Consider the following 72,089-nt stretch of genomic DNA (forward strand, 5'->3'; position numbering starts at 1 on the left):
TTCGTGTCCTAATAAAATTTGTTGGATTTAAAGCATGCCAATTTTCTCATTCAACATCTATACACATTTAAATATATATGGTGTAGCCGAAAACCACTCAGTTAAAAACTCGTCTTCATCGTCTAGTGGTTAAGGCATTGGACGTAACCAGAGATCCGGCTTCGATGCCCGGCGGAAACATGCAGCATTTGCAACTTTTACAGTTATTTCCACAAAAATGAAGGTGGTATGGAGGAACAATGGAAAAGCAGCGCAAATTTAACTCTCTCGTTTGATTTCCCACTTTTTAATGTTAATCTACCCCCATGCGACTTGCCGATGCTAAGTATTAGAACACACATTTATGGCATTGATATAGTCTACATTTCGAGAAAAATATACAGAAATGCAAGAAATGATCAAATCAAGTCAAATAAATTCATAACTTGACACAGCCCTAAGGGCGAAAACGTGTACACCAATTTACTCGTGTACGGAGCACCATTAATATAAGTATATTTGTAGATGTATATACATATATATATATATATAATTATATATAGAGAGAAAGAGAGAGATAAAGATAGAGAAAGATATCAAGCGAGAGAGAGAGAGAGAGAGAGAGAGAGAGAAGAGAGAGAGAGAGAGAGATAGAGAGAAAGAGAGAAAGAGAGAGAGAGAGAGAGAGAGAGACAGCGAGACAGAGATGACACTACTGATGGTACACTGAAACATTGATATAGTTATTTGACCGCCGGATCCGCCCGTAGAGTATAAAACACGCTTGCTTACATGATATTTTATCACCTGACGAAGTGTTCCAGCGGTGCACGAAACGTCGTGATCTTTTAGATCCATTGTTGACAATACATTGCAAGACAAACGAATATCACTATAGATATTATTTTCGATATTACATCCGCAATGAGTAATATGTTTAGCATTATTGATACTATTATTATTGACAATATTGGGTGGCTCATTTTCGGATGATATGAGACGTAATCATCACTTAATCTGTATAACTATATCGTGATGATTTTAAAAAGCTAGTTTTACTGATCTTTTTATGTTACCTGCCCAGCGTGGACCATTAAATAGGTTAGGGTTAGGGCTTTTCATATTTATATGCTCTCTTTTTTTTTGGTATGCCTTTATCATAATGTGGATGTACCTCTATTGCTGATGTTACTGAATTGTAAATTCAAGTCTCAAACTCATGGTCGTAACCCTCGTAGTATACAAGACACATTTATGTTGCAAATACCCCCATATAAAACCAAAGTAACCAAAGAGACCGGTCATTTCTTTGTGCTGCCTGTATATTATCGAATAGATTACCACTGGAAATAAGGAAAGTCCAATCACTAGATAATTTTAAATCATGACTGAAAACTCACTTGTTCATATAGTATGTATAGCACAGCATTTACGAGCTCTTGCAGCGCAGTAGTATATGTCCACATAGTTACTGCGCTTTAAAAAATAATGAATGTATTTTTATTGTTATAAGTATTAATAGAGTGATGTACCCATTGCTTACCTGTCTTCGTAGTCTTCCATGGTTAACTCCGGTAACACCATGCAATTGCAAAACTTCTCGGTACAGCTATGGAGGCACAGATACAGCACGACTATCTTTACCAGGGTCGACCACCACTTCGAATACCAGCCCGTACTGCGACAACCACCTTCCATTTTCATGATCACCCGGCGACGAGAAGTCCGTGGCGCTATCCAAAATATCCGAATTGTGCCTCTGAATTTAGAGCTCTCTTGCGATCCTCTCCGTCTCCAACTCTAGTGAAACAATGACAGGTAATTGCAGCTCTCTTTCTGCTTCTAACTGAGCAGCATACTTATTTCTATGTTTCATGAGGACATTGAATCCTTTTGATAAAGAAATCCTTCGGATAAGACGCTTACAGATATAAGTCGTTTCTTGATTCGGTGGGATTCGAGAAGGACCGTATACGAGACAACTACTAACTACTTTCGGGTACCTTTGTCGGAATCGTTTTCTAAGAATAAAAGAGATCTACGAAAACTGGAAGATGAACTTAAGACGACCGTTTATCTAAGACGAATGACATTGTCAAGTTCTTCCTCTTCCCCTTCGCAAATATGGCTCTGGTACTTAAGGTACCTTAGATGTGCTTTTTTGTAGGACTATTTACAAAAATAATGAGCTTGAACATGGACAGAATTCCTAGGAGGTTGCTTGGTTAGAACAATAACGATCCATTCATTATATCACCAACTTGCTTTCAAATACTTTCCTATTTTTTTTCAAATGGAAGACGGTAGAAATACTTTGAAGAGTAAAACAACGTCGACGGGTTAAACTCGATATCTGTCCGTATGAAATTGACAAATTATTCCTTCGTTTCGTTGAACTGTAGAACGCATTAAAATGATCACTCTTCCGCTATATGATAACGCTGCAGGGGGCTTCGACGGTGATATGTCAGTCACGGCAAGGCTCCTTACTCAATACCTATCTTCCAATATTCTCATCGACCGACCTTACACCGATAACGTCTCACTTTTTCTGTTGCATATTTGCTTCATTAATCAACGACAAACAGAGCTAGTTGTAACCGTAAGATGAACTTAATATTTTGTTTAATCCGCTTTCTTTCTCTGTCGCTCATACAAGCTCTGACTCCAACGCACTGGCCAGCAACATTCCACTGCTAGAGCTAAACAATTTCACTGCATTGGTGGAATCGTATACTTCTCTCTCTTTCTCTATTTGTGGGAATTCGATATCTGCGTGGGTTAGTGTTTCAACCAATGAATGGCGTCGAAGCTCGCTCCGCACGGTGATAGGCAGACGACAGCTGTGTACGATCTTCACATTGTGATCGTCGATCGCAGTTCACCAACAGTTGTCATGGTTGTGGTGGTCGCTGAACTAGTCTTACACATCGGCTTTTATATTTAAAACAATCTTGTTTAAATCTTATTTTGGGGTTGATTTCCAGGCTTACAGCTCAAATAAAAACAAAAATTGACCTTAAATTTTCAAGCATACAAACAAACAAATAACATTAATTCTAAAATGTATTAGGCTATTTTAATACTTTCCACACTGTTTTTATCTTTTATTTCAAATAGTGTCAATGTAAATAAATCAAGTAGTACATAATAAACAATCATAAGATAAATAAATGAATGATAGAAAATAAATAAATATTTATTAGTAACGATTAAAGAGTTCATTTCTTTATCATCTATAATTTGTTTAATCGTAATTGTTCAAAATGGGATTATAAATATATTTTGAAAAATCACTAAGATAATTAAGGTGGAGGATTAGGGATGGAAAAGAAAGGATAATATTTTATGTTTATTTTATGGAGAGCGTTAAGATAAATAGTATACATCAAATTATTATATTGAATTCTCATGATAATAACTGAAATAACCATTGATCTATTTACAGTAGTACAATTATGTAGAATATAAAATGGAAATCAGATCAACTCAATCCATAATTGTGTTTTAAATATCCAGATGTTCATGGATGAGCGAACAAATCTAATGTTATTTATTCTTGTTTATTAGTTCCCCCAACCCGGCATTTCTATAAAACAGCATAGTAGCCTATCACGATGAACTGACTAGCAATCGATTTGAGGAAGTGGTTTGCATATCAACTCAAAATATCGAAATAAACATACAGAATATATGAGCAAACACAAAAAAATGACTGAAAATGAGAATACACGTGGTTTGGTGGTCTAAAAATACATTTTGACCAAAAGAAACGAAATTTTATGAGAAATGTGCACCAACGTGTTTGCATGCAGTTTACCAAACAGAGATTGTGATATATAGAAATCTTCGGTTTAAGTACATTTTATCAAAATAATTAACATTACATTATCCTGTATTAGAATAGGGATTACGGAAAATATAAGAAGCCATAGAGACTCTTAAGTAAAACATGAACGGACATAGAGCACTGAATATCACGTGAATAAGCTCAATGTGACGTCATAAACACACCCTCACCTGTTTCAAACTATTAGAACCATTGGAAGTGATTAATTTGTTTAAGGTATCTGTTCGGAATGACTTGCCCAAGAAGAACAAATGTTACGTGGAGGAAAGATGATTACGCCGTGGTTAGTGAAAAGACATTAAAGAGACAATGATGTCAGGAATACTTATTCATAACCGTATAGATAATCTGTTTGTCAAATTGACAGATTAACTCATTATCGAAGTCATCGACCTTTTCTGTGTGTGTTTGTTACGCAGAATTAACCACAGGTTACATTGACTTACCAACAACATTAAACAAAGGTTTCTCGAATAGAACTACATGGAAAAGAAACCATTGATTCGGTATTAATAAGGATTGCGCCTATAATGTATTCTCGTGTGGCAATATCACGAAGCGAAATCATAAATGACTTATCATAATGATTTCATAACCGATAGATAATGGCATTTTTCACCTGGTAAAATTCCGCACATATTAATCAAAAAGCTGATTGTAAAGTATTTTGTGCAATAAATGTCTTCAATCCTTCAAAAATTAAACTCATACGTAAAACTATCAATGATATATTAATAAGATCGTCATGGTTACTCGAGCTTAGTCTGAATATATACGCTATTAAGGTAAGATGCATGTACCCTTATACCAGATGGGTGTTTTTTGATTACCCCTCATGGGATGAAAAGAAACAAAAGATCAAAGGACGAGCCGCCTATGACGTCACGATGAGATTTGGCGGACCTTGGATCGGTAGTCTCCCTCTACGCCATCATTCATTGATTAGAAGATGGATTGAGTCTGGTATGACGGTCAGTACCGGGTAATGAATTAGAGAAAAGAAGATAAACAAGGGAATACGTTATAGAAGGAGAAAAGTAGAAGCATAAATAGGGATTCTCAGTGTTTCCATTTGTGTCACCCCCCCCCCCCCCTCCCCCCCCCCCCCCCCCTCCCCTTCCCCTTACCATTTCCCTCCTGTTTTAGGCTTTGGTCACCTTATGTGGACACTTTTAGCCATAACATTGAAATAATTTTTGTTGGTCTCATTTCATGATATGATTGTGACGATATGAGTTATTCTAGAGAGATGTAATTGTATCTTCTTTGTAATTTATTGGTTAATAGAAGACATAACTGTATCTCAAATGGAAAAAATAGAAAAAATGGAGAAAAGGGCTTTGAGGAGGGCTGCCTTAAATTTAGTTGATAAACTATTGAAGGGTGAAACTTGTTCCAATTTGTAATCATGCAAGAGGGGAAATATTGATACACCATTGTCATCTGCATAGTTTGCATCCGATCCGCCACGCATTCAATAAGAGAGAAGGCGGGATTTTATTGGCCTGGAAGTTTTGCTGGAGAATATATCCTACATATCGGTATGAGAGAAACATTGTACACTTTCTTGTTTTACGCGTCATTCACATGATTCTACATTGACTTTGGCCCATGCCATAGCCCCGAACATACTGAATGGCACGCTTCATTTTAACGATGTGGGCCTAAGGTATAGTCGCTAAATTATTTTAGCGAATAGCAGAGCCGCTAAACATTTTCTTTTTGCCAGGCTCCATTTCAATCGAAACTTACCAAGCAACTAAACGACACTGCCAAAGGCCCCGTCGAAAATTAGGCCTATCAACTTTTCGTTCCACACATCCAAAAATAAATGTTTTCATTCTTGATTTCACGGAAATAGTGAGAAATCGATGTTCCCTATTTCGTACCATATCTTGAAGCATTGCTTATATTCATTCAATTAATCAATTGTGTTTGCTTCGTCGATATCGTCATATTACTGAAGGGGATAAACATTCTTGCTGCAGTTCTCGAGGTTGCGTAAAGTAGGGACGACCGAGAAACAAAATGTCTGCACAGAATTAAAGTGACAGCAAATGTATGTTCTTAATTTAGGTTAATTAATAATTAGTAGGAAGAAGAAAATGGGCCTTTGCTAAGCAGTGAACAAACAAACAAACACAGACAACAAAACAGAACAAATTACAACAACAAAAACAACAGAAACATTAAAATATGTAAAAGAAGGAAGAAAAGGACAAAGAAGTAGATAGAAAGAGAAAATAACAACAAAGAGAGAGCGACATAGAGAGAGAGAAAGAGAAAGAGAGAGAAAGAGAGAAGAACGATAGGATAGAGAGAGAAGAAAAAACACAGAGATAGCGAAATATATATATAGAGAGAGAGAGAGAGAGAGAGAGAGAGAGAGGGAGAGAGAGAGAGAGAGAGAGAGAGAGAGAGAGAGAGAGAAAGAGAAACGATAGGGATAGGTAGCGAGACATACAGATACATAGAGAAAAAACATAGCGATATATAAAGAGAGAGAGAGTGAGAGAGAGAGAGAGAGAGAGAGAGAGAGACGATAGGGATAGGTAGCGAGATATACAGATACATAGAGAGCGAGAGAGACAGGGAGAGAAAGAGAGAGAGAGAGAGAGAGAGAGAGAGAGAGAGAGAGGAAGAGGAGAGGGGTGTTTCTTATGACATGTTGCTGTACATGTACATGTTCATGTATTACAGTACTGACAAATGAAATCGGCATCTTTATCAAACACAACTATCAGTGATGAAACCACAAATATTATACATCCGATGATGCAGCTGCATAACCGGGATTATAGACTCCATTTATCATGGTTTGATGGTATGACTGATTATGTTACCTGCATGCTATTAAAGACAGAATGTGTAGTTATGCTTGCAAGTACAGTGTTAGCAACCAGAGGACCAACAGCTAAAAAGTCCTCTTCGAGGGACTTGGTAATGAGGATTAATGCATCATCAAAAAACACTAGCTTATCCACTCCCGTTTACGAGACCACTGCTCTACCACAGAGCCACCCTCCTCTTCCCCTCTACCGTTAATAAAAATTATGATTATGTAAAGATCCCGGTAATGAGTTTACGAACAATGTCTCTCTCACAATTGTCTCTATTTTTGTTCAGATTACATCAAGAATAATGATCACTATTAAGGATTTCTTTCCAGTGCTTTATGCTCTCTTCCTGCTTGGTGATTGACATTTATTAGTTATATTTCTTATTTTATATATTTTATCTTATCCTTCTCCTTCCTGTTCGACCTATTACAACTTTCGTGTTCATTATTTCAAACCACTGTACCTAGAATTCAAAGATTTGACATTTTTTAGCACTTAATTTGGTAACGAACGTCAATCTTAAGTAATACAGACGAAATTCGATCACAACCTTTTGCTTGACTTTTATATTAACCTTAGAATATTATCGCCAATCTAGATGGTTCTATAGAATTAGGTCGGTGACCTAATTTCCCTTGTTACGCAGTTTTGTATATCGGATATCGTGACATTAATTTATAATATATGATGACATTTTTGCCTCATATTTTGCGGTACCGGAAGATGGTGATTTTAACATGGGGATAAAGATATTGCATCAAGATTTGCACAAGCTCTTGTTCTAATATCCACCTTGCCCCCCCCCCCATCTGCTCCCCTCTCACTCCCTGTTTCTTCTTCTTCGTCTTCTTCTTATTCGTCTTCTCCTTTTCCCCTTTGTACATATATCATTTTCTTTATCCTCTCTCTCTCTCCCTCGTTTCCATTTACACCTTCCTCTGTTTCTGTTTCTGTATCTCACTCTTTTTCTTACATTGACCCAGTTCGCACTCCCTCTTTATTTTTCCTTCACCCACACTCGATCTCTCTCTCCTGCTCTATATCTCTCTGTATATCTGTCTCTATGTGTGTGTGGGTGTATGTGTGTGTGTGTGTGTGTCTCTCTCTCTCTCTCTCTCTCTCTCTCTCTCTCTCTCTCTCTCTCTCTCTCACACTCTCTAAGTATTATCTCCTTCCCCATTCTCTCTTTCTCCCGCTCTCTCTCTCACACACACACACTCTCTGAGTATCTACCTCCTTCCCCATTTTTTCTTCCCCCCTCTCAATTATTGATTAAAAGAATACATAATTTGGGTTTTTTGTTGTACGCCAAAAAACAAAATTTTGTATTCTTTCATAAATATTCGACTTCAAACACATTTGTTTTGAAAATTCTTGCAGAAATACGTCTCAAATGACATCTTCTTTATACATTATGATACAATTTAAGCGAAATGTTTTCGTCAAAGCTATGGGGCTCCTAACGCTTCAGAGGGTCTTAAAGTTATCATTTGAATGTAACCTAAACTTTCTGAATTACGGTCATGGTATTGGGCACTGCTGGGATGATTTTACCAATGACCAAATCGTAACTTGTGATAAAATGTTATTGCGCGTAAAGTAGACGACCGCCTCTCCTCTTCCTTCCTTTCGAGATGTTGATCCCCCCCCCCCCCCCACCAAAAAAGTCTTATTATGACGAAATAATAAGTATGAATAGTATTAGGAACAGATAGTATCTCGATACGGAGTCTTGTTGAATACAATGCTTATACACGATAATGTGGACGCATTTTGCACACTGTTATCTATCAAATTTCTTCAAAAGAACATGTCTAGCCTTGTAACATTACCGACAGAAACAGCCAGCTTTGGTTGCTAAGTGTAGTGCAGACGGCGGATCGGGTTAAAGCATGAATAAGATATGTTTTAAGTCTTTGGTTTTCTCTAAACTGTGTGTGATAACAGAAGAAAATGGATGTTTTAGTTACAGGAACATATTTTGGAGTAGGTAACGGGTATTGGTATACTGGCTCCTGGTATACTAATGTACACCCACACTCAAAACGTGGCTTATGGAGAAGGGTTTGGATTTCCAATTCGGGGTTGTTTTTGTATATCAAATAACAAATGAAGAGGGCACTTCTAATTCAGAAACGTTATCATGAATAAAGACTTTAACTTTGTTGGTTTTTCAAATTAATTTCGGATGTTTTTCAGTCGATTCCGATGAGATAAAACCCCGAATATACCTGGAACTGAACGTTCTTTGTTTCCACGAAAGATTTAATGCCCGTAAACACAAACATCTGACAAATGCATTAAACTTCATCAAACCATGTAACAAAAGCGTAATTTCCTCTTAAATCGCCCTTACTTCTAAGAACGTCGTAAATCGCAACGCCTCAAAAATATTGACCAAAATGATCACGCCATTATCATCGCGGAGGATTAAGTGATTAAACTACCAAGAGATTACATCATTTCAAAGTTATCACATCCCCAGGTTAAACTGTTTGAGTTTCGTCTCCTGATTGTGCTATCAAAGACAAAGGGGTGTAACTTTACCCCCCTCATCAAGAGCGGAGGGTTAAATAGAGAAAGACTGGTCGAAGACAGGTCATAATATTGCTAATTTTTGAGACGATGATGAGGTTAAATATTTTGCTGTTCGCGGTTTTGGCCGTGGCGCGGTCCATGCCCACAGGTAAGAAATATAATAATTTTACAAATTAGTTTTAAGACGCCTCCTTCTTCTTTCTTGTCTTTCAACTGTTAAATACATGCTTTTTGTCAAAATTGCTTATGTCATTATACATGTTGATATGTAAAAAGAAACGAGCTATGGAGAGAAAGATGTCGCATTTATTTCTGAGAGACAAAATCAACCACAAAGTCATACGCCAGAAAACAAAGGTTAAAGACATCATGGAGAAAGTCAGAGAATCGACGTGGAGATGGGCTGGGCATGTAGCAAGACTTCAGGACAATAGATGGACAAATCGTTTAACAGAATGGCAACCAAGGGTGGGAAAGAGAAGAAGAGGAAGGCAGAAGAGAAGATGGAGAGATGACCTAACATCATACATGGGAACGTCCGCTTGGACTAGGACAGCTAGAGACAGAAGAGAATGGAAATTTCATGAGGAGGGCTTTGTCCAACGTCTGGATGAACTATAGCCTGATAGATAGATAGATAGAAAAAGAAACGGAAGAAAATATATAAATCTTTAAATTGAATTGTATCTAAAACTACAAACACCAAAACCGTCACTGTTGTTTTGGAAATGCCACAAAACTTATCTCTTATAATAGAAACCATCCGATGGATGTATTCAATAATTCTCGTATGATATGATCCTTAATGATTTCTTCTAATTTGCCTGATTTTCTCCCGCATTTATACTGCATTCTCTCTGTGATTGCTTGTGCTCATAAATCCTTATTGTAAATAGCATGTTAATCTTACCCCACCCATCCAAATTCAACATACGTTGTAACGAATTTGCTTGGGTGTTCTAAGCGAAGCTGTTCATAAATTTCTCTTTCTTTAAACAATGCAATGTATCATGTATTCGTGTTTTTTTTTAATCTAGACAGCTAAAATTACAGCAAAGACATTTAGCTAATTGTGTGACATTACCATGCAATTTAATTCATCGTCTGTTTGGTGCAAGAAAGGCGTTGTTTTATATTACTTCATTGCAGAGTTAATAGTACCCTCCTTGCCCTGTACATTTGTTCATGTAAATGGAACTAATCCATACATATTTTTCACATACTATTCTTGTTGTTTTAGAGGTTTTTTTTTTTTTTTTTTTTTTTTTTTTTTTTTATATATTATGCGCAATGACCGATTTGATTTTTTTTTTTTTTTTTTTTTTATGGTCAGTTTTTATTCTTTTCTCTCTTGAAACAAATTATAATCATAGTACAAATTACAATCATCATATGTAACTCTCACTGCAAATGTGATGACATTATAAATAACTATACATTTTTGTCTTACAAACGGCTTCAAAGAGTTGCAATGTGACATCGATGAGGCCCATACGAATGTTGGAACACCACGAGTAGCCGACGATGACTCTAACTCACTCATGATCTCCAACTTTGAGCTTTCACTCGACGAGGTCGACGAGGGCTTCCTACCCGAGATCGAATATGCAGGTAAGATTGTCTTGTTTAGATCGTTTTCTTTTTAGGTTTCGTTGACCTGACTTGAGCTGTTAATTTATTTGGCTCTTATTGTGTTAAACTAGTTGGGCGTTGCATGAAAGTTGCGATTGAATGCGAGTTGCAAAATTTGCAACTGATATTTGTAATCGATTGCAACTCAACTTTCTTGCAAAGCCCCACTAGTCTACTAAATTTCCTAGGATTTTGTTAGGATTAAAGTTTTAACAATTAAATTAAGTTAACTAGATCTAGCTTTTATTCTCATCCTCTCTCTCTCTCTCTCTCTCTCTCTCTTTATCTATCTCTCTCTCTCTCACTCACTCTCTTCCCCTCTCTCTCTTTCTCTCTCTCTCTCTCTCTCCCCCTCTTTCTTTCTTACTAATGGGGCGTTGCAAGAAATTTGAGTTGCGATCAATTGCAAATTTGCAATTAATCGCAAGACTTACGATTCATTTGGGGGATTTGCAATTGATTGCAACTTTCTTACAATGTTTAAGTAATATGATTTGAGTTTGCCATGTATCGATGTGGTTGGTTTAGTTTCGTGCAATTTGATATATTTCTAAAGATTTTAGTTGATTATGTGATTTATTAAGGTATTATCTTGCTAGGGTTATTGTTAGACGTAAGAAGTAAGAATATGAGCCGAGTAAGAAGAAGAGCCGAGGAAGAAGAAAAAGAAGAAGAAAGGAGAGAGGGAGAGAGAGAGAGAGAGAGAGAGAGAGAGAGAGAGAGAGAGAGAGAGAATAGAAATCACGGACAATTTTGACTACCGGTAAATAGTTTATTCCATTATAATTTATGTTTATAATAATGAAAAAATTACTATGCTTTATAAATGATGTACGCTATGCGGTATTTTGGATGATAATTTGAAACAGAAGTTTGTGGTGGTGAACTACAAATAAAAGTATGATTACAAAACCTGTAATGGTGTCCTGCGGTGTTATGCCCTTGGCAAAAGGGGTATATTTTTTTATTAACGCTCGAGGGGGGGGGGGGAGTGGGCGTCAAAATGAAAGTTAAAAAGGTCTATGCTATAGGCATTCCAACTGCATATTTAACTGGAAATCTTTTGCATGATACACATTTGAAGATTTCGTTGGCACTTTTTGACAAAGCCACCCCCACCCAATAAAACTGATTGATTTCCTTGAATTCGCAATTCTCTTTCCAGGAGCGAAATAATACCGTGACTTTCCATATGACCTGTAGAACAAAACAACCATAATATCCATTAGACGATCATTACTGTCAAATATGAGGCCCCAGCTGCTTCCTTTTAGCTAGTATGATAGTAAGAAAAATGCATATTGCCTCTTATAGTTCTAGGCATTCAATCCATCTTTTGGTTTTATTTAGCTCTGGGGGCCATAATGCATAAAATGTATCATCGTATCACTGAATCCGATGCCAGCATAATGCGTGTTGGTTTACCGCATTACATGTGGTTTTATGTATATATTCATAATTTTTTTAACGTTTTTCTGAAAATGCCGTATGGCTGATAATAAGAAAATGCCGTATGGCAAATCTTTTTGTAATATATATATATATTTCAAAATGTGATTCCATCTCGATAGATTGTGATATAATAGTACTAACCATTTTTCACGCTGGGTGTAGTTCTTAACACTTTATATGACACACAAATAATCTTCCTGTGCCACGTTGTATTTTTCATGGGAAAGATATGATTAATCGTAGGCTTTTATATTTCCAGTAAAAGATTAATTTGTACCAGTGTTAAAGCCCCACTGCACTACTAATAGCGAATTGCACCCTCTATATAGCAACCAATGCCTAATCGGTGCATGTTAATTGGTCCCCCATGATCCCCCTTTTCTTGGGAGCTGATTTGATGAGATAACCACCTGTCAGTGAACTTGCAGGGAGGTCTAATCCCCCTGGCCAAACTAGGGTTGCCATGAAGCTAATCAAGACTCGTTATGGATATTTTTGCAAAACCATGATTTCGCACACAGTCACCAAAGATTAATCCAGACATATTTATATGATGGGGGAAATATAATGTTCAAACTCAAATAGACAGAGTGATCAAATGAAGTAAAAAGAAAAAAAACTCATGTTGAAATAAACTAAAGTTGCTTCACGCCTTTGAGATTCCCTCCTTCTTGTTTTTCGCAACACAGACAAGCTAGAAAGGTTTAAAGGTACTATGTCCCATTTGCAGGACAAAAAATTAAAAGCCAATGGCATCTGTAAGAAAAATTAATTTAGAACTTCTTTCAAAACAAAAGTGCTTGAAAATGACTTTTAGTGGTGAAATAAAGACCATTAGTTGTCGAATCGACTTATTAAGTGATTGCAATCACTTAAGTGATAGTCTGATTTTCAGACCCTTTTACCGAATGGTCGTACGTTTTGTGCAGCACAAAGATTCAGTCATTTAATTTTGGCCGTTACAAGTAGTGGGTTATTGATGTAGACAAGTGCTCGTGTAATACAGCTCATTTCATGCATGTTATTACCAAAGAAAAAAAGATGTCAGTTAGTCACTCAATAGTGTCTCACAGTGCAGTGTAGAAGGTTAACGAGTTTCCTTGCATTATTTAGATACTAGGACACTGATAATGCTTACATTTCACAGATAAGACATACAAGACATATTCATAATTCCCTGCAAAGTTCTATAGAATTTGATGTTGGCTGCAAATGGGACATAGTATCTTTAAAACAGGCCTAAAACCCCATCTTTTCTAGCAAATGTGTAGTCCATAACTATTGAAGGAGCGGGCGCCAGATAAATGGCGCCATACAATTGATGTTGATCATGCATTTTACGGAATAGACAAACTCATATCGAGGGGTACAAGGACAATGTTCGCGCCATCTCAAATATTGTGTTAAAGGATTAAGCAAGGGGCTACTAGAACAAGACGCGAAATGTTAAGGGTACCTGGGGATTAACATCAAACTCTTTTGTCTACTTAATCTCTATTGGGGATATCTTATCTCATAGAATGATTCAACAGATTTCGTAACTAGGTTCACAGTCCTTTGTGACGTATAATCACACAGGTTAATTGGAGACAAAAATCAAAGACCAGAATTGTTAGATTTTTTTAATACAGGGATAAGCATATGATTTTTAAGTTAACATTAGGAAATCGTTTTGTAAGTGTTTGATATTGTTGATTGGCTTGATAGTAGACATGACCGTATTCTTTATAGGCGTACTCCTCGTAGAAAAAAAGATGTTTACTGGCATATAGGTGCTTATTATCAAATCAAATTCTTTGAAAGCGAAGTGCAGCCTTAGAGAACACAAAGACAATGTGATGTGAAATGTATGCAATCTCTTTAATAATTAAATTAATGATTTTCAAAATGCATGATGTAAATGTTCATTGATTTTGTTTGGTCAAAATTGTTTGTAATTGATTGTTCTGTTGTATCAGATGAAACTAAACCTAACACTAAAACTGAAATAAATGAACATGTTTAACATGTTTATGTAAATTCTATAATGTGTTAACACAAGAAAGAAAAAAATTGTATTAATGCAAACAACGGCGTTTCGGGGCCATAATTTGTTATGATGATGTTGATGATGGGTTGCATTGGTATTATTATGTTCAATCACTTTGCAATCATTGGATACGTACAATGACTCGAATATGTGTTGTAATGAAGAAGTACTTCATGAAACATCCGCTATAAAGGCCTAGGAGTACTCTGTTCACGCTTTCTAACATGTCATCACTTTTGTTATAAATTTTCTATTACAGTCAGTCTCAAAAGCAACAGCGACCTCTTTCAAGAGTTCCTGGTCACTGCACACAACATCGATCCCCATTGCGATCACGGAACGATGATTGATAAGTACGATATCGGAACGCCAGATGAAGACTGCCCTCATGTGATCAGGCAGGCAATAGTTTCGGACATGCGCAGAATATCGTTCAGCTGGAAGGCGCCTCAGTGTGGTTGCGTTTCTTTTAGGTATTTATGCCATAATTCGCACTTTTGTCTCAAAAAGGAGGACTGAAAATATTATTCAAAAAATATTTTGCCTGTTGTTCGTTTTGATTGCCTATGTTAATATATTTGTTTGTATTTTTGTCAGAGGCAAATATTTCCCCCTAACCTCCTGAATATACGTCTGTTAAATACTTAATTCGCATGTTGCTCTAGATATGATTATGTTCGAGAATATGAACACAATTACCAAAAAAATTATCAACGTCTTCGTCTTTTTTCGTGTTTATCTTCTTCCGTTGACTCTGTCTGAAATTAATTTGAAAGAGGATATTACGCTATATTTTCATGAACCTTCTATTCAATGCAAAATCTACTTTAGTACATTTGTTCTCTTCTGTAAGCTTTACAGCTCGAGAAATGTCAATGAATACCAAAGAAACTCACCAGTACCTCCCTCTCATATGAACGGAGTCATGCGCATAAGTTTGCAATTTTTCGGTTCACTTTAGTTTTAATTCTCGTTAACATGCCGCCGTAGGGGACGCTAGACCATATGGTTAACTTTCAACATTGGGTTCATTCCGAATTTTGTCTCTGTTTTAAAAAGTACATGCATGGGAGGGGGTCCATTTAGACGCTTTTTTATGTTTTTTTCTTCAGTTTAATTATAATGTTTTATTCATGGATTGTAGATCATTTTAACCGAGGGATTCGTTGACAAAGTAATATTTAATATCGGCATATGTTTAATCGTAACATGCAACCCACCCCCCACTCTCTCTCTCTCTCTCTCTCTCTCTCTATATATATATACATATATATTTCTCTCTCTCTCTCTCTCTCTCTCTATTGTCACTCTTGTTATCCTTCTGTCTCTCTCAAACTCCATACAATTAATTCTCTCTATCCCTCTTCTGCTCCAATTTCTCTGTCCCGATCTTCTGCTCAATTTTTGGGCCTAACTGCCCCTTCCCCCATCATCCCTCTGTTCTCAATATCACGGACGCCACTAATTCTAACCGTCATCACTTATATCCTAACATGCCATTTCTTTGAATATTTGATTACCCAGAGCTACTGTCAAGACTGTTGAACACGTGTACTCTGAGTCTTCATCGGAGAAGGGCTCCCTCTTCAAAGAAGTGTGTTTAATTGGCATGAACAAGTCAGGTAACAGACCTTTGATTTTTTATGATATTCATGTTCTATACTGATTAAAGGCATATTTTAACAATGTTAAATAAGAGATGCATGGCCCTACGTGTTACCAATGTCTGTGATATGGTGTAATTTTGAAGCCCTAAATAGATTGTGCTTCAAAATGATCATGAAGTGCCTCAAAAAAGTAAAAAGAAATGAGTGAACAGTTTTACCATACCCATTTTCCCTAAACACTTTAGTGTTATATAAACCGTTAGGAAAACGAAAAACGAAATTTCGATTTCCAATCATAAATATCTTGATAATCTGACAAGCGATCGGCTTGTAAAAGTCATGGGGTTCCTGACTGACCTATATCCAGGATTTTGCTTTAGAATCTGGGACAAAGTTACCCAATCCCTTTAAGAAACAAATGGTGGTTGGGTCTTATTTACCAAGGGTATAGCCAACCAATATTAACAGTGCTCTTTCTGAGGGTTATGCACTTATCATTACTTTAGCAATTGTCACGTACACATTTACACCTGGGTAGAGAGTGGCAAATGTGCAGAAAAAAATGTGGATACATATCTTACGAAAGGACTCAGTGCTGGGCAGGGATTCGAACCCTAAACCATTAGATTGAGAGTCAAGTGAATGAACCACTATACTATCACACAAGCTTGCTCAGTTGTCTGTACAAAATGAAATGCTTTACACCAAAAATAGTGATTCATTTAATCCTTGTCGAGGCAATGACGTTTTCACGGAAAGCATTTGTCTGCTTTTGCCACTCTCGGCCATGTTAGGTGAATGGTAAAATGTAGAAAAAATGAATTAACTGGATTGATCAAGGAGGTTTGGCTATGGCTATAGAGTGAAAGCAATATTCAGCGCTACATGTATGTATCCTCTGTGAAAAACACTTCACAAAAACGCTATTAGCATATTTAAAAGTGGTTTATTACTATTATTAAAGTTATCGGAAAGCTAATATATCTAACCCCGTCCCCTTCTATCTTCCACCCTCTCTGTCTCTGTCTCTCTCTATATTTTTCACTTTCTGACACGTTTCTTTATCTTTCTCCCCCCCCCCCCCCTCTCTCTCTATCTCCCTCTCTGTCTGCATACCCCCACCCTCGCTCTCTCTCTTTCTCTCCCATATTTCTCACTCCCACTATTAAAATTTCTGCTTTTCTTTCTTTCCTTCTCCCTCTCTCTTTCTCTCTCTCTCTCTCTCTCTCTTTCTCTCCATCACATACTCTAAATCACACTCCTACTATCTGTCTTTCTGCCCCTTTCTTCTTTATGTCCCTGTCTCTCCCCTGCCTCTCTCTCTCCCTCTCCCTTTCACTCTCTCTCTCTCTTCCTTCCCCGTGTAGATGAAGAAGAGGAGATGGAAGCGATGGAAGAGGAAGAGGTTTTGGAAGAAGTGCCGTTCTATGATGAGGAGCTCTATGGGAACATTGAACGACTATGCGAGGAAGGAAACTTTAGAGGAACCATTCTACCTGCAATCGTCAAGGAATGCTGCCTACTTCCAGGTACTTTATTTAAATAGTTATCTCGTTAAAGCCCCACTGTACTACTTACAGCTACTTGCGCCCTCTGTATAGCAAACGATGCCTAATCGGTGCCCGTTGGTCCCCATGATCCCCTTTTTCTTACTTTAATTGAGAGCTGATTTGATGAGATAACCACCTGTCAGTGACCTTGCAGGGAGGTCTAATCCCTCCTGGCCAAACTAGTGCAGTGGGGATTTAAATATATGCATTGTATTTGTTCTTGGCCTTTTTTTTTCTTTATTGAATTACTCATTTATTGATTTATTGTTTCCTACAGTGTTGTTTATACAGGGATGATTAACCACTGTACTTGGGGCCTGATTTAGAACAATGCATAATTATATACAAAAGTAATAAATAAAATATACCTAACAAAATATCAAAATGTATAGAAGCGTGAAAAATACGTATGACGAATGTTCAAGAATATTACACAACTGAAGGACTTCTTATGTGAATTGGGAAGAGATACTGAAAGATAAAAGGGGAAAAACAAACTGGATTGGCTGTAGATAATTTTAAGGGAAAGAAAAACTGTAGAGATCTTATTTATTCATTTGTTTATGTGTTTATCATATTCTTTTTTTATATTTTTTTTACCGCTTGTGAGATCAGACAAAATATAATTTCTAACTAAAATATAAATCATTTCGATTAGGTCAGTTGGTATAATTCTTTTTTATGAGTGAGTTATTTAACATTCATGTTATGTTCCCTTGGTTTTACGTTGACAGTTCAACAACGCAGAATGTGTCTGGTGCGAGTCATCCCAGGTGAAGAAGATGATATCCACAGGTTGGATACCTTCTGCTCCAAGATTGCAGGAAACTTCTTCAACGGTCACCCCGTCCTATCCGACGCAGAGGGCGTGCGACGATGCTGTGAGCTGACTAGCGATTCGGATCGTATGGTTTGCCTGAGCGAGGAGAAAAGAATGCACTATGACGAAATCTGCAGTTTGAGTGGGGCTAGCGTGAACAGCACCGTGGAAGATCGTTTGCCCGGTCGCAACTGTTGCAGCCTCCAGGGTGATCTCAGGTACAACTGCATGGAAAAGAAGGCACTGAGGGAGAATCAAAAGAAACGTCTGGAGGAGAGGCGCAACATGAGGCGCAAGGTGGAAAAGGTGAAGCGTCTTTGCAACGCTGTTGACCAAACACCAGAAGGTGATAGGGACAGTGAGGATTACCAAACGTGCTGCATGGTTGAGGACGTGGACGATGCATTGGCGTGTTTCAGGGAAGTCGAGAGGGACAACTTTGATGGGTTGTGCAAAAAGCAAGCCTTGCGATACAGCAACGGTAAAAAGGAAAGAGTTCATCCATGCTGCAGATTGGAGAGTGAAGAAAGGTATGAATGTTTCTTGGTAAAACGTTCGAACAACCAACAATCAAGAATTAACTCAACAAGAGCACCAGTACCGAATACTCAAGGTTCGACTCGACCGACATTCATGCAGAGGTTATGTGCAAAGCTTCGAAAGGACGATGCGGATGACACACTCATCGCTTGTTGTCAGCAATCATCATTTCTCAAAAAGAAGAGATGCATGGACAAGAGACAAAATTATGCTTTGGCCAAAATTTGCAACGCCAGCAACGTAAGCGTTTCATACGCCATTGTTGAGGGAGAGAGTTTCAACGCTGCCAAGAAGAACCTTCATCCCGAGCACGAATGCTGTATTCTGAACGAAGAGGAGCGGATGTCCTGCATCAGAACAATGAGGATGTCAATGTCCAAGCTTAGACGTCAGGATTCATCTGAGAAGCCGGTGCGTGTAGAAGCTGCACGTGAGCAAAAGGAACAGCGATGGGTGAAGGAGGAGGGCCGTCAGAATAAAGCCATTTGCGCTGCTGTGAGAGAAGACGTTGATATGATAGACGAGCAGGTCGTCCGTTGCTGCGAAAACGACGGTGAAAGTCGGCGGGAATGTCTAGCTGTTCTCCGTAGGAACCACTTTACCGCTATATGCAATACCGATGACTTGTTCCAAATAGACATTTTCAGTACCATTTTGCGCACAGAAGACCCAATCAATGACGAACATAGGTGTTGCATGAGACCGAACGCCGATATAAGAGCTGCGTGCTTCTCTCGCATAGATCGCCAGGTCGCGATGCTGTCCTACAGTCCCCCAGTTATTGAAGAGGTGCAAGATATTCGAACAGAGCTCCTCGCCGTTGCAGAGTTCAACAGAATCGACAGAGTCTGCCAAGAATCGAAAAGTGCGACCTCGCTTGAACTAAAGGGACGATGGCCGGTGAAAAAGTGTTGTAGGTTCCAGAACAATCGAAGGTATACTTGCCTGATGGACGCCGCAACAAAACTAGCTGACCAATCGTGCGACGGACCTCCTCCTAGAGTATACTTTCCAATGGGATTCTACGGAGAATACATCCCAAGTGACTACACTGGCCCTTTCCTCGATCCTTCCCACCCATGCTGTTCATTGACCAGTGACATGCGACAAGACTGCATCCAGGAGGCTAGCATGGCTGTTCTTGCATTGCGACTACCCATGATTCAGGTCAAGCCACTGGTTGAGTTTTTCAAAGAGTTGCCATCTGATACGCGTTTTGATGCCAATCACCAGGAAGACATTTGCCAGGCTGCAGTAGATTTCCAAAGCTTATACGCTGATCTTGAAAACGGCCTCGACGTAGAACTGAACCAGCCTTCAAGAATCCAGACTGAATTACAGGAGCTTCAGGACCTTCTAGCAGAAGAACTGACAGAAGAGGAAGAGGAACAATTGGAACAACTTGCCGAGCAGAATGAAGAACAGTTAGAATTGTTAGCTGAGCAAGAAGAGGAACAGGCAGAATTGCTGGCTGAGCAAGAAGAGGAGCGTCTTGAAATACTTGAGGAACAGGCTCAACAGCTAGCAGAGCAGAATCAACAGAACGAAGAAGAGGAGGAAGAGGAGGAGGAAGAGGAGGAAGAGGAGGAAGACAATCGCCGACGGAAACGAAGAAAAGCTACTAGGTTCCGGAGACCTACTGCTAACAAGGTGCGTGCGGCTGCGGGCCGCAGTATCTATGAGGTCGACAGTTTAGTTCATTGTTGCCAGGAAAATTTTGTGGCGGAAAGAAATTCTTGCATGACAAACTTTTGGGTGCAACTGTTAGATGAAGCATGTGCAGCCCTTCCTTACTTACCTGATTCTTCTTCTGCTACGTCTACTGGCCTGGAATATGCTTCAGAACTTGCACAAGCCGATAATAATGTGCTCGCCCCAGCTCCATTGACGTTTGGAGGACGCGGAGACATTCGAACCTCTAAAGCAGTAAAGTCAATCTCAGAATCTACAGTCGTTTCGAATTATGATGAAGACAACTTCCGATCATGCTGTGCTCTCTTTGGGGAAGCCCAACTGAAATGCTTCCAAATGCACTATAGTCCTAATGCTCCTAGCTCACAAATGGAAAGTGAGGGATCTGCGAATCCGTCAACGATAGGCAGTGTGTCCGAGGGATATGTATCTGAAAGCCAGGGGCAAGAAAGTGAGAGATCTGAAAGTGAAGGTTCTGAAGGGGAGGATTCCGAAGAGACAGAGGGCGCTGAAGAACCACAGGAGCAAATGGAAAGTGAAGGGGAAGATCTGGAAGAGTCAGAGGGCGCTGAAGAACTACAGGAGCAAATGGACAGTGAAGGACAAGAACCCGAGTCAGAGGAAGATGTCGATTCTGGAGAAATAACTAATGGATCGGACATGAACATGCCAGGACCGGGATCATCTGACGGAGGTGTTCCACTAGGACTAACGGAGGTCGATGAACAAACATCCGATGGAGAGGAGCCCGAGGAACCAGAAGAGCCAGAAGGAGAACAAGGACCACACGAACAGATGGAGAGCGAGGGAGAAGGAAATGAATCTGAAGAAGAGGAGGTTGAGGAACCCCAGGAAGTGATAGAAAGTGAAGGACAACAGTCTGAATCAGAAGAACCAGAATTTGAAGGAGAAGAACCGGAAGAATCAGAAGGAGAACAAGAACCACAGGACCAGATGGAAAGTGAAGGACAAGAACCCGAGTCAGAGGAAGATGTCGATTCTGGAGAAGTAACTGACGGATCGGACATGAACATGCCAGGACAGGGATCGTCTGACGGAGCAGGAGGTGTTCCACTAGGACTAGTGGAAGTCAAAACATCCAACCAAGAGGGGTCTGAAGTACAAGAAGAATCGCAGGACCCACAGGAACAAATGGAAGGTGAAGGTCAAGGAAGTGAATCGGAGGGAGAAGAACCAGAAGAACCAGAAGAAGGAGAAGAAGGAGAAGGAGGAGAAGAAGGACCACAAAAACAGGTGGAGAGCGAAGGAGAAGAAAATGAATCTGAAGAAGAGGAGGTGGAGGAACCCCAGGGAGTGATCGAAAGTGAAGGACAACAGTCTGAATCAGAAGACCCAGAATTTGAAGGAGAAGAACCGGAAGAATCAGAAGGAGAACAAGAACCGCAAGAACAGATGGAAAGCGGAGGAGAAGAAAATGAATCTGAAGGAGAGGAGGTGGAGGAACCCCAGGGAGTGATGGAAAGTGAAGGACAACAGTCTGATTCAGAAGACCCAGAATTTGAAGGAGAAGAACCGGAAGACTCAGATGGAGAACAAGAACCGCAAGAACAGATGGAAAGCGGAGGAGAAGAAAGCGATTCTGAAGGAGAAGATGTGGAAGAATCGGAAGGGGCACAGGAACTGCAAGAACAGAGTGAAAGTGAAGGACAAGAATCTGAATCGGAGGGCGAAGAGCCAGAACCTCAGGAACAGCAAGAGAGTACCGTCCAAGAAATAGAAGAAGAAGAAGAAGAAGAGGAGGAGGAGGAAACTGGAGGATGGTATGTATGGTGGTCAGGTGGTAAAAAAACCCAAAAGAAAGAGCAATTAGTTGCGGAAGCAGAGGAAGAGGATGAAGATCGGAGAAAGAGAAGGGATGTTTGGAGTTGGATGCTGACTGATGCAGAAGAATCAGAAGGGTCGGAAGGAACGGAATCTGATAATGAACCTCAAACACAAGAACAACATAACGGTGAAGAGGAAGAGGAGGAGGGGGATGAGGAGAAAGATGATGATTCCAGGAGAAAGAGAGATATATGGAGTGCCATGGAGCTTCTGAATGACATCGAAGAAAAGCAAAATTACAAGCGAAAGCACGCTAAACCAGTTAACATTCATCGAGGACCATCAATGCACAACCATCAAGGTGGACCAAAAAGGCAACGTCCCGGAAGAATATTCGGAAAGATGTCCCTTCTAAAACTCTTGTTCAAGAATGAGATGATGGAGAGTCTTTGTCCGGCTGTTGAGGCTGCGGATACTATCAAAAGCGTTATTGGTAGCTTCTTCGACTTGGCTGAGCTAGAGCAAGCTCCTAAAAGGAAGCACCATACTCGCGGAAATGATGTCATGCTTCTGCAGCTTAAGGAATGCTGCGCCCTCAATATGACGGATGAGAAAATAGAATGCATCGCTAACATGACTCAAAACATCGTAGATGGGATATGCGATATTCAGGATGCCGGGTTTAGGTAAATCCTTTCAAAGTATGTCCACCCCTCTCTCTCTCTCCCTCTCCCTCTCTCTCTCTCTCTCTCTCTCTCTCTCTCTCTATCTCTGCTTCTGTCTGTCTCTGTCTCTCTGTCTCTCTCTGTCTCTCTCTCTGTCTCTCTCTTTCCAACTTGATATTATTTCTCTACAATTGTCGTATGCGTTTACCAATATTTTGTGTATGACGATGAAAGATTGCGAAGATTGCGTTATCATGAACAGAACTTGTTTAATTGAAATGATGGAAACTTCATACCCCTAATTCATGTACAAATGTTAATCACCCCCCCCCCCCCTTAAAGATAAAGTTGAGTTCTGGTCATGCGATTGAATTATGAAAGAAACGTTCTGGGACTACACGAACATGTGGCATAAAAATCTGTCCTGATTTGTATGATGTATATAGGACTAGACGAACATGTGGCATAAAAAATCTGTCCTGATTTTTATGATGTTACATGCCATATTTATAACATTGAGGCATTAGATCCATGCTTTTCAGGGTTCTTCCACAAGTTCCACACTTGCATAATAACAATGCTAACGCTCCAAAAAAAATGTTCACCTCTTCCCAGAACTCAATCTTACGGTCATGGCTGTGATAATATATCATTGTAATCAGTTCATAAATATAGATTAAGCCGGGAAATATATTGATACGTTGACAGCAAACTTGACTTTAAAAATCTTCCTCTTTTTTCACTAGCCAATTAATTTAATCTGCAGGAATAATCAATTCAAATTCTATCTTCAGCATTAATTTTCAAGCTCAATTTACTAGAATATCTACACAAACACAATGAAGAACCCTCGCCACGCCACGCCAAAAATTGTGCCTAACAGCAAAATTCTTTAATGACATTGTTTTTTTAATCACAAAAGTAATTTATGGTCTGATTAGGTTTTATCCATTTATTATTATCATCTTTAAATAGACCACGCCCATCATACTTGACTAAAGGGGAAAGCTGGGGCAAGAAAAAATTCCTCTCCGGATGCTGCAATGAGACCGGCGTTGAACGATATTCATGCGCTAGGGAGTACCTAGTGCCTGCAAGTGAAATCGAGGTAGGTCCTACAAACTATTGATGTGTTTAGGTTTGAAAGTTATTTTATCACATCCAATAGGAAGAACAATACCTGCATTAAACAGTTTAGATGTCTAGAGTTCAGGGTCCCGTCTACAAGGAGTTGATATCAAGCGCAAGTTATTTGCGATTGATATCAATCGTAAATATGTACATAAGAGATAGGAGACTGCAAACTTGCGATTGGTTGGAGGACTTGCGATTGATTTGAATCAATCGTAACTCTTTGTAGGACAGATGTTCAGGTGTCTGAACTCTAGACATCGAAACTTTTACAGGTACATTTCATTTTGGATGTGATAAAAGAACTCCAAAATCATGATTACAACCATCATGATGAAATTCTTTCAGAATATATATTTGTTGTATTAATGAATCATGCACCCAAAAATAGACGGTACTTTGTTGACCGAAACAAATGTAAAACTTGACCCTGATGACGATAACTTGTTAAATGGTTTGGGTTCATGTAGGAGGATTGAAAAAATGATGTGCTGCCCTCTTGCGGTAAAAGAGACTCGCAAACAGACTTCTCTTCCTTCCTCCTCCTGTCTTTATTTGTTGTATTCTTCATGTTCGTATCCATTCCCCTCAATCTCTTCCTTGTTTTCACATAAGTGTATACCGCACTATGGTCACCTCTTTATTAAAGGGATTAGGTAACTTTGTCTCAGATTCTGAAACAAAATCCCGGATTTTGCTCATGCTGCAATAATAATTATAAACCTTTAGGTCAGTCAGGAACCCCATGACTTTTACAAGCCGATCGCCTGTCTGATTATCAAGATATTTATGATTGGAAAATGAAATTTCATTTTTCGTTTTCCTAACGTTTTGTTTGTATATACAGTCTATTGGGGGAAATGTGTATGGTAATAACGGTCACTCAAAGATTCTTACTTATTTGAGGCACTTCTTGATCATTTTGAAGTGCAATTTGTTTAGAGCTTCAATATTACACCATATCACAGACACTGATAACACGTAGGGCCATGCATCTCAGAGTTAACATTACGATGCCTTTAACCTCACCATCGGTCATTTCGATCTCAATAAAGTTTCTTACCTTTTGTTTCTTTTCCTAGGACATGGTCGAGTCAGGCCAAAAAGACCCGGTTGATTTATTCTACGCTGTCGGAAAAGCAGTCGGCAAGTAAGTCAAAAACACATATTTCTTAAATTAAAAATAAACAAGGAGACATCTGGCACTTTATTTTTGCGGAGAAGAATTGTGTTTTTATCATTACTGTCATCATTTTGTCTCAATGATGAGCAGTACAGACGATGTAGGAGGGAAAGGGTAAAGTTATAGAAATAGTAGAATGAGGAAGAACAGGGATACAAGGAGGATGAATATGGAAAGGGAGGCGGGGAGGAGGGGAAGGGAAAAGGAGGAAGAGGGGGAGGGAGGAGTAAAAGTAGGAAGAGGCGGAGGAGGATGGGGAGGAGGAGGAGGAGGGGAAGGAGGGAGGATGGAAAAAGAGGAGGAGGAGGAGGGGAGGAGGAGAAGTAGGAGGAGGTGGAGGAGGATGGGGAGGAGGAGGAGGAGGAGGAGGAGGAGGAGGAGGCGGAGGAGGATGGGGAGGAGGAGGAGGAGGGAGGACAGTAGTACGCGTAGGACAAGTAGAAGTAACAGCGGTTACAGGAGCATTACTACTATTATTTTTTATTATTTTTTATTATTATTATTATTATCATCATTAAAAAGTAATAGTATAGTAGTTTTAGTAATAATAACAACCATGATGATTAGTATTACCTAAAATACTTTTCCGTCGGTAAATGTTGTTGTCTTTATCTTATTGATTAAAGCAAGATGTGTCAACTCCTTCGCCCTCAGTCTTTTCAACTTGTCCAGATCCAGGGCACTCAGTGTAATTCTAGAACCATCGAAAAACTGAGATGTTTTCCAAGAAATCCTAAGAAATCCTCCAATCTCCGATTTTCTTGTCCCCTCTCAGGTTGCTGACCCTGACAGACCAGGATGCTGAAGACCATACCGAGGTCGTCGATCAGGAAACAACTACGACCACGACCACGACTACGACGCCCGATGAGATGTCTCAATGGACTAGCATGCGAGGTAGGATGGAATTTTTAGAAAAAAGAAAAGAAAAGAAAAAAGCTAGCAAACACAGCAAACAGACAAAGCAGACAAACAAAAGAATGCAGAGATTGTCAATTCCGGTCCAAATTAATGGAAATATAAAATCATACTAGCTGTTCAATACATGAAGAAAAAGATAGATAAATACACTTTGAAAGATATTCTGTGTTTATCAGAAAAATCCTTTGCTTTCGATAAAAGTAGAAAATCAGACTAACGGATCAAAGAGAAAGTTTCAAGAAAACCAGTTTTACTCGATTAATAAAGGAAGTGTCTTATCACCTTTTCTCGTAGCACCCCCACTTTCCCTTTCAGTGTCACTCTTTCTCTTCTCTTTCCTTTTTAAAAATGTGTCTGTGGTTGAGGGGAGGGGGGGGGGGTTATGAGCACCCTTTTCTACGCCACTGAACCAATAAGCAAGTCTTAGATACAATCAGCGAATGGGCAAATACTGGATACATGTTCGTGAAAGTGATGTAATTTTTATATGTGTGTCCACGTTATATGGAAATCCTATTTTCAAGAAAAAAAATGTATTCAAAATTAATGACTTTAGCTGTCATGGTTCTGATTATAAACTGTACAGAATGGGACTTCTCCACATTTGTAAATATCTAGTGGTCAATTGTATCATCGTCTACAGACTCGTCTATTCAAGCAACATTTTCTTCTATTTTTCTTCTATCCGATAAACAGGCAATATTGTTACGAAGATGTGCTGCCAAGTGGGTAGCTTGACGGGCGCCCTCTTGGGTGAGAATGGAGGAGTTACTTGTGACGGTAGCGCCAAAGTTTACTCCAAATTCGTAGAAGGGTTCATGAGAAACGAATGCTTCACCGCCTATACCAAGTAAGTAATCATTATTTCCAAAGCAGTTGTTCTTACTTTGCTTTTTCTTTTAAAGGTATCATTTAGCAAAGTTAAATCTGAGATGAACGGCCCTACGTGTTACCAGTGTCTGTGATATGGTGTAATATTGAAGCCCTAAAAAAATTGCGCTTCAAAATGATCATGAAGTGCCTCAAAAAAGTAGAAATCTTTGAGTGACCGGTTTTACCATACTGATTTTCCTCAACAGGCTGCAGTGTTATAAAAACCGTTGTGAAAACGGTTTTTCGAATTTCGATTTCCAATCATAAATATCTTGATAATCAGACATGCGATCAGCTTGTAAAAGTCATGGGATTCCCGACTGGCCTAAAGGTTTATAATTATGATTTCTGCATGAGCTAAATCCAGGATTTTGTTTTAGAATCGGAGGCAATGTTACCGAGTCACTTTAATATTCGGGCATCGGTTCCAGTACATTCACAAAATTCCTTGAGCCGTATTCTAAAAACTCTGGCATCATTAGAGTTTGCGAAAAGTGATAATGCTCATTCCTATTATGATATACATTTAATTGTTAGGAATAAAGACTTATTCGTTATGCTTCTCTTAAACTTTGTTTTAAACTGTTCACGCATGCGCTGACAGGTTTGAAAATACATTAACCTTTTTATGAGAACATATTTGAATTAATATATACAACATTTGACATATTAATTTTCTAAATACCACATTACTCAATTTTGTTTTCCTTTTTACTGCAACTGTACACACAATTTAATATATTAATTTTTAATCTTATCTCAACCACTTTTTACTTATCGTTAGTCATATATTTTGATTGATCATCATTCACCGCCCCACTTAACAAAACCCCATTAAAATCAATACCATCATCAGTGATGACGCGTATGCAGTTAATAAAGGCATACAGTTTTCAAAGTACAAATTTAAAAGAAAAAATGTGAGGAAAAAGGACTAAAGCTATTACATTTAAGAGGAGAAAAGCCATTTTGGACCAAGTTTGTAAATGTGACCTACAAAATTAGAGTGATGTGCATGCCTTGCTCAAAGTCAGATAAGTGTAACTCTTCACTTGGTACTTATCTAATCTTCCAATTGCTTTTGAAGCTTTTCCAAGCGGCCTGAAAATCATCTTCAAGAGCATTTACAAAATAACATTTGTAGAATACTTTACGGGCGCTTTTTTATGAATTCAATGCCGCCACAGAATTAAATGGTATTTTAATCCAAACGTAATGTAGGAACTACATTTCCACTCTTCTCGAGCTCTATCTTCTACTGGCTTTCAAGGAGAAAAGAAATATATAGTTCAAGTAGTCGTATGCGATTTCAAAATCATACTCTCAAAAGAAATTGTGAAGAGTCAACCGTGTTGGGAATTGGAGATGACAGGGTCGTAAAATAAACGGGGAAGCGATTCGATCTCGCCCGCTGAAATTCGAGCTCCGCAAGAAACTCGACGTCTTTGGACGGGATAAGTCGAAGTGACGTCATCACGGTGACGTACATCCTGCAACGTCCTGGGTCTGCGCAACTACAATGGTATTCGTAGAACACCGTTGTTCGAACGACCAGACCTTGGCCGTGGTGTCTGCTAATAGCTAATGATTTGGGGCTCTAATTTCCGCTTTAATTTGTAGAATTCGATAGATAGATCTCCTAAATGTGATTTATGCTCACTTTTCATAAGATATCAAGAAAGTGCAAACGTCTGTAATTGTGTCTGCAGTAGGAACGGTGGTACCCTAAAATTATCATTGAAGTGCGAATGAATCTAGACTAGTAAAAACGTCCGAGAGATATTCCGATTTAGGGTGGAGTTGCCGTGACGTCATCAACCGTACATTTCCAATTTCTTTATCTTCTGGAGAAAAAAGGGCGCCCCAAAATGTCCTCATGACATCTTAAATGTTTAATTCTATTTAATGTGTTGTCCCTATAATTCCGAATTCGTTCCGCTCTTATAAGTTGAATTACTTGGATATAATTTGTCCTAACTTTTACGAACGTCATCCAAATATCTTCAAAATGTTTTATCATTTATAGTATAGCCATACTTTTTAAAACTTTGTTTCTTTTCGTTTTAATTGATTATCTTTGTTCTCCTCTCTCACTGTCTCTGTGTCACAACCTCTCTCTTTTCTCTTCTTTCTCCTTTTAATTTTTTTTTAAATTTCTTTACTTTCTCCTTTTCTCTCACAACCCCTTTTATTTCTATTTATTTTATTTTTCTTTCCATCATCTCCCTGTCTCTTCTTTCGTTTTGTTGTACAGGTGCTGTAGCCGGCCTGCCGAATAAAATGATAGTGGAACAGTCATTGAAGAAAGAAAGAAAATCGAATACAATCAAATTAACTTTTGTTGATTTGTCCCACTCACTATTTCTTCAGTATAATCGTCGCAGGGAATTCATTAACAAAGAAAAAAAAATAGTCAATGTAGAATGCTAAAGACGGTGATTTTTGAAAAGGCAATCAGAACTTTGCAAATGTTACGGCACCCCTGTATTCAACGTGATGCATTTTAGCGTCCTTGAAGACGTGCTACTGTGACGTCACATTTAAATAGAAATATTGCTTTAAATCTGACATGAAGTTTATAAAAAGAGAATGAATTTCGTTTTGTTATCTTCAATCCTCTATTTTTCTTTGCCCTCTGTGGTCAGCTAAATGTTTATATACGAATGGTTTCCACATACAACCATACAATGAACCGTCACAGTGAATTTCTTCTTAATGATCAAGCTTTGAAAAAAACATATCAATATGCACCAAACATATCTTAATACTCATGTTAATCATATATAATCATGTTGCTTACAATTATATTCTGATATTGTTTTTTGTGTTTGTAATTGTTTGCTTGTTGTTGTTTTAATGATGTGTGCATGACAAGTGTTCATTAGGGGCTCATTTTGTACCAATTATTTCGAACCCCTGTATGCGTTTGTAATTGAATTGTATATTATTGTTCCCGTTTGTATGGAATTGATTTAAAATGTCACTTGATCTTTTGATTAAAATTCAGAATCGAAAAGAAATCTAGTCTGCATCTTTCCTTTCCCGTCTTCCTCTTTAGTCTAGATAATGGACGCAGTAGGGTTCTGAAAATCTATTTCTGGACTTGAGCTACACGCATCGTGTGTAAGAGCTGCGTTAATTCCACCACTTAGAGTATAATACACATATTTAAAGGGAAAGACAACCTTGATAGCAAACTACGGTACAAAAAAGCAGACAAATCAGAGATTAAAGTAGACTGGTAAAAGTTTGAATGATGTCGGACAAAAATTGAGAATGTTGTAACTGTTTAAAAGTTGTAATCACTATAGGTATGGGTTATTCAAATTAGCTGAATCAGTTATGTATACATGTATGTGATGTAGTGAAGGAAAACCTTATCATTAATGTTTCCAATTCACAAAATGACTGAAATTTCAATTTGTCAAAAATGTTAGACTCTTTTAGCTTTAGATAGGTTATCTTTAGATAACCTATACTTTTAGGCCATCCATAATATATTTTGAATAGTGCCCCAAGGGAAAAAGCACTCAGGAGAAAATAAGAAAATAATGATGTTTTTGTACACGAAAAGCGGGACAGTTATCCGCGACTACGTCAAAATCCACTGACCAAACTATTGATTTGAGATTTGCATATACTTAGTGATCTCATATATTAAACATTCATAATTTCTTATTATTCGTCCAATTCATTTCAAACCTCACCATTATGTTTATCTAATTTTTCTGGTTTCATACAAATGAATTTTTTACAAGGGTTGGATTGTCCTTTAAGTATCATACGTAGATATATAATGACGAAGATCAAGCGCGTTGCCTTGTAAGCTTTACGTATTTCACGACGAATCTGGCGTCCCGGGGGTGTCATTATCGCCCAGTATCCCCGTTCGAGAAGCCATGCGTGCATGGTGCGAGTCGCAGAGTGGGCCTTTTCATACCCAATTGGCGTATAAATGAACTTGTTATGCGATTTTGTCCCCCTCCCATCGAAGTCATGTTTAAATAGCGTTGCTCGTTTGTAGATCATACAGGTCCTTTGAGAGCGGATGTACATTGACTATAAAAGGTTATTGAGAGAATAATCTTGTCCGGTCTGTCCCCTCCATATGAAAAGTGATGTTTCGATGTGAGGAGTACAAGAAAGAGAGGAAGTATCATGTTTTGATAAATAATAATAATAATACAAATGTATTGCACTTATACAGCGCCTTTTTTATTTGATACAAGGCGCATAAACAAGAAATAGGCTACTAACAAATAACAAAAAGAGAGGACATTATCATACGAAGCTTACATTAATTACAGACAGAGAAGAATACTACAACAAATTAGAAAAGATGCCTGTGTTTTCAGACATTCCTTGAAAACTGTTAGAGTGTGGCAATTAATAAGGGGTAAGGAGTTCCATGTTTGAGGGGGGGGGGGGGGGGGGCAATAGCGGAAAAAGCCCGATCTCCTATCTGTTTACTGGTTCGAGGTACGGCAAGTCACACAAAGACATAAGTCACAAAAAGACACATTTTGGGGGCCTATGAAACAAATTTAATTCCAGCACGTTAGAGATTTGTATATCATGTTCCTTGACACTGCTTGAGGACAAATTAACATCCATGGAAAGTCAATTTTGCCCCTCCGACCTGCCCCACCCCTTTTGAAATCCAGGAGACGCCCTCCACGGTAATTGTTGTCTTTCCATCGAGATGTCACGTGATCTCAAAGTCAGGTTGGTTGTGATATTTGGATCGTCTAGAGGTTTCATAATACATCTATAGACAGGAGTTATCTTATCTAGTATAGGCCTATTTCCATCCTCCATACACCGTTAAGATGTTTATTATCTTTGTATCCTGGCTTATACAAAAAAAATGACGCCCTCTAATCGCGCAAAGGCGTAAACAGAATTTCTGATTTGAACAACCACCTACGAATTAAGAAGACTGAAGAAAAAAGCAAGTCCTCAAATATGGCTGATAAATAACTCTCTTTCTGATACAAAGGAAGAATTGACTTAACATTATCATGACATAATTTGATACCAAGTACGGTCGTCGGCAACAGGATGATGTTTCATTATTTTAACGCAAGACGATACCCAGTTTATGAGTGTTCTCAAAGGAGGCTTATATGCATCATAATTACTTTTTGATGTAAACGTATATAGGCGCGCCTACTTCTGTGGATCGACGTGAAACGATCGCCTCGTCGATGTTTTGATTTCGTTGAAAGCTGACGCGAGTGGTGGGGTGCCTTCGTCTTCAGTTGATGTAATTGCGAGATATTTGATCCATATTTTCCGCCTTCCCCCTTATTTTTGTACTGTCTTATGACATTTTAAGAGTTTTTTCCCTTTCAAATGGTAAAGTGTAGAGGGAGGTCAAGCTCCGCCCCCGTTCACCACAATGCACGGGTGTGTTGCTATTATCGTTGTTTTTATTTTTAAGTTTCAATATTTTTCTGTGTCAGATGACTTTCAGGACGCAGTAATCTTTGTATATATAATACTATAATCTAATTCAATTTAACATAGAATAGCCGTTTTACAGCAGATGCTGACATTAAAATACACCTGATATCGAATGCTGACATGCTGTTTTGTATACGAAAGTATAAGGGGAAATGGGAAGGAGACAAAGAGAGACAGAGAGAGAGAGAGAGAGAGAGAGAGAGAGAGAGAGGGGGAAGAAATACAGAAAGACAAACATGAAGGAATACATACGTAACGAAAGAAGTGAAATAACAATTTTTTAAAAGGTGAAGGAGAGAGAAAGAGGGTGGGACAGAGGTAGAACAAGAGAGAGAGAGAGAGAGAGAGAGAGAGAGAGAGAGAGAGAGAGAGAGAGAGAGAGAGAGAGAGAGAGATTAGTGATACAAATTATATGATCTTGTCAGAAAGAAGACGAGAAATAGATGCATCAAATGAAAGCAGGTGTAATTAATAACTTACAAGATAAATATATATTTTCAAGGAATCGACAGAGGCAGAACCAAGTAATGATATTACAAAAATAAACTAAAAACAGGAATCCTAAAGTTTTGCATTTAAAAATGCCCCTGGCAGATGAGTGACGGATGGAGGCGGCTGTGAGGCAAACCGCACGAGAATTATTACCTAAAACGTTGTTTTTCTTTTCTTTAAATGGAGATTTTCTCATGGAACATAATTTCAAATTAGGATCATCCTAACCTAGTTTTGAAATAAACATACACTAATTCAGTTTTGCTTTGAAACGGCAACTGGTTACTTAATACTTAGTATTTAATACATAGAAATAGCTTTTATATATATTAGCATGTATAAATAAGTTTTGATGTACAGGTACTTTAATATTTCGGTCTCGAAGTTTGGAAAAGCTTTCTACTGGTGTTATTCTGAGAATAAGTGTTAGGGTAAAGTATGCATGAAGAGGATGAAAAGAATGAGAGGATGGAACGAGATTGAAAGAGAGAGAGAGAGAGAGAGAGAGAGAGAGAGAGAGAGAGAAAATAATATAACAAAAACACATGTGATAGAAATCTTTCGCTGATGACAAAATACACGCTAGAAGTTAATGGACCAAGGTTTTGCCAAATACGCGTAGGCTATTGTGACGTCCGAGTAATATAAACATTTTCAATCCTTAAATAAAAAAAGAAGACAGATGTGTTTGAATTCAAAGGAAATGTTCCATTCATTCTTCATTTTTGTATTCAAATAAAATACCGCCATAAACCCACTCTCTTGAAAAAGTGGTTCATGTATGATGCAACTGACGTCACGTTATCTGGGATGAATTGTAAACTCATTGAAATCGAATGAAGTGCGATGCCTGGGCCTCATAGTGTGTTTTGAATCTCAAATGATTTTTCTGGAGATTTAGCTGCCATAGAGCTCAAGTTATTGATTAGTGCGAAGGCGGTGTTTTTTGGCTTTGAAAATAATAGGTAGCAGTCGTAATACATAGACGACAACATACGCAACCGTGTTTATATGTCCTTCTCTTCCCACTCGAGCTTCTCTTACTCCCTCTCTCTTTCTCCATCTCTCTCCTTCCTCCCTCTCCGTTTCCCTTTCTTTCTCTCTCTCTCTCTCATACCCTATACATACATGTATATATTCATCTATCATGCTCTGTCTCTGTCTGCCTATGTTTGGCTGTCTCTCTCTCTCACTATTTTGTTTTTGTTTACTCGCCCCCTTCTCTCTCTTGTTTTTGTTTACTCGCCCCCTTCTCTCTCTTGTTTTTGTTTACTCGCCCCTTCTCCCCCCTCTCTCTCTCTCTCTCTCTCTCTCTCTCTCTATCTATCTTTCCAACCTCCCTCTCATTTTCTCTCTCTCTCTCTCTCTCTCTCTCTATCTATCTATCTATCTATCTATCTTTCCAACCTCCCTCTCATTTTCTCTTTCTCTCTCTCTCTCTCTCTCTCTCTCTCTCTCTCTCTCTCTCTCTCTCTCTCTCTATCATACCCGTTACACATAAATATGTGTCTCTCACTCTGTATGTGTGTGTCTCTCTCTCCTTCCTCCCTCTCTTTTTCTCTTTCTTTCTGTCTCTCATACCCCATCAATATATATTTCTCTCTCATTCTCTGTCGCTGTCTCTGTCTCTCTTGTGTTTTTTTTTACCACCCCCTTCTATCCCCCCCCCTCTCTCTCTGTCTCTGTCTCTGTCTCTCTTCCTCTGTTTCGTACTACCCCCTTCTCCTTTTCTCTCTCTCTCTCTCTCTCTCTCTCTCTCTATTTCAATACTTCTCTATTCAAGATCATGTCACTATTAATTTCATGTAGCAGTGTACCATCTCAATAACAAACAATGCACCTTGGCACAGATTCATTAAAAAGACATTCATAAAAAGTGTCACATTCTATAGCAAATCAACTGATAAAATAATAATAATAATAATAATAATAATAATAATAATAATAATAATAATAATAATAATACATTTATAGAGCGCAGAAACGATCCAACATTAAATATATTTCTACTGCTCTGCAAGAGCTCCTGATATGCTTAGATTACAGTTTAAAGATGTGTTTTCAGTTTTGATCTAAAGATAATCAATATCAGTACCTTATATCAGTTAGTATAACTTATTAATGATAAAATGTTTTATGAAACATTGCCCTTATTGCACGCGAGCCAGTAAAAGGCATTATCGTGACCACCACCTGACTAGAATGCACTAATTTTAAAAGGCGCCACCGAAACGAAATCAGGAGCGCACTTTTTTCCACAAGGTTGAATTTTACACGAAGCTGGTTCGGAACTGAAATCCGTTCGTTATGTTGTATCAATGTATCATTTGATAATGTTAATGATAAAGTCATGATCTTCTCATTTTGGGGGATGCATATTGTTGAGCGGGGGACACCTTCACCCGTAACTAATCAGGAAGAACTATGTTCCACGCTATTGACTTTTACATGACTGATTCGTACAAGATTCTATTCGTTATATCAAAATTATATCATTCAAATACGACTGGTCAATGTGTATACAAAAATATAACATTGAAAACACAGTCTTCGCGAGAGGGGTGTGAGTGTGTGACCCCTGCCCTCCGCCCGCCCTTTAACTTTTTCAGGCTTCAAATTCCACATATTTGGGACCTTGTTGGTAAATCATAAATTCATGATTTATTGAGTGAATTTGTATATTTTACTTGTTCCTTTATTTATGTATATACAGTGTATGTATGTTTTTTTTCTTCTATTTATTGATATATTTATCTTCTTTTTCATTTATGTATTCATGTATTCATTAATTAATTAATGTATTCCTTTACTTGTTTACATATGCAATAAATTAATTCCTCCACCAATTTTAGTCCAACATACCCGTAACCCCCACCCCTCCCCCACCCCCTCCCCCACCCACGTGTGCTATTGACACCTATTGCCATTAAATATTATCAAGGTCGCAGAACAGCGGCAGCATTCATAAATAAAATAAAAGGATCAAAATTGACCTTATGGCAAAAAAAATATTGCCGCAATAAAAGTTTAATTCGGAAACAACAACAACCATCTTTCCGTCTTTTGGGGTCATGCCGACTGCTCTAGATATCACTTTTTTTTGCAAACAGAAAAAACAGAGAACAAGGCATTTATGGATGAATTGTAGACCGACAATTTGTTTTCGACTCGATCGTAAATATCATTTTGGGAAAGTTGTCTTTTGGTTGTGATTATGTGCAGGTTTAAAACACCTTCCTTTTCCGTATGAAATGTGCAGTAGACATGCTAAAAATGATAACGCTGAACTTGTAATTGGCAAAGTTGTCGGACATATATTATTTAGAGTAACGCTACTCATCAACATGCAACAAACAAACTGCTAACTGACACTTTTTAAACTGCCTCCGTCTCCCTCTCCCCCCTTTCTCTCTCTCGCTCTCTCTCTCTCGCTCTCTCTCTCTCTCTCTCTCTCTCTCTCTCTCTCTCTCTCTCTCTCTCTGCTCCTCAATTTCACATTTCCTCTCTTTTTTTCTTTGACTAGTCCCTACTCACAATTTTCCCTACTCGCTGTTTCGTCAAAAGGCATTCATTTATTATATCTGAACACGCCGTGTATTTAGAATTGCTCGTACTTCTGTTTGTCTGGCAAAATAAGAAACGAAAAAGACCGTCTTCTTTGAAGTGAATAATCAATAAACGACAGACGAAATGAAAATCAAGCAAGTTGTGTTGATGAAAATATTAAAACAAATCAATTTCAAACGTAGCGCCGTTTTTATCATTATTATGTTGTATATTAGAGGAATACTTTACATTTTGTGTATCATTCACAAATCAAAGCATATTTAAAGAGCAGACAATTCCACCAAGTTAGTTATCTAAACGTGAGCTTTGCCGAATACGAATCATCAGCCCTTTTTTCTCAACATGCTCAAAAGCCCCAAGTTTATAGTACTTTATCGAATATGAGAATATCAAGCAGGAATTTCTTCATAATCAGTTGACTGCGACGAATCAAAATCGTGTCACTTTGCGGAGTTCAAGCCAAATTCGTACATCTATATCAGTGTTGATTGTTGTGTTTACGATGGACAGACCGATGGACAAATGAAAAAGTATGTGCTTCCCGCCAGTACAGCAACAACAACAAACAACAACAAACAACAATAACAATATTAGAATGCCTTTACGCAATTTGGGACAGGGCGAGTTAGCTGAAGAGTAATGCATGAAAGCCAAACCATATGCCGCTGGAAGGTGAGGATTAATGCTGAGGTGAAAACATTTATGCCATTAATGACCGTGGTGATGAAACGAAATTGATAATCAATAAAATGGCGTTGAATAATCCCAGCATTAACTTGAAAGGAGAACAAACAGAAATAAAATATGTAACAAAAGGTGTACAAATATTGATTGACCTCATAAACCCATTGGAGGTGCTATGGCTCAGTGGCAGAGCAGTGGTCTCGTGACCAGGAGGTCCCGGATTCAAAACCGAGTCGAAGCGCTAGTGCCCTTTGGTAAGGTATCAATCCTCATTACAAAGTTCCTAAGAGAGGTCTTACAATGTTATTATATGCTTTATTAGGTAAACAAACAAACAAACAAACACTTTGATGTCTACAATAATTGTTTAAGGACCACCAACTTTAAACAGGGAGAGTTTTAACGACAATGTCAGATTAAAAGCGCCAAAATATTTTATTATTATCAAACAAGGGAAACGAGTGTCAGAGCCAGTGGCAAATAGCGGATCACAAGGGACAAATGCGTTCTAATATTTTTGATGAGGAATAAAAGTAAAAGAAGAAAATACATATTTGTTTTCAAGAAAGAAAAGGAAAAAAATGTAAATTGATACAGGGCGAGTAAAGATGGCCCCTTCCCATACCCCTCCCTAAATCCCAAACCTTGTAAAGTACATCGTTTCCAGTTGACACCAGTGCTACCCCCCCCCCCCCTCCTTTCCCCCTCCCTCTCCAGAGCCATCTACACACAGAGTTTGGCTCACTTGGTTTCTCTGGCTCACAACATGGCCTATATTCTTTTGTTTTGTGCTTGCCCAACAAAGCAGTAACCGCCATACTATGTCCAACTCGTACCAGGTTGGCCAAACTCTGTGTATAGATGGCTCTGTCCCCTCCATGTATAGGAAGAGAGAGAGAGAGAGAGAGAGAGAGAGATGTAGTGGGAGAGAGAGAGAGAGAGAGAGAGAGAGATGTAGTGCGGGAGGAAAAAAAGACTGATAACGGAGAAATCATAAACAATTTTTAAATGAGCCACAAGGCGAAGCACCAGTGTTTACTTTGTCACCATTAATTACGTTAATTGCCCGCTATGCGACTCAGCTGGAAATTGTTTGTGCACCAAACTTGCTAAATTTAAATATAATAGCCTACCGAACGGCAGCGTCATGACGTCACGACTTTTGAATAATACCGATATGGGGATTGCCTGGGTTATAAATCTTAGTAATTAAGGGATTTGATTGTTGCGCACATTAGAATGCTGGGTTATAAAGTCCCATTTAATTTTTATTGCATTGTCACTCTGAATGTCGGTGAAAAGTTAAGACTTCCGAGGTATTACCGCCAGATAATTTATCAAAACGTGACATCATAATCTCTGACGGCTGATAACATTAGACTTTATATTCTACATAATAAAGGACAAAAAATGAGCAATAACAACGAGTTCTAAACAAGATTATGAGAAAGTCAGTCGCTGAGCTTGAAACTATTTCCCCCTCTCTTATTATTCACACATGCACACACGCACACGCGCACATGTACACGAACATATTTCTTTCTCTGCGTAAACAATTTTTACCCGATTAAGATGACACCAAGATCATCAATTTGGGGTAGGACATTTTGATTCTCGGGCTATATGTTATATACAGTGCCGTTTAAAAAATGTGCTCTTTTTTGCAACCCTCTTCACGGTTTCCAATACAATCAGCTGTGTTGAACGCATCAAAAGGTGACACACAAGTCTATTGAGATAACATTAGATTGATAAATTAGAAGTTGTTGCCATCATGTCAGTTTGAATAAAGTAATGAAAAATAATAATGATAATGACAACAACAGATAATAAGAATAATAACAAAGCCGTTTGTATCAACCAAATGCGTTTGTGCGCTTCAGTCATTACGCATATAAGGACAAAAGAGAATGGTAAACCGAATTATATAATGTTCGTCTTGCGATGAATAAACAATGTTTTAATGAAAGAGTTCGTCAATAATAATAATGATAATAATACATAATTTTTATAAAGCGCTTAATACTAATGTTTCTAAGCGTAAAAAAAAGAAAAGAAAAAAGGAAAAGGGGTTAAAGAGAGATTACATTTACCAAAAAAACATGTTAAAATATTGAATTACTAGTAAACGGCAAAGAAGAATATGACATAACACAACATAAAGAATTAATTAAAATTATAGATAAACCAGATATGTGAAATATGTAAATGCAACTTACAATAAACTGATGTATAGATTATTGTTTTCAATATTATAATTATGCATAATTAATGCACATAAAACTGACGGTAATTAAATTTAACGTCATCATAAAAAACCTTCCGGTTTTGCCGCATCATTTCTGAACGAGGCATAATAAAGATCGAATTTTGGTTAAAACAGTTAGCTGAGTGGCTAGAATGTAGGCAATACGTCATTTTGGGGTAGACTCGGGGACGGCCCTGGAATCACACTTTTTTCAAAATGTGTTTAGTCTTTACACTATGAATATGACGGACAAAGAAAGAGGATAAAATATACAGTTCCTCATTCTACCCTCAACAATTGCTGTGGTAGACAAAGGAACATCCCTTCACTGCTATTATGTACAAATGCGTAAAACAGGTTTCACATGCATATTCACCTGTTCCACACATTTTTACATAATAGCAGTGAAGGAAAGTTCCTTTGTCTACCACAGCAATTGCTGAGGGTAGAATGAGGAACTGTATATTTTGTCCTCTTTCTTTGTTCGTCATGTTCATAGTGTTAGGCGGTGGTTTCACTCGTATTGACATCGTGTGCGGTACTTGATAATTATAAATTTCGCAAACACTTTGAAAAAAGGGATTTTTTTTTTTTAAAGAGCATAAAATTCGATGAAAAGGGGTGATATAATTTTGTAATTTTTCAATATTTTAATATAATTATGTTCACAAACATGTAAATGCGTATAATTTGTTTTTCTTCTCGAGAACAGGCTACTTTCTATGACTGTGTACTCGGTAATTTAAACATAAAGATTTATCTAGAGCCCTATGTTTGTACCAGCTCTTGTGCAAATGAGATCATTTTTTCTATATTTTTACGGGGAAAAGTTGTTGAAAGTATGCAAAATAAGAGGTCATTTTCGACTTCGTTGTAACGATCACACGTCACACCTTTCACCCGTTAGTCTATGCTCGTCCAGACCCAACCGTGATTGAAAAAAACGGCCTAGCGAAATGGTGAGGAAAAAATCCTCTATATATCTTAGCTCCCAGTCCACCCCAAGTTCAGTGTGTCCGCTGCTTTATATCATCTATTTGTGCTTGAGTTCGGCCAGGAGATCATATAGAGCCTGGAGGATGTCTTTCTTCATCAAGTCAGCATCCTTTTTGGCATCGGATCCTTCGTAAGCAGCTGCCTGTTTATAGGAAAATAAAACATGATGACAATGATGATATGGTGATGATGATGATGATAATTCTACAACCAGAAGCGTGACCCCTCTTCTACTAATACAGCGCATAGAGACATATTGTGATATGCGCTATATAAGAAAGGTATATTATTATTACTACTACTACTACTACTACGTCATGTACTACTACTACTACAACATTTCGTTTTCCCATAGAAGCCTTATCATCATCATTGCTGTGCTTCCGGATGGCCCTATAAGTATTACCCCAGCATTTGCACCTGGGTGAAGAGTGGCATGTCTTGTCAAAAAGACAATAGGGACTTTTAGATTTACACGACGAGAGCGTGGACTGCCGCGTTTGACATTGTGTTAAGGCACTGGGCCGTGCCCGGCAGTGCCTTAAAAGGATGTCACATTACCTTAAAAGGATGTCATACGTGGTGGTCCACGTTCTCGTCGTGTAAATCTAAAAGTCCTTATTAGTGGAATTCAAACCCTCAACCCTTGAGAATCAAACGAATGACAACTCCACGATACGTCAATGGACTGTGAATCACAATATGGGTCGCAGTTCGAGTTCCGCCGCGGCGCTAATGTTCTTTAGCAAGACATCAATCTACATTTGCCGCTAATTTCTACCCGGATTGAAGTAAATAGATACATTGTACATGTAGGTACATTGAAGGAATTCATTTATTGTTTTGACCGCCTTGTGCCAGCTTTGGGCATTAGTTAACAATTACCATTAAATAGGTTTTAATGTCACATAGGTTACAACTTTTTAATTAGAAGCTACCAAAGTTTGTTACACCTTTTTGATACGTACTGTATATACACACAAACACACACAGACACATGGTGCATTAACTACACGTACAGTAGTTGAGAGCAATAAGCGAGTTCGTAAATAGGATTTGCGCATGGGCAGATCAAGGTCATTCGTACCCAAATTGTAAAACCATTGAGACGAATACTCGGATCGTGCTCATGAAAGTTATATAATCAGTATTCATTTATGCACCAACAATACATTTATCTGATACACAGGTGGAAGTATTCTTCTCAAGAGGCAAACAAAAGGTATTCATGAAGCACCTCCATCACTTCGGCAGTGATTATTCTAAAATGCACACGTGGGAAGTATCCATCGTGTAAAAGATCTGTGGATATTTTGGGGTCATGCGGTCCAGAGCTATTTACGAACTCGCTTATTATCTCTTTAAAATCCATTCTCATCTGTCTTTGAAGATGACCCTTACCTTTTCTTTTTTCTCCTCTTCCATCATGTCTTCTCTTTGATAAAAATCAAAATCCTCCTCTTCACGTACTCTAACTGATAAAATATTTGCGGAAATAGGGAGATAAAAAAAAACATTTTCAATTCATTCTTGTTGCATCATTTATATCAAAAGAATACACTATTCTTCATTGAATATGCATAACGCCGGCTTCTGAATGAGAACTACTTACTGTCATTCAGTCGTTGGATGATCATATTTGTTTTGCCTCAGTCTTTGAAAATAGTCAATACCTTCTATTTACCCTTTAGCAATAATTGTACTATTAAATACATATATTTATTAAATATCTAACCTGGCCATTTTAGCTCTGATGAGAATACAAATAATACTAGAATTGAATTTAAAATCACATCATCGTAAAGTAAAAGGAAGAAAAACGACAAACAAAACACTATGAAAGAGCAGCAACGTATTTGTTAAACGTTAAACAAAAAAATGTATACGAACATACTTCGAATATTTATCAATGAATGATTATCAAATGTGTTAGTTGAAATATGCTTTATAATTCTTAATACTTTTTGTTTTAATGAAATGCAGTTTCCAGATAAAAGTATAATGGCTGTATTTTTGTATTATTTGTTGAATAATAGGAAGCTACAGCGGCGAATCGTTTTTTAATCATTTTTGGTTGAATGCATTTATCTTTGCATTTATTTGTTAGGGAGGGGCGAAGTTTTGAGATGTAGGTGACTTACAACTATTAGTGAGACACATCACTCCGGCATCCTGATCGTGGTTGCAAACACTCCCGAATGCGGACCTTGGACAGTCCATGATTGAAGCTTCGTAGCCATCACACTCCACACCGTCGAGGTGGACCAGTCCTGAGCCTGCGCCGAAGACCTGGGCATTTGTGATTTGGCGTATAGCTCCAGGGAAGCCCAACTGCCTGCACACTATATTAGCGTCCTCCAGCTCCCAATAACGGTTGCATACTGTACCCCATGACCCATCGTAATAGACCTCGACTCGACCTTGAGTGGTGGAGCTACCTCCGACAAGTCGCACCACTGAAAAGTTTGCATTGAATATATGAAATAAAATGATTCTGCAATGGTCATTAAAAACGGTTAATAATTGTGCTTAATAATAACGCCACGTATCACTACGACGTATCACCACATAACACCAGGTAAAACCAGGTATCGCCACGTAGCGCAATGCACCACCATGTGACAATGATTACCACGTAACGCCACTTAAACCACGTAATACTAAAATACTGTCACAAAGGTTCATACGAACGATAATTTCGTACGAATCTCCCTGTTTTTTCTATTGTCTTCCCGAATTTCCATTGTCTGAAAATCGTTCGTACGGCGTTCGTAGCAGTTCGTAATGGTATTTGTGACCGAGGCTTAACGCAATTTCTTTCAACGTATTGCCACATACTAGTATCTATACAAGCTGGATAACATAACCGCCGTGGTTTTGTTTTATTAAGTATTTATAACAAATGACAACTGCGTGCGTCAAAGCTCAAACGAGCATCAACAGAACCATGCATACATTTAATGCTAGGTATATTTACAGTGCCAGTTAAATAAACCCAGACAAATCTGATCCTCAATATTTGTTTCGGCAAAATCTTAAGAAACTACTGATTCTAGAATTTGGAATTATCGGTTCCTTTTGAAACAAATCCATTTTGCACAAAATTCACGAATATAAAGAAAGTATGCTCCTGCTAATTTCCGATTTTGAATCGATATTGATACGTGGCTACTTAATTTGTATATTATTAAGTAACATAACGATTTTTAAAAGTTGTTTTTAATGATTTGTATGTTTTTACGGTCCCCTTTGAAACAAGAGCATTTTACACAAAATTCACGAATATAAAGAAATAAAGTATGCTCTTACTAATTTCCGACATTGAATCGATATTGATACGTGGTTACTAATAATCTGTATATTATTTAGTAACAAAACGATCGTTTAAAGTTGTTTTTTAATGATTTGTATGTTTTTACATTACATGCAAGGACCATTATTCAGGTCAAGTCCTGTGTTTTTCTTATTGTGTTGTATCAAGTATCAATAAAATCGACTGGAAAGTCATATGGTCATTTAATTTACAAGCTATGAAAGAAAACAAAATATCAGAATTCAATTTTAAGTTATTACACAACTTATTACCAAATAGGTATAATTTATTCAAATGGAAATTGTATAACAATCCCTTATGTTTATATGATGATCAGTTACACGACAATCTCCATTTATTTGTAAAATGCAAACACACAAGATTGTTTTGGTTAAAATTTGAAGACATAATTCGAAAACTTTACAATGTTAATTTTTCTTTTGACAAATTCGTTTTAATTGAAGGTTATAACTTGAAAAACAAAATATTTAAAAGTTTAAATTTTCTTATCATATATGCAAAATACGCAGTTTATTTAACATTTATGCAAGCAGAAAATCGCAAACTCATGTTTCATGAAGTCTCTATACTTTGTATTTTCAAAACATTAATCCACAACCGATTAAAGATCGAAAGGAACTGTAAAACATTTTTTTATTTGAACTATGTTAAGATGCTACAATGTTATTTCAATTGATTGTGTATGGTTGTTTGATTTGTTCAAAAGCATATATTTATCAATAAATTCATTTTACCAAAAAAAAAAAAAGTATCAATAAAGTGATTTACCAACGAAAAATCTTTACCCTAAGAAAAGAGAGTCTTAAAGTATTTTATCGTACAGACCTCTTTAAAGTAGCTCAACAACTGATCGTTGATTTCGTTAGATTTAAAAAATAAAGTTGACCCCCCCCCCCCTCACAATTTTACCTCTTAATTCTCCAGGGTGCAAATTTACCTTATTTAGTTCCTGTATTTAGTTATGATACAGCTAGGCTTTTCTCCCGTATGCGTTTGTTGGGCCCCATCACCCCCCCCCCCCCCCCCTCTTCCCCCTGGCAAATAAATGGTCAATTAATGACAATAATCACGGCATGGATACATACTAAGTAAATGGAAGAAGTGTATTCCTTACCATCGTTGGCTAATGCACTTGGCACACTGAGGCAGAGAAGAAGCGAGAGTATAGTGTAGCCTTCCATCATAGCACGATTCAACCAGTACCTTCGGGTAGAATGTATCGATGAAAAATGTTGGTAATTCTTGAAGGAGGTGCGTTTTTATAGAGACATGTTAACAAAAGGAGCCTCTCCTTCAGAGATTTGAAAGGATTCGAAACATTGTCCCCTCTTTCTGGTAAACCAGTCGACCGTGGTGGCTGTATCAAAAAAGCTATGTTGCCTATTTGTTTGGGTGGAAGCAGACAGATCAGGTAAAGTATAATTAAAAGTCGTGACCTTGTAACAGCATTCTCTCTCTCTTCTCTCTCTCTCTTTCTCTCTCTCTCTCTCTCTTTCTCTGCTCTTTGGTCGTTTTCGTTACTTTTTGATCCCCCCCATTCCACTTGTATTGTATTTATTCTGTCTAGACCGTTAAGTCGTTAAGATGGTCCGTTTTAATAGTGTTACGTTAACAAGGAGCCTTTCCTTCAAAGATTTGAAAGGATTCGAAACATTGTCCCCGCTTTCTCGACCGTGATGGCTGTTAAACAAAGAATATATACATGTAGGTACCTGGGCCCAATTTTAATAAAAACCCTCTTTTATCAATAACAAGTTTCACATTTGTACAACAACTTTACTCACAGCCATCCAAATGTAACGATTATGAACACATCGAATAAAACAAGACCAATATGATAAATGGGATAATACGAGAAAACTAGATCCAATAATAATAATATCATTTGTTCTAATGATAAATACAAAAATCGTAATTCCGAAATGTAATGGGGTGGTGGTTCTGTTAACTGTTGACTTCAGTTAACGTTTTGGTGACGACTTTGCCTGGGGGAAGTAGAAAGATCAGGTAGTAGGGATACAAGTTGTGACCCCTCCTTTTCCCTGGGTCTGGCCATTGAATGGATATGTCAATCAAAAAACCCTCCCCACTTCCCCATCTCCCCCGTAACTACCACTAGAATTATGTAATATTCTATACGGTATACTACATCAAGTCCGTAATAACTAAAGGATATCATACCAACTGTATGCAGGCGCGGATCCACGGGCCGATTCTACCCGCCCAGCCCCCCCCCCCTCCCCCTCCCCCCCCCCTAGCCTCCCAAACCGTTTTTTTTAATAGGATAGTAACGTAAATTTTACCTTAAGCAAATACCTTTGCCCCCCCCCCCCCCCCCGCACATTCGCCGTTCGCTGGCTGGCTGATTCGCCACTAAATATTTTATCAAGCTTCACTCGCCACCCTCTACCTGATCGCAAATACTTTCGCCCCCCCCCCCCCTTTGATAAACATTCCGCGGGGCCTTTGTATATAATATATACGCATAAAACACTGATCTTTGTGATTTCTTATAAACGTGACATAGCTTCTTCTCCCCCTGCAAACAAAAGAGAAAACAAGGTTATTTAATGAAAGGATCATGCGACAAATGATCATTGTGATTCAAATTGATGTAAAGATTTTTTTGAATAAGCAATGCTTTTCACTAGAATCTTCTTTGTAAAAACGACTTTAAAAGTCGTTTTTACAAAGAAGATTCTAGTCAAAATCTCAGCCATTCTGCCACTGTGCTGTAAGATCACTTTTAAATTAGGAGAAGTGTATTCTTTGATGAGTTTTTTAAATTGAATGGAACGTCTCAACTCAGTAAGCATGGTAGAGATTTGTAAAAGTTGTTTTTACAAAGTAGATTCTGGTGAATAGCAGTGCTTATTCAAACAAATAATTGCTATCAATTTGATTCACAATCATTATTTGTCGCTTAATCCCTTTTAATGACCCTTTTTTCCTTCTCTTTTGCAAGGGGAGAAGAAGCTATGTCACGTTAAAGACATCATAAAGATCAGTGTTTTATGCGTATATATTATATACACATTGTATTAAAACACTGATCTTTATGATTTCTTAACGTGACATAGCTTCTTCTCCCTCTGCAAACAAAAGAGAAAACAAGGTTATTTAATGAAAGGATCATGCGACAAATGATCATTGTGATTCAAATTGATGCAAAGATTTTTTTTGAATAAGCAATGCTTTTGACTAGAATCTTCTTTGTAAAAACGACTTGAACAAAATCTCAGCCATGCAATTATGCCACTGTGCTGTAAGATCACTTTCAAATTAGGAGAAGTGTATTCTTTAATGAGTTTTTTTTAATTGAATGGAACGTCTCAACTCAGTAAGCATGGTAGAGATTTGTAAAAGTTGTTTTTACAAAGTAGATTCTGGTGAATAGCAGTGCTTATTCAAACAAATAATTGCTATCAATTTGAATCACAATCATTATTTGTCACTTAATCCCTTTTAATGACCTTGTTTTCCTTCTCGTTTGCAAGGGGAGAAGAAGCTATGTCACGTTAAAGACATCATGAAGATAAGTGTATTATGCGTATATACATAATGAATACAGAACAAAATGTTGATTATCAGAATGTCATTTTGGAATACCTCTGTAAAAATACCCGACCTTACTGTGCCGATACAACATTGTCTTTAGCCCGTATCAGTATTTAGTATTTAGTATGACTATGAGCCAATATAAAGTTATTATTATTTATTAAGTTCAGTATAATGCTTTTCCTCAAAAATAGTTTCGCTATATATTATTTTAGGGTTGAGACGCTAAGAAATGGTTTCAAATGTACATTACACAAACCCTGAACCATTGCATAATGATGATGGGGGTTTCTCTCTCTCTCTATATATTTATTTTAATCATGCATTATCAACTACATAGAAAGCAGCAACAAACAACTTAGGGTTATCTGGGATAGGTGAAAGTGAGAGTTAAAAAGAAAGTCATGTAAAAATGGCGCTTCACCTCCCCCCCCCCCCCCAAAAAAAAAAAAAAAAAAAAAAAAAATAGTGTTCCTCCTCTCAAGCATCCCCCCTCCCCCCGCTTATTTTCCGTTCACCGGCTGGCTGATTCGGCGCAAATATCCCCCCAAAACTGGAAACCCCCCCCCCCCCCCCCTGAATCGCTGATTCGCCGCTAAATATTTTCTCAAGATTTGCCCCCCCCCCCCCCCCTCTTGCCGCCGGATGGATCCGCCCCTGCCTGTATGGGCATTTACCATGTCTATGATTTGCTATGCATACGCCAAATACCTACCGTTTCTCTGATAAGCGTCCCGAAGTAAGTTCTCCGTTTCCAGGTTGCCATTAACAAATTACAAATTTACACAATTTAACCATTAAAGATATATGGTAATTCTCTCTCCCTCTCTCTCTCTCTCTCTCTCTCTCTCTCTCCTCTCTCTCTCTCTCTCTCTCTCTCTCTCGTTGTCTTTGTCTCTTTGTCAACAACAACAATGGCGGGTGAGGGGGGGGGGTTCGGGTTTCCCAAGCCACGCCGCTAATTCCCCTTTTACGAATCGATCCCAGCAAAAGTTTTCATTCTGTTTAGACTGCTTATGTAATTTTGACATTTTTAGTCAAATATTTGCATAATTTCTACAACGGACTAAAATACATAAGCAGCAACGTATGCGTTGGCGTTTTGAGAATGGTATCATTTGGCATGAGGTTCTAAAGGCTCATAATGCCCCTTATCGAGGGCCCCTGGGCTAAAGAACAATTTATCTCGGACTTATCAGAAAGAAAAGAAAAATCGCTTTCAAAATCTTATCTTATAATCCTTTCACAAATAGCACGGACCTGTGATTTTTTTTTTTTGTAATCCTATTTTATTCAAAGAGAATATCTCCAAATCAGACAATATAATCCGCTCAAATTCAGACCAGGTACCAAGCTTTACAATACTACACAACAATAAAACGGTCATAATCACCTTGTTTACCACTAGAAGCCTCATCAGTACCCCCCCCCCCCTTCTTCCCCTCAAAAGACCTTCTTGGGCATTTAACCATGTCTATGATTTTGTTATGCACACGGCCTCTACCTACCACGCTTTGATATGCGTTTTCCGTTTCCAGGTAGACATTATTAAAGTATGATGATAACCATTTATCCATTAAAGATATATCATGAGACCACCCTGTTAAAATAAAACTATAATAATAAAATAAAATAAAATAAAAATAAAAATAAAAATAAAATAAAAATAAAAATCATAATTATTTATCTCCTTCTATCTCACTCTCAATCCCTCTCTCTCTCTCTCACGCTTCTTTTCTTTCTTTTTAACCATACTTTGTCCCATTGCTGTGGCAATGTTGATAGTTTATCAAAATTCACATTTGTCATGATTTAACTGAAGAAAAAAACTTTATATTTATTTAGTGCATTCACAAAAAAAATATATTACTATCAATATAACTTGAATGCTAGTGTATAAGGAAATAAGATTTTTAGGGGGAAAATTGTTGTCTTTATATTATCAATATAAAGACAACAATTAGTGGATAGTGAGGCAATGCCGTCACAGACTCATTGGAGAGTTGCCAATTTGTCTAGTGCCTTTTTGATTTTCAAAGTTGTTCATGTCATTACAAATTCATTACTTTCTTATTAGTTATCCGATTTTGCTCAAACTGTTTTTGATTGGTTTGTCTGATTGTTCTGCTTTAATTGAAAGTAGGTTATTATGGAGTGGACTTGTCCTTTAATACGAAAGAACGTCTCTAAGCGCTTTACAAAAATTATTTCCCCGGTCATCAGATTCATTCACAAAAAAATGTGCACCATCTCCACTCCACTCCACTTCCATGTGGTAACCGCGATGGCACATGAAAATGACTAGACACAAATGCCTTTAGTCATCCTACCAGGTCCTCTCTCCATGGGTATGAAGTGAAATATGTTGATTTATTCCCTGCCAAAGGATATTATTGCCTTATCGGGGATCGAACCCACGACCTTTTGCATTTTCAGTCAAGTGCTGAAACCACCCGGCTACGATACATCTACATACAGAACATAAACAGTGTAATTAAATAATCACATGATCCAAGGGTGCTTTCTTTATTCACCAGAAAAAAATCTATGCCACGAATCTTTTCGAAGCGTGACCATGCAGATTCAAACTATGCTTAAAAACAAGCAAATAAAACCAAACGAAAAAGATGGGGGGGGGGCGGGCAAAGAAATACACAAAGAAGAAATAATAGCGTGTGGTATATAGTACGAGATGGGACAACTGTCTAATATTCATGATATAATGAGTAGACGACGCCCTTTTGAGATATTTCTTGTACAGATATTGACAAGGCCTATACGTGATGAGTAGGGTCTGGCACTGTTTTCATTATTGTGATTGCCATGTAACATATTCGAGGGAATGACCAGAGATACAGAAGTAAGGAGGAAACAAAATATGAAAAAATCAACAAAAATGAAAAAAGAACGGATATCCTTCAAGCCTGGGGCGTTTCCTTGCAAACAAAAGCTTTTTGTAGATTTGGATTGACAGACGACCGCGATAGCTAGTGTAAATTTCACTCCAATTGCCGATTTGGCGCGAAAATGATCTCGCAGTTACATTGAAGAAAATTGTCTCATGTGCCCTGTTCTGTGTGATGAGTTGCAACGTGTTCGCACTGACGATATACTCTTGGGCATACTCACATCACGAGTGAGTCGGATACTAATTGGGGTTGTGCTCCACTGCTCTGCCACTGAGTATCGGGCAGGAGTACGTGTTCACAGGCTATTTGCCTGCCTAGTGTTAACGTTCTTTTAATTCAGGTTTTTAGATTTATTGATGATTACTGACCGAGATGTGCGGGTGTCTGACCTCGTTCCACGCCGGTGGGTCCCCGTGATCTGTCCTTCTTTCATCGCTCACACGATATCTATACTCGCACCAAGGATGTAACAAGTGGGACAACTTCCCAATATTCTTTTACTTTTCTTTTCTATTCTTTTCCTGTTTACATGCATAAAGCAGCACGAATTGTGTGCTGGTGACCTATATGACATATTGTGTGTTTTTTTCTCTGTATGCAAGGCGTCATTGAATCGAACGCAGTAATTACCTGCGCTAAATAACCATACGCATCCCATAATCAAGATGTTTAAAGAGAGTGTGTCATGATGAGATTATGTGTCTTTACCATGGGCCTACTCGGGGCCAATCGGGTAAAATAGGGACTTTTATATTTACATGACGAGAACGTGGACCGCCACGTGTGGCATCCTGTTAAGGTAATGTGACATCCTTTTAAGGCACTGCCGGGCACGGCCCAATGCCTTAACACAATGTCACACGCGGCAGTCCACGCTCTCGTCGTGTAAATAGGGACTTTTAGATTGAGTGGACGAGAACACGACGAACGCCGACTGATCATGCGTGTCAACGTACTTAAAGATGAAGTTGAGTTCTGGTCATGCTATTGCATTGTGAAAGAAACGATGTGGAATCGACCAGAAAAGGTTGATCAAGAATTTGTGTGTATTGCAAGGTTCTGGAATCATCAAAATGATAAGAAATTTGGCCAAGTCTTGGTAAAGTTACAAAAACTGTACACAGAAAGATGTATATGGAACTACACGAACACGTGGCGTAAAAATCCTACCCCCGAGTTTTACGATGTTACATGACATATGTAGAATATACAGGCATTTGAAGAGCCATGCTTTTCAGGGAACATGTCTTATCTGATGTTCTTCCACACTTGCATAATAAGAATGATGACGCTCACAAATTATTTTTCACATCTTCCCAGAACTCAACCTTCTCTTTAACTGCCCATGTTGGCTACAATTAGAAAGCTTTTACATTGCACTTGACGATATACATGCATGCAGGAAGTAACATTATGAACATCACGGACAACGAAAGAGGACTAAATATACAGTTCCTCATTCTACCCTCAACAAAAGAAAATCCTTTCACTGCTATAATATGTAAAAATGTGTAGAACAGGTGAATATGCATGTGACACCTGTTCTATATATTTTTACATAATAGCAGGGAAGGGATGTTCCTTTGTCTACCTGAGGAAGTGTAAATTTTATGCGCACGCGGCATACTAGTACCTTGAGCATACATGTAAAGGTGCTATATAAATATCGATACGTATGTATGTATGTACTAGATTTAGGAAAATCAAGGTTGACGCATTCTCGATCGCCGACTGAGACGACGTAACGCATGCGCAGTGCCCTAACATGACGTCACACGTTCCAGTCAAAGCTGTCGACGTGCAAATCTAAAAGTCCCTAATACGACTACGGACGTCGCGACCGCAGCATTCACGTGCGTGTAACATACGCGAAACCAAAGCGCGAGGAGAACTTCGGTCTGTTTCGCGAACGCTAGCGCGCGCTGACCCAGTTAACCAAGTCCATTCGTTTACGTGCAGTTGTCCAAAAGAAGACATAGATGGCGTTAACCAGTATTTTCCATGATACACTCCCTTTAATTTGCTTTATTCGTAATCACGAAATCACCCTCCTATGATCCGTCAAAAGCAGCACCAATAAATGTTGACAGACAGAACGCAACGTGTGAATTGACGACCTTACTTGTGATTTTATGATGTCATACTTGATCTCCTTTCTTCCCAGATGAATCTGAAGAAGCCATAAATGACTTAAAATCCAATTTGCTAAAACATACCAAGGAGACATTAGTTTACTATGTGTACGAATTATTTTAATATTGAGAGTTACACGGTCTGATTAACAAAATGGCTATAAAGAGCTGGTGGGAGATTCGTCTGAAAACGATTATAATTCCATGATAATTAAAGAGAAGGTTGAGTTCTGGGAAGAGGTGAACAATAATTTGTGAGCGTTATCATTGTATTATGCAAGTGTGGAAGAACATCAGATAAAACATGTTCCCTGAAAAGCAGCTAGGCTCTTCAAATGCCTTAATATTCCAAATAAGGCATGTAACATAGTAAAAATCGGGACGGATTTTTTTCGCCACGTGTTCGTCTAGTACCATATACATTTGTTTGTGTACAGTGCTTGTAACTTTACCAAGACTGGGCCAAATTTCTTAGCATTTTGATGATTCCAAAACCTTGCAATACACATAAATACTTATATGCTCGATGATCAATCTTTCTGATCGGTTCAACACCGTTTCTTTCACAATGCAATCGCTTGACCAGAACTCAACTTCATCTTTAAGGAGCAACGTCGCTCAACGGCAGCCGAAGGATGCCTTGTATAAAAAACATCTATATTGTGCATTAGTCAATGAATGTGTCGTAAACGAAAAATCAATTTCTTATCAGAACTTGAATGTACCATAGAACAAAAATATCTTTATTAGAAAGACATCTAAACGATTTATCAGTATCGTGAAAATGTAAAACATGTTGCTACATGTTATTGAATGTATATCACTCTATCCTCAACCTCAAAACGTGTGTTAAAAGTAAAGTTTTGAAGCTTATTATATAAAATTAATCAACTTACCCCATAGTGATGATAAAAGAAAACAAACAAACAACAAAGTAAATGATAGTTGTCATGAGCTGATGTGAGTTGTAACAGAAAAAAAGAAATTACATCGGCATATTAAAGGGATAGTTGAGCTTTTGTTTAATACCGCAAATGCTTTTAAAGTGCGCGGTTTTGCTCTTATTCTTATTTCATGAAATATCTAGTGTCCTTTTAGGACCTAAAATTGCTATCAAGGTGATTTTAGACCCCAAAATGTGTGAAATTTAGATTATTAAAATGCGATCTTATAGAAAATATGGTGACCGTTAGTAAATTAATTACTTAAAAGTAACCATGCACGGGCCGACTGGTTTTGCGTATTATAACCAACACAAAAAAGCCAACAGAAAGCCAACATTGGCATTAGCTGGAATAAAACGCATAATGCACTATCTTTTTTCAACAGCTCGTTTAAAATTATCGAATATTTGTGGTTCCCCACAAATATTAGAAATGGTTATATTTATGGATATTTCAGCCGTCTCTGAACCGATTTTGATCAAACAAATATGATTTTGTCATTTAAATCGTATGTTCTTCCAAATTTGACGCTCAGTTTTTCATTACCTCACCAACAAAAAATATTATGTAAAGCGCCCTCTGCAACAAAACTCAACTATCACTTTAAACCATGAAGAGGCACACATGACTCCACAGCTTAAGCTTTGGTATTGTGGTAGATAAAGACAATACCCAACGCGTTAATAAAACCTCATCATTTCACAATAATTTCTCCCTTAAACGATCGAATGTGGTTCTCAAGCATTTTACTGTTAATTGCACGTCCTCTCCGAGCTGTCATTTCAAACATTCATATCTGGTCCACATCGAATATAAAACATAAAAATCAATTTTGGAAAGTAGCTTGCGTGGGTGGAACTTGTGAGTGTATACATACATATAATCAATAGCATCAACTTTAGAAGAAGAAGAAGAGGCAGAAGAAGAAGAGGAGGAGGAGGAGGAGGAGGAGGAAAAGAAGAAGATGAAAAAAAGAAGGAGGAGGAGAAGATGAAGAAAAAGAAGAAGAAGAAGAAGAAGAAGAAGAAGAAGAAGAAGAAGGAGAAGAAGAAGAAGAAGAAGAAGAAGAAAGAAGAAGAAGAAAAAAAAAAGAAGAAGAATGGAGGAGGAGGAGGAGGAGGAGGAGGAGGAGGAGGAGGATGAAGAAAGAGGAGAAAATATGAAGAGGAGGAGGAGACAGAGGAGGCAGGAAGAATGATGACGAGGAGAAGAAGAAGAAGAAGAAGAAGAAGAAAGATGATACGGAGAAGAAAAAGAAGAAACAGGAGCAAAATAAGGGGAAGAAGAAGGGGAAGAAGAAGAAGAGGAGGAGGAATAATAATAAGAAGAAAAATAACACGATGAAGAAAACGCTATCGAGGAAGACAGTGGTGTGCTCTCAATGTTCATCCTCAGGCAGTTAATTCTAGACTATTTCGATTAATACAAAAGGAAGACGGAGTTGACCCCTCAATACACTTAGCAAAGAGTACGACTCCAGCTGGGGGCGAAGCCAGAGACTACAGCCATTGAGGGGGCAGTGCTGTCACGAGGGGTGTGCTGGGCTGGAAGGGGGAACGTACCGGTGGTGTAGCGTCGGTCAAGACGTCATGGAGTATCTGCATCATGTGGGGATAGGGGGGGGGGGGAGGGTTGGGTGCATCGATCATGCGTGGTGCATGAAATGTGGATTACAAAAGGGAAAATGGTCAATAAATATTGGTTGGGTACGAAAGAGGATTATTTCATATTGTTTTACGTCAGTTTAGTTCCTCTTCCCTTACTTCATTTTCATCATCATCATCATCATCATCATCATCATCATCATCATCATCATCATCATCATCATCATCATCATCATCATTTTTCTTCTCCTTTTGCTTCATTTTGTTCTTCTCCTCCTTCTTCGTCGTCTTCTTCTTCTTCTTCTTTCTCATTATCTAGGCCTACTTCTTTCTCTTCTACTTATCTCCCCCCCCCATCTCTCTCTCTCTCTCTCTCTCTCTCTCCCTATTACTCTCTTTCATATTCTTCACCCCTAGATTCGGGAGAGGGGTCTGCTGTGCCCTCGTATCGTATCAATCTTTAACGACACATTTCCTCTCTCTGTCCTCCTTGTTTTCTTTATTTCTTTGTTCTTCAGTTCTTTGACATTCGATGGGTTGTGTCATGCGCCCCCCCCCCCCCCCCCCAAAAAAAAGACTACGTCATCGCCTCTAGGTATCATTACTAGCCTAAGGTGAAAAAGGAAGAAAACTATTTTAGTTTTTTGGTCGATGCAGTCTGTGAATAGAAAAGGACTACCATTGGCATTATGACGTAAGAATTCTATTTAGATATTTACCTTGCCCTTCAGATGGGGAACAGACAAGTAAGTTAAGTATAGATCATTCAGTCAGCTTTAGTTCATCGTAACCACATCGCATTTTAGAAAAGAGGCAAGTGAAATATGGCGTGAATAATCATTTACATGTGTATGGTTTTGTTGTTATATTAAACCTTAATAGTGCGACAATCAATTCAACGCAGACAAACTGGGTAGAGGAATACACCTCAACATTACAAATATCAAACAAAATAAATATTTCAGCAAGAGAAATCAAAGCGTTACGATGCGATGGTATTCTCGAGGGACATGCGAGTTGTATTAAGTCATGCTAATGCTACGGTCACAAAGGTTCGTACGAACGATAATTTCGTACGAATCTCCCTGTTTTTCCATTGTCTTCCCGCCGAATTTCCATTGTCTGAAAATCGTTCGTACGGCGTTCGTAGCAGTTCGTATTAGCATTTGTGACCGAGGCTTTACTTTAACTCGTTGACTACTATAGTGTATAGGTCCCATAGACCAAACACAGGAACAACTAGGTTCCCTTTAGTACAGGGTTAATAACAGAAATGCATATTAAATGATTCAGCCCTAACCTACCATGACATGGTGTGTGGGCGGCAAAAATGGGTTCATTCCTTACTTTACTCCCAAGGGTGTACACCCATAGTCATAGGTCCTGCTGAACACAGCCGTGCACCTAAACCAATATTGTATTACATCAGATTGGATGGTGATGGATTTTCTACTCGTCAATCCGCCTGGGAGCAATATGAAGACCTTTTCAAGATGGGGTACCATTCTCGGAAGTATAGGATCATCTGAATTGGTAGAGTTGAGGTTATGATACCTAATATACCAAACTGCACGGGTCCACTCATCATCTGAATGTGTTGGTACTGGGGCATGGATTCACCTATTTTTAGGGTTCAATCGAATTGGGGATTGACCAGAATCACGATCTTATTTTAATCTTTGTGCTCATCTATGAAAAGGTAAATACCAAGAAATTCCACTTAACGCTATCTTTGCCATCGTTTCTTAAGTTGGGTATTTTGTACGGGTCATTTTGAATGGTTGGACGTGACGGTATACTCAAAATTAAAAAAAAATACAAGTAAAAACATTGCCTAAATACGGCAAATTTTTCACACATAGAGCTAACCCTAATAAACAAAGCATTAAAATAAATAATCTTGTTTTCATATAATGGATATACATATTATGAATACGATGAAGGCGGCACGTCCCATGCCTTCCATTCCTCATATAAAGCGAATGGAGTTATATTTTCCTAACTGGTTTTGGTGGAAACAAAACCGTTAATTAATTGTTGAGGGCGTTCTTTGGGGTTTAATTCCACCAATACCAAAATTGTTAATCAGTGATAGTGTCGCAACCTACCGGGTCTCGATTAAACAGCTATGTTTGAAGATACCGTAAAAAGCCTTACTTAACCGCTTGACTTAACATCTCTAAACCCTCCTACTCTACATCTAGCATTGTAGTCACGACCTTAGCACCATCATCTCTCATCCGAACAATGTTACCAAGTCCCTTTAATAAACGTGAGAACCGATCAATCGATGTAACTACATGTATGACAAAGTTCATTCATTGTTTTAGCAATTCCTCCAGTCATTCAAAAGACGATACCTATTAGCCAACTTAAGCTCGTGAAATAAAGAGGGGTTCCTAAATCGGGAGCGTTCTCCTAGAGCCTAGAGGGGTGTGGTATGTGTGAGGAGTACAGAGAAATACCCCTGCAGGGTGCGGAACTTCCTCCCGCACTTCTCGGAGAGCTCGTTATAGGTCAAGGGAGTCATAACCGCACGTCGAGGGCGCTAATTTGATGATCCCCCACGAAGGCAATCCAAGATGGCCGCTGGGGGTGTTGGGTGTCACATGACATGGCCGCGTTTTGAGCACGGGCTACCAATATGACATCTTCTACATACAAGCTATGCTTTTTATTTAGGCTCCCCACATTTTGCATTGTTTTACCTTGCCTGTCATATCAATATACTTTGAAACTTCGTACTTATTTTCATTGTACATTATACTTGATTTGAAATCTTTAAATTGTTTTGGTGTGTGTAATCTACTCGTATACGCTTGCATTAAACAAAAAAGATTGTTTTTTGATGTAAATGTGAAATAAATAACTTTCAAACTTCAACTTCAAACTTCACTTCACTTCATGGAGTCGGAGCATAACTTGAAGGAAGTTGAGAAGAAGGGACGATACCACGACGGGTAGAAAACTGATTTAGCAGTGAAACATGAACAACTATTTAATTGATTTAAATATAATGTGGTTCCCCCCCCCCTCTCTCTTAAAGAGAGCTATTGGGAATGCACAATTCAGTAAAGGAAATCAAATTGGGCCTCATAATCGACCATTGCCCGTTATGTCACGTATTACTCGCCTCCCCCCCCCCCCCACCCCCTTCCTCCTCCTCCTATTCGTTCAGCGGGTTCTAATACCAGCGCACAACAAGCTAAAAATATGATGATAGAACGTCTTTGATTAACTCTTAGAGGAGCCAAAATAATGGGAACTATGAATTGATTTAATTTCGAACTGCTTTCACCCAATCTCTAGTAGATGTGAACAAATCTTTCTTCAAATTTTGAATTCTTATGATACGACTCTCACAATTTCTCCAGGGGACTTCATAATTTACTTACAGAAGGCCCTAAAGTTAGTTAATGAATATGTTAATTACATGTACACACCATTTTCTCAAATCTTCATCCGTAATTGCTCAATAGGAGAATGCGCTAAGTTCTATATTTTCCTTGAGTGTGAATGATTCCGATATTTTGATATATCAAACACTGACCTGATACTACGATCTACGCAGTTACTTATCCAATAATTACTTGATCAGCAAATCAGATTTGCAGTGTAGCTTTTATTATAATCCCTTTCTACCGCTCGAAATCAGTTAGCTTTAATATTTTGATTAATATAAATCACCGTACTGACCTGATAAAGTACGATATACGCAGTTACTTATCCGATTGTCCGATCAGCAAATCAGATTTGAAGTGTAGCTTTTTTCATAATCAATTTCTACCTCTCGAAATCAGCTCGCGTTAACACTTTGATTAATATAAATCGCACTGACCGATTTTCGCAGTTACTTATCCGACTGTTCGATATTCTATTTTCTCTTCTCCTTGGAAGGGGTCCCAAGGAGGGGGAACTTAGCATCTGACCCCCCGGGGGTATGACATTTACAAGTCAAGGTCGCTTGAAATTCTCAGTAAAGCAAGTCGATATGACTCCATTACCAAGGTACATCGCCTCCGGTAATTCCAAAAGATATCCATATAATTACTGTTTTTCTTTTTGAGGACGTAAGATCCGGAGGTACCAGTCGTGGAATTACGGAGGGGAAAGGGGTAGCCATCCCATCTTATTTGGATTTTTAGGGAATTTTTTTTAAAGGACTAAGGGCTAAACTGATTAAAATTTGTTGTTACTCAAAATGCAATAATAATATTTTCCATTTATTGCTAGAATGTTCTAATAAGACCTGGGTCCCGTCTTATAAACATTTGAATATCAATCGCAACTTAATTGCGATTGATCGCAATCGCAACTATGTATGTACATAAGAGATAGGAGACTGCAAACTTGCGATTGATTAGAGGAAGGCTTGCGACTGATCTGGATCAATCTTAACTCTTTGTAAGACGGGGCCCTGGGCCCCATTTCACAAAAATTGTCATCAGTGAAAAATGGCAGTTTTTGTTATAAGCTACTGAAATCCTTGTTTCTGATTGGTTATCAGCAGAGTTGTCACTGATTTTTGTAATTTGTCATTGAAAAAAGGCTTTGTGAAACGGGTCCCTAATGTCTCTTAGTAGATACCTCATGGGACTGTTGATCACATGGTTCGTACGTGGTTCGACATGGTTCGTCACGTATGTAATTTGGCTAGACATGAATTTACGTTTGCCACACTCTTCCCAGGCAAGCTATGAAATAGGTACCTGGCAGGAAATCATACGTTAAAGGTAAAGACCAGTTTTGGAAACGCCCCTCTCTCAAAAAATGAAGTGGAAGCTCTTATTACCAATCATGTGAAAGAATATGTTTTGACTAATACGTGATCATACAAATTTTGCCGAGAAACCGTCTACTAACTATATTTGGTAAATTATTATATATATTTGGACCTGATAGATATAACGCACGTGTCGAGTACGTGTGTGGGTAGTCCCATACACATCTTTCTGTGTACAGTGCTTGTAACTTTATCAAGACTGGGCCAAATTTCTTATCATTTTGATGATTCCAGGACCTTGCAGTACACACCAATATTTATATGCTAGATCATCAACTTTTTTTGATCGATTCCACAACGTTTCTTTCACAATGCAATCGCATGACCATAACTGGTCTTTATCTTTAAAACGCATGAGTGCTATAAATGTAAAAAAATTCTAAAGCCAGGTAATTATTGTGGAGTACCAAAAGTGTCAAGTCTGACATGCATGTCACTCATGCACATTGTATATTTATATGACTCTGAATCAAAAGTAATTGAGAAGTTATTTAAGTTACATTGCAGCCATGTGCAGGTTTATGGTTTCATCTATTAATTTACTTAAAGGGATCGTTTAACGATGTTAAATCTCAGATATACGACCCTACATGTTATCAGTGTCTGTGATATAGTGTAATATTGAAGCCCTAAACAAATTGCGCTTCAAAATGATCAAGAAGTGCCTCAAAAAGTAAAAATCTTTGAGTGACCGGTTTTACCATACTTGTTTTCCCCAATAGACTGTTGTGTTACTAAAACTGTTTGGCAAACCGTTTTCAAAATTTGTAATTCCAATCATGAATATCTTGTAAAAGTCATGGGGTTCCTGACTGACCTAAAGGCTTATAATTATCATTGCAGCATGAGCTAATTCCAGAATTTTGTTTCAGAATCTAAGACAAAGTTACCGGATCCCTTTAATATTTATGTATTTATTCATATTCATATATTTACTCTATTAAATAATTTATTCGATTAATTTTTCATTTCATTATTTATTCATTGATTCATGTATTCATCGACTTATTTATAATATAAATTTGCCAATGATGTGTAGCTCCCTCATCAAAACTATTTCCCTTAATTCCAGTCACCCCCCCCCCCCCACACACACACACACACTCACTTTCGGTGGTACCGTCTTTCGCCTTTAATAATACATTTGTTTTAAATTAAAAAATACAGGCCCGAATTCACAAAGAAGGTTTGTCGACAAACCTTGGTTTTCGTGCGTCATATGACGCGTTTCGACGCGTTTTTACAAACCAGGTTTGTAAAAAAACGCGTCAAAACGCATCATATGACGTACACAAACCTCGGTTTGTCGACAAACCTCCTTTGTGAATTCGGACCATAGGGTCTCGTAATCACACACTACATGATAGTTATTCTTATCTATCAAGTGCATGGATAAATTATTTTTGAGCGCTCACGGAAAAGACAAGTAGATGAAAATCTCCTTAACGAGATTCAGTTTAAGATTGTGCATACTTTACATGGAACGCACCCTGTGGGACTGACTATAAAATGTCACTTTCCACGGGAGAGATATCCTGGAGTGGACCTCTTGACCGAATACAAATCCCACCAGCAATCCAACCTTCGATAAATTCATCCACCCTCTCTCTCTCTCTCCTCCCCCCTCTCTCTCTTTCTCTCTCTCACTCTTCCTCTTTTTTTCGGCTCGATGTAAAAATGTCAGAGGTACAAATGTCAGAGGTACAAATGTCAAAGGAAAAAATGTTAGAGGAAAAAATGTCAGAGGAAAAAATGTCAGAGGTATAAACAAAAGGTCAGTCAGTTTCACTTAAATTGTAAAAGAGGGTCATTCAATACACATTTCTGTAAGGATTTTCAAGAAAAATGTGTTTAAATTCAATTATAGTATAGATGACAGAATACTAACCTTTGGTTTTAACCCAATTTTTGATTCTATTATCACATTATTATTATTATTATTTTTTTTTTTTTTTTTAGGGGGGGGGGGGGATCTTTGCAGAAGTGGGTCTCAAATAACATCCTCTTTCACATCATAATGCAAATTTAAGTGAAATTTTGCCATCAAATTTTTAGCGAATTTGGGGCTTCTAACACTTTAGAGGGGCTTTAAAGATGAAGTTGAGTTCTGGTCATGCGATTGCATTGTGAAAGAAACGGTGTGGAACCGACCAGAAAAGGTTGATCATCTAGCATATAAGAATTTGTGTGTATTGCAAGGTTCTGGAATCATCAAAATGATAAGAAATTTGGCCAAGTCTTGGTAAAGTTACAAACACTGTACACAGAAAGATGTATATGGGACTACACGTACACGTGGCGTAAAAAGCCGCCCCCCCCCCCCCGATTTTTACGATGTTGCATGCATATTTAGAATATGAAAACATTTGAAGAGCCATGCTTTTCAGGGAACATGTCTTATCTGATGTTCTTCCACACTTGCATAATAAGAATGAGTGATGCTCACAAATTATTTTTCACCTCTTCCCAGAATTCAACCTTCTCTTTAAGATTTGTATTCCTTTTTTCCCCAGACCGAATGAGTGAAATTTGATCAATATATATCTACGCCAAAGATTTTCTGAAGATTTGCACCGATTATATTCATAACATTCATCCTTCACATTCGAGTGTAGGTGTTAACATGGTGATGCATTATCGCGAAAATAATCCGGAGTATTTCCCTTGATTTTTATCTAGGTATGTGCTTTTTTTTTCTTCTTCTTGATTTGAGGCAGCCACGTTGTGATTTCATCGCGCTAGAGAGGATCTGAGAAGGGGACGGGTTTTACCAGCTCTCTCTCTCTCTCTCTCACTCTCTCTCTCACTCTCTCTCTCTCTCTCTCTCTCTCTCTCTCTCTCACACTCTCTTTCTATCTCTGTATATACATGTATACATATACATCTCTCCCCTTCTCTCTCTTTCTCTCTCTCTCTCTCTCAATGTTCGCATCGACATGATTAAAACTAAACGCGTGATAAACACAGAAATGGCCTAAAATGCAGAATTTACCAACAAACAAAGTGACTCGGTAACTTTGCTTCAGATTCTGAAACAAAATCCTGGATGTAGCTCATTCTGCATTCATAATTATAAACATTTAGGTCAGTCAGGAATCCCATTACTTTTTTCAAGCTGATCGCCTGTGAGATTATCAAGATATTATGATTAGAAATTGAAATTTAATCTTTCGATTTCCTATTCAAGGTACTATGTCCCTTTTGCAGCCATTATGCTGTAGAACTTTGCAGGAATTATGAATTATGTCATGTATGTCCTATCTGTGAGATTTAAACGTTAGCAGTCTCCTCATTTTCAAATTATGCAAGGAAACCCGTTTACTTGCTAGACTTCACTGTCAGACGCTATTGAGTGACTGACTGGCTTTTTTTCTTCTTTGGTAATAACATACATGAAAAGAGTTGTAAAGGGTACATGAGCATTTGTCTACATCAATAACCCACTTCTTGTGATAGCCAAGATTAAACTGATTGAATCTTTGTGCAGCATAAAACGTATGACCATTAGATACAATTGTCTGAAAATCAAGACTATTACTTTTGGGCTCTATAGCCCTAAAGTCGATTTGACAACTAATAGTCGTTATTTTCCCATTTGAAGACATTTTCAAGCCCCACCTTTTTGGGGGAAGTTCTTAATTAGTATTATCTTTCAAATGCAGTTGGAGTTTAACTTTTTCATTTTTTTGGCCTGCAAATGGAACATAGCTTTAAAGGTACTATGTCCCTTTTGCAGCCAACCTCAAATGCTGTAGAACTTTGCAGGAATTATAAATATGTCACGTATGTCCTATCTGTGAAATGTAAACGTTAGCAGTGTCCTCATATTCAAATTATGCAAGGAAACCCGTTTACTTGCTAGACTTCACTGTCAGACACTATTGAGTGACTGACAGGCTTTTTTCTTCTTTGGTAATAACATACATGAAAAGAGTTGTAAAGGGTACATGAGCATTTGTCTACATCAATAACCCACTTCTTTTGATGGCAAAGATTAAACTGATTGAATCTTTGCGCAGCATAAAACGTATGACCATTCGGTACAATTGTCTGAAAATCAAGACTATTACTTTTGGGCTCTATAGCCCTAAAGTCGATTTGACAACTAATAGTCGTTATTTTCCCACTTGAAGACATATTCAAGCCCCACCTTTTTTAGGGAAGTTCTAAATTAGTATTATCTTTCAAATGCAGTTGGAATTTAACTTTTTTCATTTTTTGGTCTGCAAATGGGACATAGTACCTTTAAACGGTTTTTATAAGACTATAAAAAAAAATCATCTATCGGTAATATGAGTATGGTAAAACCGGTCACTCAAAGATTTTTACTTTTTCGAGGCACTTCATGATCATTTTGAAGCGCAGTTATTGTTAAGAGCTTTAATATTACACCACATCACAGACACTGATAACACGTAGGGCCATGATGCATCTCAGATTTAACATTGTTAAACGATGCCTTTAAATACATCCCAGGTTATCAATAAAACGGCCTTGCCCCTTTTCGCAATAACGATGTTCTTTTCACGGAGTTAAAATTGAATTCTCCACGGTTCGATCTAATGCTATTTCCAATGAGATATCACACATATTTGAAGTTCAGCGAAAACTCATCATCACCTTCGCAAACTGTCCTTCACACTCCTATAACCAATTTACGCGGAGGAAACGTCATCCAATGATTGTCGATGATTTAAAGGCCACTCCAAAAATAATTGCTTTTAACTAAATCCAGAAAAACAAGAAAAACAGAGCAACCAAAATTTCAGTAAAATCGGATAACTAGTTAAGAAGTTATGATTTTTTTTTAAGTATGAAAAACTATGGACTTTAGAAAATCACTAAACAAATTGCCAATTTGGTTATCAGTTTATGACGTCATTTTCTCACTATTTATCAATCGCTTTATATATTTTTATCCCATTAATTTCCCTTTTTATCCCCAAAACTTGATTTCCCCATGCCTTTGCCCATGATATATATGATTAGTTTCATATTTCGTGCAGGACATTTCACAAAATCTTTTATGAACTTTGAAGAATTGACTTTTTTTCCTTCTGAATATTGTATATTTATAAACATTTATTTGTATATAAATACTCTATCAAAATTCATATTTTTCGTGATTTAACTGGACAAAAAGTTACTCTATATTAGTGCATCCACACAAAAATATATTACTATCAACATAACTTGGATGCTGGTGGGAGGAAAATTCGATTAACGGGGGGGGGGGGGGGGTTGGAATTTATATTATCATTATAAAGAAAACAATAAGTGGATAGTGAGATAATGACGTCAAAGACTCATGAATGGGTTGCCTATTTGTCTTTTAATTTTAAAGTTTTTCATTTCATTAAAAATTCATAACTTTCTTATTAGTTATCCGATTTTGCTTCTTTTCGTTTCGAATCGAGAGGGGTCATTTTGGGGTGAACGATAAAGTATACCAGAATATCAAGCATTATTTACGGAAATGAGTGGGGAAAAGGCGTTGCATCATTGGACAGAATGAAGTGAAACGAACAGTGGTCTACTTGGAAGACTGGAAACCGACTTGTTTCGCAATCTCAACCCAGGAAGGTCTTAATTAAGACCTCCCTCCAATCAATGGCGTCGATCATGGTGAACCGTCAGTGGGTCAAGAATCAGTCAGAACCTAGCTGGAGGGTGGATGATAAGGGGGTGAAAGCCCCAAGGCAGATGACGGAATTCGATGACGACAAACGATGACGAGTTTTTTTTTCTATACGGTGTCGGTAAAAACTTCCTATACGGATATCAGAATACCCCGAAAAGAAAGGCCGGCAATAAGACGAGAATAATTCGTTTGACATTTCTGGCTTCTTTGACGCGAGGAGTGTTGCGTGAGGATCAACGAGGGATCGGATGATATCCTCGCTAGTATTTTAATACAGGGTTAAATCATCTCTTTGTAAAAACATATGTTCATAAAACAATTAAAAAAGATAGAAGTGTGAATGTCACGAGCAGAGTTGTTGTTGTTCAAATTAACTATACATTTCAATATTGATGAATCAGTTGTAACTGTATTTTATGTTTGAAATATGCAATGAGTCGTTTAATTGTACACATGACCAATTCAGCCATTAGGCTGCGACACGTGTTTTTAATAAAATCTTGAATTGTATTTATTGTATTCATGTTTTTTTTTTTTTTTTTTTTACCTTGTTTTAATGTGAATTCATTTTAGGACCTTCTCAATATTACTGCATCGATATCGATCATACAACCTTAGTGTAACCAGTTCATACAATACAAACCATAATCAATGTAAACCGATTCTTTACGTAGTCCTGCTTGAAGAACAATTTAATGATAAACTTTTAGATGTATTTCTTCTTTTTCGGTGACACGGAAAACGCAGATTAATCAAGATGTACATAATTACATGTAGTTTATATTGCTTTTCAAGTTAACTTATCTTCTTTAATAAACATGCAAACCAACAAATCAGCTACATCTACATGTATACATGTACATACGTAGATTGGCAAGTACATTTCAGTTTCCCACAAAATATACCTCAACAACAAACATTGCACCCAAATTATAAATTGTTTCTCGATTACTCCCCTAGGTAACAACAGGCAGACAAGTAAGAATGCCCATTTATCCAAAAATATTCATTCTTCCGTATGTAGGTCCATGATCGGAGGGAGAGACGAAGAAAAAAGAAAGAAAATAGAAAAAAATCTGCCAAGGTCTAGGATACACCGGCTAAATTCAGCACACACCTAGAACTGACCCCCCGCGAAGTATGTCATCCATCCAATCACACTTGATTGGCCCAGAGCGATACAAGCTATCGATTAGCGTGGGAGATAGTACGCTATTAGACCCTCTCTACACGTATACACGATGAGTTTTATTGATCGTGTGTTCCGCAAAATATCAGTCATCGAACGATAGTTTCAGGGTCACTGTGTTCTGGACATTACCCTAGATTAGTCTGAAGAGTTGGTGATTTAAGGTCTTCAATCAAGACAGATTTCCTCCAAATTACATCGGATATTGTATCAAGGAGATGCCAAATGTCAGTGTTCATGTAATTAATTGGAGTGTTACATTCGTTCATGCTTTGTCCCGGAAAGCCGCCCTAGTTCCTTCTTATGTTCAGTCGTTTTACCGATTGGTTCACCATTTGATTTGTCCGATAATGTAATTTTCCGCTGCCTGATATCACTTTTTCAAAATTACACGGGAAGGTAAACACATTGATCGAACCCCGATCTACCATCATAATTTAATATAACATGTTAAGATAAAACTAATAGAACATGCTAAGATAAAACTTATATAACATGTTCACATAAAACTAACATAAAATGTTAATATAATAAGATGAAATATAAGAAATACAGAAGCCTGTAAAAGAAAGACGAAGCTTTTCATTAAAAAAGCAGTATTATAACACATGGTACATTTATTCAAATATCATGTATTTAAAAATGGGTTCACAGCTTAATGGGGAGCTCAAAAACACGTGGAAAGAACAGCAATACATCATCGGCAGTCATTGTGACGTCATCATTACGGATCATGCAACTAGATATAGAATTATAACGACTGTTTGAATAGAATTACACCATCATTTAAGAATCAAAGTCTAAAGTTCATGAAAAAGGGCCTCTGCATATCTACATGTATATTATACTGCATATATCTGCTATTAAGGCCAGTGGCGTCACTTGGGTACAAGGATGGGGATGGGGTAGGGGTGAGGGTGGTACTGGTTGGGTCTTCGTTTGCATTTATCTCTCCCTCTCTCTCTCTCTCTCTCTCTCTCTCTCTCTCTCTCTCTCTCTCCTCTCTCTCTCTCTTCACCCTCTCTCTCTCTCTCTCTCTCTCTCTCTCTCTCTTCCTCTCCTCACTCGTTCCCATTACCTAACTATCCCAAAGCTGACCAACTTTAGACACCCACACCTGCAAAACTTCTGTAGAGCACTTTACCTATGTAACGCCGTCTGTGAACTCCTCTATACGGACTACTCTTTTTAATTAATATGATTTTTTTTTTTTAGCGAGAAAATCAGCAAAACCTTTTCTTCGCAGTATAGTACATTTTCAATTTCATTTATATGACTTAATTCATTGCGTACATGTACACTCATTTTGTTACAAAAAAATAATGTTCGTAATTTTTACGGACTCGATTTGTTGCCACCTGGCATTACATGATAACAAAAGTGATGAATAATTTCTTGAATAATTCTTTGATGTTCATTGATCCTTTGGATCTGATGATATCCTTCGAATATTTTTCTGAATAATTCAAGCTTTATTCAAAGGTTTACGCATTGATTTTAAGGAAAGACAAACCCCATTCGGATGCGTACTTACACCTGTCAAGTTCGCCCCTCATTCTACGTCACAACACCTCCGAGGCCTCGTTCGGTTGGTTTTACAGATTTTCCGAAGGTCTTAATAGATTTCAGATCAGGTATTCAAGGTGATCTAGGGCTTAGAAATACGAGATGATTTTGTCAAAGCTTGCGAGAAGAGGCAAGCTCTATAAAAGTTGAGTGCTGTTTAAAGGTTTATCGCTTTCTCTTCTACTAGTTCAGTTTACACCAATAGTGTCCATTGATCTGTTGATGATGATTGCAACGAAAATTCCAACCCAAATAACGGTTTAGTATGCAGTAAAAATTACCATTTATATGTTTGATGGTATGGGGATAATGATGATGTTGATGAAATGGAGAATACTGGTAATCTAGAGATTTCTGATAAAACAATTTAAAAAAAAATAATAATAATAAGTATTTTTTGCTGGGGCGCATTTTGACTCCATGATTTAGCGGGTGAGTGGGCGGGGGGGAGGCATCACCGAAACACAATTCTTCGAATTTTGTTGTTGTTGTGCTTTGAAGGTATGCCACCCTTTTTTGACGAAACGGCATCACATTTTACGGGGTCGTATTTCAATTCCGCTAAGTTGACAGGGATCCCTAAATCTTAAGACTTTGGTTTCATTTTACAGGCTACCGATGATAGAATGACAGTTGATAGGTTCATGGTTGGAGTGAATGTCAACGAAGCAAGGCGGTCGCTAGTCATTCTATAACAGGAGGGATTATCCATGCATGGTATCAGTAGACTTTGTAGACAGTTTCGGGCGACTCAAGCTCCCCACCCCACCCCCAAAAATTGTAATAATAATAATAATAATCTTCACGCCCCAAAAAACTCCGACACCCCCTCCCCTCCTTCCAAATGTAAAATATTCGACAAGAACTGCGACAATATTAATGCTACATTTACCGTAGACATCAATACTTTCTTTGAACATGTTAAATGAACGAAGATGAAAGTGATTATGAATATTGATGGATTTTTCCCCTCGAAGTTATTATCATTCTCCATACTCTTATTCATAACAATATACGCCCACAACGATTTGAATTACTTGGATGGTGAAATGATATAACATCTACGTATATGTGAAATATCGGACCGTATCAATTTCATTAAAAAGCAAATTGAATGCATAAATATTTATATATATATATATATATATATATATATATATATATATATATATATAATGTATTCCAAATAATTATTTATAATGCTACATTAAACGTGTATGAGAACATGATCATTTGTTAAATAAGAGGGAAAAGAAAATGAGAGAGATACATTTGATGGGGGAGGGATAAAAGAAAAAGGAGCGACTAACTAAATCAGAGGGGCACACGATAAATAGAGAGAGAGGGGGCAAACAAATAGAGAGAGAGAGAGAGAGAGAGGGGGGGACAGAAAAGAGAGAGAGAGAGAGAGAGTGGGCGAGGGAGGGTGTTAGGGCAAGAGCAAGGAAGATATAACAAGGTATATAAAACAGAAAATGCCTTTCGAAGCGTTATACTTTGGATACTAATTTGACTGAGTCATAGATGCCTTTACCGTCACCCTGATCATGATTTATGACTTGTTTTTCACGTCACCTTTGGACCACGAAAATCGACAAGGGAAACAAATTAGGCTGGGAAAACACAAACCATTTATACCCTTCATCAATGAAAACTCATTTCCCTTTTCTGTTAAATGATGATTTTAGGCCAGGGTATTTTCACCTAGTTTATTTGATCAGCCGTTTGTTCGCACCGTCACCGTACATGACAGAATGATAATTTATTGATTCCGTTGCAAATGGAAGCAGATTTTTCTGCGACGTCATTTCGCCCTTTTAAGAGTTCATACGAGCCTTCAGAATTGACACAAGAAATGCTAGTATCTCATAATTCTATTTATACATTTAATATTCAATTATATTGCGCTAACCTATGCTGTTAACACGCAAACACGCACATTGGTACATTAATGAATTCGCCATGTAAGGTATTCGAAAGTAATATCATACGCGTGAAGCTGCTTGTGTCGCGTATTGAAATGGTTCACTTTGCTGCTGTGATTGGTTGAAAGTTGAAATAAGTCAGTCACGTGATGACAAAAAAAGGAGCTACGTTTTAACAGATGACGTTTATCGATCTTTCACTAACATGGTGCACTAACATGCTTAGGCTACACGATACAAACAGGCGTGTACATTATATGACACATATTAACATTCTCAAGGCTAGTAAAATGCTAACCCGACATAGCAACGGAAATTACTCTTATTAAAAGCGTAGAGGTAAAACACTCAAATTGATGGAAAATATCATGTTGTGTTAGTGTCGGGGTTGTGGTGGTCAGTGTTATAATGGCAGTCAGGAATCCTAAGAAAAGGCGCATTTCAAGAGTACATCACCTGACGCTTGGTAAGTCCGGATCCGCGACCACGTGACACATCACATGACACTGTGATGCATGGTCACCGACGCTGCAATCATAGTTCTAATCGATCCAAAAATTGGGCCTTCGGGCCATCGGCATTTCGACTGGGTCGATTGATATTTTTCGACACTCGGAAGCTACTATAGAAGGGGGAGAAGGAAATAGAAATAGACTGATGGATTCTTTTAGAGAAGGACATTTAGGCCAACTGTGATTGAAGAAAGAAGGGAGAGAAATTGGACGCGTATATAGCAAAAAGGTTGCAAATATGTAGGAAGTGAGGAGGAGGGAAAGAAAAAGGAGAAGCGGAGAGAGGGAGAGACAGAAAAGGGAGAAGATGGGGAATTATACAAGAATAAGATAAGGGAAACGAACTAAGGATATACAAGTACTCAGTTAGATATTAATGACAATGTGGTGAAGGGAAGGTGTGGAAGTAGAGTACTTAAAGTAAGAGAGAGAGGGGGCTGATATAGATAGAGAGAGAGAGAGAGAGAGAGAGAGAGAGACGTGGAGACAGAGAGAGAGAGAGAGAGAGAGAGAGTGTGTGTGTGAGAGAGAGAAAGAGAGAGAGAGAGAGAGAGAGAGAGAGAGAGAATGGATTTTTAAAAGAAATTAATGGAAAAATAGAGTCAGCGTTATTACGTAATAAGAAGGGCGCGGCGGATGCAAGGCCAGAGCTTGTACAGAGCACGAAGATAAAAGGTGTGACCAAAATACATTTATTAGAAGTCTTCGAGCTCTTCTAACAAGCAGACGACGATTTCCTTACCAAAAGTATCGGTTACTAATACCGATAATGCGTTCAGATCTACTGTAGATGCGTGCTCAATGCCTGATACGTTCACTTCCTACTCTCTACACTGCTCTAAATAAACACGAATGGAAATGCACCCTTTACGAGTCATTTAATTTGTCAATTCGTCTTGAGGGCGAAAATATAGTTAAAATCAACTCTAAAATTAGTAATTCAGATCCCTTTTTTGGAGTGGATTCGGCTATGATTTTGAGTGGGTTCAAACTCAAACGGACTTAATCCTAAACGAGTGCATTTCCACTCCACTGTATTACAACATGTACAATCTCACATTGCCACCTTTTTTAGCGTAACAGGAGTGATTTTGTCGGTCACAATCGGCATTTTCTTCCAAGATCAATTCTCCCAATCAATCACTTCTTTCCAACTCAAACTTCATTGTGTTATGATACCAGGCTTCTTCTCTCCGTGCGGCCTTCAAGTAATTACATTTTACATATTTCTTATCGATTTCAATTTTGATTTCACCCAACATCTCTCAATCTCATGACATGGATACGAAGTCAAGAAAAGTATTCTAGTTTCTTCGCCACTTTGAACCCCGAAGATGAAGATTTTGTCCAGGCCAGACATACGAGGTGGGAGCACTGTGACAAATTGATGAAGACTCTTGAATCTCATAGTTCAGTAGGTAGAACAGTGATCTCGTACTCCGGTGACCCGGA

The 72,089-nt window shown here is 38.0% G+C and overlaps 2 protein-coding genes across 3 annotated transcripts; one reads left to right on the top strand and one right to left on the bottom strand.

The window, feature by feature from the left end:
* Positions 1-9,143: 9,143 nt before the first annotated feature.
* LOC115926321 lies at positions 9,144-30,107 on the top strand. 2 transcript variants are annotated; one of them, XM_030990958.1, is made up of 12 exons: positions 9,144-9,355; positions 10,672-10,818; positions 14,580-14,793; positions 15,845-15,942; positions 17,295-17,456; positions 18,212-21,057; positions 21,484-23,000; positions 23,955-24,087; positions 25,193-25,260; positions 26,069-26,190; positions 26,911-27,064; positions 29,342-30,107. In XM_030990958.1, the coding sequence occupies exons 1-12, from the start codon at positions 9,295-9,297 to the stop codon at positions 29,364-29,366; spliced, it is 5,547 nt and encodes a 1,848-aa protein (XP_030846818.1). In that variant the 5' UTR covers positions 9,144-9,294; the 3' UTR covers positions 29,367-30,107. The 2 variants fall into 2 exon arrangements, with proteins under 2 accessions (XP_030846818.1, XP_030846817.1); XM_030990957.1 differs by having other exon boundaries at positions 18,212-23,000.
* Positions 30,108-40,139: 10,032 nt separating this feature from the next.
* Positions 40,140-45,218, bottom strand: LOC115917935 (neurotrypsin-like). The gene is made up of 4 exons (XM_030990959.1): positions 44,989-45,218; positions 42,682-42,996; positions 41,942-42,015; positions 40,140-40,682 (listed from the first exon to the last, which is right to left on the bottom strand). The coding sequence occupies exons 1-4, from the start codon at positions 45,056-45,058 to the stop codon at positions 40,578-40,580; spliced, it is 564 nt and encodes a 187-aa protein (XP_030846819.1). The 5' UTR covers positions 45,059-45,218; the 3' UTR covers positions 40,140-40,577.
* Between the last annotated feature and the right edge of the window lie 26,871 nt (positions 45,219-72,089).

The sequence above is a fragment of the Strongylocentrotus purpuratus genome, unplaced genomic scaffold (assembly GCF_000002235.5).
Source record: "Strongylocentrotus purpuratus isolate Spur 01 unplaced genomic scaffold, Spur_5.0 spur5_contig_844, whole genome shotgun sequence".
NCBI lineage: Eukaryota > Metazoa > Echinodermata > Echinoidea > Camarodonta > Strongylocentrotidae > Strongylocentrotus > Strongylocentrotus purpuratus.

Bases quoted from the DNA above. Each gene is read 5' to 3' on its own strand.
- LOC115926321 (XM_030990957.1), top strand. From the start codon at position 9,295: ATGATGAGGTTAAATATTTTGCTGTTCGCGGTTTTGGCCGTGGCGCGG. The intron at 9,356-10,671 runs GTAAGAAATATA...ACGGCTTCAAAG, and splicing joins GGCGCGGTCCATGCCCACAG to AGTTGCAATGTGACATCGAT. The intron at 26,191-26,910 runs GTAGGATGGAAT...TCCGATAAACAG, and splicing joins TCAATGGACTAGCATGCGAG to GCAATATTGTTACGAAGATG.
- LOC115917935 (XM_030990959.1), bottom strand. From the start codon at position 45,058: ATGATGGAAGGCTACACTATACTCTCGCTTCTTCTCTGCCTCAGTGTG. The intron at 42,997-44,988 runs GTAAGGAATACA...CAAACTTTTCAG, and splicing joins AAGTGCATTAGCCAACGATG to TGGTGCGACTTGTCGGAGGT. The intron at 40,683-41,941 runs GTAAGGGTCATC...TCCTATAAACAG, and splicing joins AAGAGGAGAAAAAAGAAAAG to GCAGCTGCTTACGAAGGATC.